The 72089-nt window shown below is 30.3% G+C and overlaps 7 protein-coding genes across 13 annotated transcripts in view; 4 read left to right on the forward strand and 3 right to left on the reverse strand.

Annotated features, from left to right (window-relative positions):
• Positions 1-2664: 2664 nt before the first annotated feature.
• Positions 2665-5898, reverse strand: LOC109810475 (epoxide hydrolase 2). Its single transcript, XM_020373949.3, has 5 exons — positions 5747-5898; positions 5452-5672; positions 3894-4061; positions 3220-3455; positions 2665-3116 (listed from the first exon to the last, which is right to left on the reverse strand). Exons 1-5 carry the CDS (start codon positions 5814-5816, stop codon positions 2870-2872), a joined length of 942 nt encoding a protein of 313 aa, XP_020229538.1. The 5' UTR covers positions 5817-5898; the 3' UTR covers positions 2665-2869.
• A 5034-nt stretch (positions 5899-10932) lies between these two features.
• LOC145955110 (uncharacterized) lies at positions 10933-13830 on the reverse strand. The gene is made up of 3 exons (XM_083069814.1): positions 13611-13830; positions 12480-13337; positions 10933-10943 (listed from the first exon to the last, which is right to left on the reverse strand). The coding sequence occupies exons 1-3, from the start codon at positions 13828-13830 to the stop codon at positions 10933-10935; spliced, it is 1089 nt and encodes a 362-aa protein (XP_082925940.1).
• Positions 13831-18297: 4467 nt separating this feature from the next.
• On the forward strand, positions 18298-23515 carry LOC109810496 (phosphatidylinositol N-acetylglucosaminyltransferase subunit A). Its single transcript, XM_020373978.2, has 9 exons — positions 18298-18476; positions 18577-18722; positions 19348-19920; positions 20776-20930; positions 21665-21755; positions 21910-22026; positions 22109-22212; positions 22844-22934; positions 23226-23515. The coding sequence occupies exons 2-9, from the start codon at positions 18594-18596 to the stop codon at positions 23313-23315; spliced, it is 1350 nt and encodes a 449-aa protein (XP_020229567.2). The 5' UTR covers positions 18298-18476; positions 18577-18593; the 3' UTR covers positions 23316-23515.
• Positions 23516-24603: 1088 nt separating this feature from the next.
• Positions 24604-27865, forward strand: VIP5 (plus-3 domain-containing protein). 2 transcript variants are annotated; one of them, XM_020373929.3, is made up of 3 exons: positions 24604-24750; positions 24904-25010; positions 25510-27865. In XM_020373929.3, the coding sequence occupies exon 3, from the start codon at positions 25567-25569 to the stop codon at positions 27538-27540; it is 1974 nt and encodes a 657-aa protein (XP_020229518.1). In that variant the 5' UTR covers positions 24604-24750; positions 24904-25010; positions 25510-25566; the 3' UTR covers positions 27541-27865. The 2 variants fall into 2 exon arrangements, with proteins under 2 accessions (XP_020229518.1, XP_020229517.1); XM_020373928.3 differs by having other exon boundaries at positions 25537-27865.
• Positions 27866-30841: 2976 nt separating this feature from the next.
• LOC109810467 (uncharacterized) lies at positions 30842-40726 on the forward strand. Of its 5 annotated transcripts, none has more exons than XR_003805213.2 (20): positions 30842-31158; positions 32309-32428; positions 32516-32641; positions 32737-32799; positions 32919-33026; positions 34038-34115; positions 35351-35443; positions 35560-35646; positions 36538-36639; positions 36713-36832; positions 36975-37037; positions 37529-37671; positions 38011-38092; positions 38173-38231; positions 38347-38392; positions 38498-38589; positions 38685-38754; positions 38859-38931; positions 40006-40077; positions 40205-40726. XR_003805213.2 is itself a non-coding variant. In XM_020373932.3 (20 exons), the coding sequence occupies exons 1-18, from the start codon at positions 30943-30945 to the stop codon at positions 38928-38930; spliced, it is 1740 nt and encodes a 579-aa protein (XP_020229521.2). In that variant the 5' UTR covers positions 30842-30942; the 3' UTR covers position 38931; positions 40006-40047; positions 40205-40726. The 5 variants fall into 5 exon arrangements, 4 of the variants coding, with proteins under 4 accessions (XP_020229521.2, XP_020229522.2, XP_020229523.2 ...); XM_020373932.3 differs by having other exon boundaries at positions 40006-40047; XM_020373933.3 differs by having other exon boundaries at positions 40006-40042.
• A 15023-nt stretch (positions 40727-55749) lies between these two features.
• LOC109810468 (uncharacterized) lies at positions 55750-57923 on the forward strand. The gene has a single exon (XM_020373935.3). It carries the CDS (start codon positions 56175-56177, stop codon positions 57096-57098), a length of 924 nt encoding a protein of 307 aa, XP_020229524.1. The 5' UTR covers positions 55750-56174; the 3' UTR covers positions 57099-57923.
• Positions 57924-69041: 11118 nt separating this feature from the next.
• The window catches only part of LOC109810491 (1,3-beta-glucan synthase component (DUF1218)), a 9454-nt gene continuing 6406 nt past the window's right edge, over positions 69042-72089 (reverse strand). For both annotated transcript variants that reach the window (XM_020373971.3, XM_083068615.1), the window contains exons 3-4: positions 70518-70720; positions 69042-69407 (exon numbers count right to left, since the gene is read on the reverse strand). In XM_020373971.3, coding sequence (XP_020229560.1) covers positions 69152-69407; positions 70518-70720 — 459 coding nt within the window. In that variant the 3' untranslated portion in view covers positions 69042-69151. The remainder of the gene's footprint in view (positions 69408-70517; positions 70721-72089) is intronic.

Genomic DNA, 72089 nt, shown 5'->3' on the forward strand with positions numbered 1-72089 from the left:
TTATACATAAACACAAGTATAATATTCATATACTATCGTACCACCGCTCTTATATATAAAATCCGAATAACTAATTTACCAAGATTAAAAAAAAAAATTAATCTAATTAATAACAATATTAGTAATTCATTTATAGACATAAATATCATATCATTTTTACCATTAGACATAAATATCATGATTCATTCACACATTGCACAATATAGGTAATTGACACATGAACATGAACATAAACATAAAAATTCATTCATATATGGTATTAAGTGCATAACTTTATAACAAATATGTGAGTAGGGGAACATATGACATTTATTCATATAGGAAAGTGGAAAAATATATAATATTTATGCTTTATTCATATTTATCAAGGAGTGAACAAAATTGACATTTTAAAAATAATGATGTATAAGTGTTAATTATTTTTTGTTATCATTGACATATTAATTGTTAGTATAATGTTATTATTAGAATTAAAATTTTTCTTTATGTAGGGTCAAGCTCAACAGGCAAGTGTTTTAAGGTTTTTATTTTTTATTTTTATGTAGGGTCTAATTGATTTAATATATGTGATTAATGGATATTAAATTGTGATTTTCAAAAAATTGAAAGGGTAGAATCTTACTAAACTTAATTCTATAAGTTTTGTGACAATTATTTTTGCTCCATCCAAGAGGCAATAGTGACAAAGAGGAGTTCTGTTGAAAGAGTTGTTAATTCTTGATGTACACAAGTGAGTACGTGACAATATTGTGATAACAGATTCACTATGGAGATGTTTACAAGAGGTAAGTGATTTATAATTGATAAACATTGATATGATGTTATAAATTCTAGTATTGATCCGTATATAATTCTATCATACCTTCATATATTTTACTTCTACTACATTTTGAGGCTTCAATGTGTCTTAGTATCAAGTGTTCAAACATTGCGTAAAACCTTGAGGAGTAAATCGATAATGAGTTGCACTAGGAGTCCATCAAAAATTGCTTTTAAATTGCCATGACACAATATTCTTTTTCATTTTTTTCTTCTAATAATGTGAAAGTAATTTTCTGTCTCATTTGATTGCGTTATTTTAATAAATTTGTTGCTCAATAAAAAATGTCTTACCGATATGTTGAAACTCACTTCTTACTGAACTAACTAGAAGGGATGGTCACAAAGGTTACTCATCTTCTTTTGAGTAACTTGAGGTTGATTACATTTTGAAGATGCACCAACAATTTCTTTTGAGAGAAGCGATGTGATAGAGAGCTAATAACTATACTATCACTTAAGCGAGTAGAGTGCTTATTCAAAGCAACTAAAATTCGCTCAAAGCAACAAGAACCTAGCTTGAAGTGAGCCAAGTCAAAAAACATCTCTTGAAAGATGGTACTACCTCACTCTTAACACATGAGCGCTTCGAGCGAGTCAAGTTAGAGACCCCTTTGGAAGAATTAAATAAGCTTGCTTGAATGCACTACATGGGTGCTTTGAGCAAGCTACATAAACAAAATGCCAATTTAAAATATTATTAAATAGAGTTTTTAGGTAGTCTTTATATCTTACTTTTAAAAAATACAATTTTAGAGAGATTAGAGAAAGTTTTGTGAGGAAGCATTTCTGTAGTTACAAATCATGCCACAATCCTTTCTTATTTGTATGATCCTTAATTATGAGTAGCTAAATCTCTATTGCTGGAGATTGATGTATCTATTATACTCATGTAGTTCTTTGTGTTTTCGTTCAATAAAAATGTCTTTATCCAGCTAATCGTTTTCCTTTATATTTAATATTTGTTGTGCCTTGATCAACCTATACATGATTTTTTAATTTTAACCGAAGTTAAAAAATTCTTTTAAAATTATGATCTAGGTAAAATACTAATAACACTTATTACTAGATATAGGATAAGTTTTATCAGTTAATTTTTTTTTGTCTCTGACTTTATTGTGGGTTGTTTAACATAAATTATCAAGGAATTAAAATTTTTCTTAAACAACATAAAATTTCTCATATAAAAAATTAAGATTTAAATATAATTGCAACCTATTGAATTAATTATATAATTTCTAGTATTGAATGAAAATTTAAGAAGATTTACATGGAAAAAGTTAATAAATAATCTCTAATTATTCTCATATTATAAATTCAAATTCTTCATAGTTTATTGATTTTTTTTTATATTCAAAAAATTATAAGTTTTGCATATTTCACTTTAAACAATTCTTAATTTTTGTCAATTCATCAATTTTGTACAAATATATAATTGAACAATCATAACTTCATGTGGATTCAATAATTTGAATTTCTATCTAATTTATCACCTATCATAGTTGATATATTTGCCAAATGAGTAACAATGATGCATCTATTACGTAAGTGTGAAGACACAAACTATCTCTCATAAAAGACTTGGGCTATTCTTTTTAAAGCACTTATAAACAACATGAGATGCATATAAATAAAGGCCTAAACTATAAAGTTTTAATCATTGGTCTATTACAATTTTAAAAATAAAAAAATTACTTTTCTTCATTCTGTGTTAATTCAATCGTACGAAGGACTATGAAATTTAAGGATGAGTATTTCTTTTTAATCTTATATTTTACAACATTCTAAATATATTTAGAATGATTTATTTCGTATTGTTTTTAACCAAAGTTTCCCTCCTAAATATTTTAATTTTAAATTGTTCTGAAATTTTCCAATTGAAATATTTATTTGTCACATAAAAGACTCATCAAAGGCACCAAAGCAAGCACCCATTATTCATTTATTACAAAACTCAGTCGCATATTTCTCGAATTCCCTGCACTAGAAATCCATCTAACAAGTTCTTCCACCATGCAAGCTTCACATCATTCCATGAGAAAGTCCAATATCAAGTGTGCTTGGAAAGGAAGCCAAGAATAAGCTCATTCACCTGTTTGGGAAACTGTTCTTGAACAAAATGTGTTCCCTCAGGGATAAATGTAACCTCCAAATTGGGAACAAGCTCTTTTGCCTTTTCACCCTTCATTAAATCCTCAATCCCTGGAAACTTGAGAATATAATCCTTGCCACCCATTATCACAAGTGCTGGAACTCTAACCACAGGATCTGCTAAGTTCATCACTTCACCAAATGACCTACAAATACAAACAAAACCAATTCACCATGCTTTCATTACTTTGTAGTAAGAAAAACAGGCATTTCACTAAAACATAAGCAACAAAGAACAAATGCTAGCACCTGTATGGAATCTGCAATGTAGTTTGGAATCCAGATTTCTCATACAAAGCCCCATATGTTGCAAGATCTTCCTCTGTGAACCAAGAGGGAAGAGGAGTATCAGGCTCCACCAAATCCATAATCTCTTGATTTTCATTAGCTATTGGTATTTCACTTCTTGAGAAGAGGATGTAAATATTTCGCACAACAGTCTTTACATCAAACCGTCCAAAATCAGCTTCTGCCCTTCCAGGTTCCTTATATAAGACACAATCTAAGTCATGATGATATTAAAGATCACCTAGCTAAGAATCTCCGAGATGATAAACCAAATTTTCCGACTAAAATTAGTGATCGATGAAATTAATAAATAATTATAAATAAATAAAAAAAAAGGTCACTTAGCTTAAGTTTGCATTGAAGGTCATACTGAAAGTTACTGATTGATTTTTTTAATTACCGATATTCATTTAAAAAGTTAATTTCTTCTGACAAAGATTTTTTTCATACATATATATCATGATCATATACTTCTTACAAAATATTTAAAGAACAAGATTATTCATCAACTATGCTACTTAGATGCATTGAATGTCATTATAAGTTACTGAGATAGAATTTTAACTCAAATTAAAATGTAATACAAAAATCATTTAAGAAACTGGATTAATATTAAGTTTGTCCTTTGAGATTACCTGCCATCTCAAAATGTAGAAGCCTTCAGGAAAGAATTTGTGATATATAGAGGGGCGTGGAGGAACATATGGAACTCCCAACGTGACAACTCCCAAAACCCTTTCAGGGTGTAGAATGGAAAAAAAATGTGCAGGACGCGCTCCAAAATCTTTCCCAACAAGAAACACCTGAGTGCATTCAGAATTTAAGATTAAGCGTAACATTGTGTCAATCACATTTTACATTAGCTGACATATCTTATATCTATGTTTGAATACAAGTTTATAAACACTTTTATCATAATATCTTTATTCGAAAATATATTTTATTTTTAATAGAGAAACTCTTAAAAAACACTTTTAATTTATATCTAAACAAGTTTGTTATCAGACTCAAAGTAAAAAACATGGTTTAATGATACCTGTTCATAAGATGAGAATAAAGGATTATAGTACATGTGTTTTGTATAGGCACGATGATTGTGTCTTTTATGCTTGTGTAACAAATTGATTCATTTTTTTGTAAGCCAATTTTTTTTTTTTTTTACATAATTTGGCTGAACCCACCATTTGATGAGCTAAATGAATTGGTTTATCACCCAATTTAAAAAATAATTAAAAATATAGAAAAAAAATAGCATGAAACTCATAATTATTTTTTTTTTTTAACGGCAAATGTTAATGGTTAGTTTATTAGTTGTTATTGGGGAAATTCAAACCCACACCCTCTTAGTCACTCAACCCTATATCCCTCTCCCCAAACCACTTGAACCACCCTTATCACTCCAGCATGAAACTCATAATATAAATTAAAAATAAAAAAATACCATGTACTGACACATTATAATAACACAATGAATCTATTTGATTAAATTTTTAAAAAGTGTTTAGAAACAAGTATTTAAAAAAAAAACAATTCTTTAAAGATAATATAGAAGTTGTTTCTTAAAATAAGTATAAAACTACTTATTTAAAAAAAAAAAAGTTTAGAAAAACAAAAAACAAAAATAAAAAGGTACTTATTTTATTAAAAAGAAACACTACTAGAAAAAAAAAGTTAAAAGAAACACTCTTATATATCATTAAAAAAACTACTTTTATTTACATTATAATTTAAATATATGTTAATATATTATTAAAAAATATAAATATAAACTATACAATGACACATAAAATATGTTATTAAAATTTATTTAAAATTAATACTAAAATTGTTAATGAATATATATTAAATAAAAATAACATACATTTATTATATTTATAAAAATACTTCTAGGTATGCTAAGAATTCACTTTAATTTATCAATTCACTCCTTTTTTTTTTAATTTTTTTTTTCTATTCAAGCAATTATATTTTGAATGCATCACCTCGTGCAGAAGATCCCTATATCCTTTTCATTTTCTGAACTTGTTCACAAAACTCAGGAAAATCAAGTACACATTGAGTTAGCATTTGATATTTGAAACAGAGCAGCAAAATCTGAAATTCCAGTTGGACAATATGAAAATTGAGAAACAGCAAGAGACATGATGCAACACTCGAGAGTTGAGCTTGAGAAAAGCGAAAAGGAATGAATACCTTGGGAAGCGCAAGAGCATCAAGAATCGCAAGGAGGTCATTGAGAAGATGGGAGAGTGTGAGTGTGGTCTTATAAGGTCGTGGTGGCGCGTCGGAAAGACCGTAGCCTCTGTAATCGAAGGAGATGGCTCTGAATCCCACATCGGCCAGGGCTATCATCTGGTGCCGCCACGAGTACCATATCTCAGGGAAGCCGTGCAGGAATACGACGGCGTTTCGTCCTGAAACACAGCAACGTAATTAAAGAACAAATAGTATACGAGCATGGAAGGTACAGAGGATTATCGATTCTCACCACTTCCGATATCTGCAACGTGGAGATTGAGACCACCCACGTTCACAAACTTGTGCTGTATTGCATCCATCTCTTAGTTTCCTCGACGATATCGACTTCCCATTAATTAATAATGATTACTCCTCCTTCTTTGTTATAAAGAGAAGAAAAAATAATAATTTCATACATCAATATCACTATATCGAGTTAATCACCTAATTAATTAAATCTTTTAATCGTGTCATCTCATTATAAACACATTTATTTTTAATAGTAACATGACACAACTAAAAGATCTAATTGATTGTCAATGTAAAAAAACTTTACACTGACAATGTATAAGTGATTAACTGTTAAAAATAAATGTGTTTATAGTAACATGACACAATTAAAAAATATAATTAGTTGTCACTGTCAAAAAATTTTACACTGACAATATATAGATGATTAACTCTATTAAATATAAATAGATTAGAGTTTTTTTAAAATATAATAAAAAGAAACTCTTTGGATCAGTAATTAGAGTTTTTTTTTTCCAGTATTTTTATGAGATTACAAGTATTCTTTATAAAGAATAATTATATTTGAGTTAAGTAAAAATATCTCGTACCAATGAATTTATACACTTGTTAATTTTTTTTAATGTGAATATAGAAGAAAACAATATTTTTTTATAACTCCTTTTATCATTTTAATAATTACTAAAAATATAAAAATTAAATGAGAAATCTGAAATATTTAATATATGTCTTTTTTAAAGGAAAAATATTTAATATATAGAAAACACATTTAATTTTCAATATAATCATTATGTTGATCGTAAATATATATGGTTAAAAAAAAGTAGAAAAATTATTGAGATTTTTTATATGCAATTGAGGGGGAAGGAGAATAAAAATTAGTTCGTAATATATTTTGAAATGGGTATTTTTTTTTAATCTTTCGGTCAACATGCTATTAATATAAAAGTTGATGATTAATATTTACATCACCTTTAACAGGATGTGTTCTCACACAATCATTATGTTTATCCATAAAACATGGACTCAAAGTTCTGATTTAAATAATCCAAGATTAGTTCTACTCAAATTAATCACATGTTGGCAAATTTGTTAATAAAATGCAATAAGAATTATTAAATAATAGGTAAAAATGTAATAGGAGATGAATTATTATTAGATACATGTGCCTGTAAAAATATATTTTACACTGATAATACATATATGTGAAACTATTTGATCTTTACAAAAGAAAATATGAAAAGTATTGTTTTAAAAATTATTTAATGATGTATTTTTTTATGATAAAAAGTGAATAATTATAAAAATGTAGATATTTGAATTTATATTTTAAAATGCTAAAATTAGTTTAATTAATGAAATATTATTTCAGTAATAATTAAAAATCATTTTATTTTATATTGATTATATAAATTTTACTTTTGATTAAAATAACTAAGAAAATAAAATATTTCCTTTGAGAATAAAAGATTAAAGAAAAATATCAACTTAATTTAATATGTTTATTAAAACATACGACATAAATTTGGAAGACATGTAACAACACAAAAATAGATTCTCTAGGTCGGTAATTTGAGATTTTTTTTCTTCTTCTTTTCGATTTGAATGTAGGCTTAATTCTATTTTAGGTCTCTAAATATCATAATTAAATAATTTTTTACTTTTATTAATTTTTTGTTAAATTTTATCAGTTTTAATTGATGTGACACTCGATTAAGTAAATAACACATATGTTGACATATAATATGAAAATAAGAGTAAAACTTGTCAAAGTGTATAATATAGAAATTGAACTTGCACAGGGGTAGTATGCATAAAGTTCTAAATTTAAACTTTATTGTTATTACTATAATTTTTATAATAAAAAATTATACTTTGTTCTCTAACTTTCAACAATAACACCTAACAACCTTAAAAAAAAAATTAATAACACTTAACAACTATATATACGAATAAATTTTTTTAATATAATGCAAGTTATAATATACATGTTTTACTAAAAGTTGTCATTACAAATGATTTAACACTTGTATTGATTATCCAAAGAACAAGATTTGTTTTTTATCTCTTGTTTTTTATTTTCAACATGCAGTTATGATTGAAAGTATCACTTTATTCATATAAAAAGTTAAAGTTATATTAAACCAAAAGTATGTGTATATATGTGTGTGTGAGATAAGGTTAGTTAGTATACTATTCAATAATTTTATATTAAAATTGAATTCTTTGAAACTTGCTATTAGATTGAAATTAAATAGAAATTATATATTATTATTAAATTAAAATTGATAATATTATTAGTATATTATTATTTTTTTAAAAATAATTATATAATTTTTGATATATTTAAACTATATAAATTTTAAATTTGATTCATGTATCAAAAAAATTTAATTTACTATTATTAAATAAATAAAATTTATACATTTTATTAGCATTAATAATATTATTGATAAATTCACATTAATAATATTATTGAAAATTTATGAACAAACTAATAATTTAATAATTACAAATTAATACAAATAAATATATTAAAAAAATTAATTAGAAATATATAAGTCTTTTAGAGACATCTAATAAAAATTAAAATATATTATATAAATATAATTATTTAGTAACTAAAATATACAAATTAGATATTAATATTTATCAAAGTCTATTTGTTTAAAAGTATATTAATATATACTAATTTATATTACTATGAACGAGATTAATTTTTAGTTTAATGTGTAATGTAATAAGTTAATTGTTTAGAGTTTAGTTAACTCTAGAGAGAAGGGTATATAAGGTTTTCTTTGAGAACGAAACCTCATAAGCTCATTCTCAAAGAAAACCTATAGAGAAGTTTTAGAGAGAAAGACTCTGAGTCCGTGAGCTCTTTTTTCTCCCAAATTTTTCTGCTTGATTCCTCTTGTCTTCTAGATAACTAATCTATTATGTCTTTTCTTTGAATTCAAGCTAGAAAGCTTGATTTTGGAAAATTGAATTATGGGAGTCGACCGTTCAGGAATTTTTCTTCTTCTTTCTCTTCTTGGCTGTTATGAGCCAATTTTTAGGTAAGGGAAGCTAGGATTGTGATAGATTGGTTGCATGTGAGTTTAGAAACTCAATTGATGCATGAATTGAAGGTTGATTTGTTGATTTGAGATATTTTCTCATTTTTGGGCTAAAACAAGGGTTTTGGCTGATTTGGTGCATCGGATGAGTGCATGTTGTTTCTAGGACTTGAATTTGTTAGTCACTTAGCCTCAATTAACTTAAGAGGGGGAGTGAATTAAGTTTTCTAAATTTCCTCTTCTAAAAACTTTTCCAATTACTTTCTTATCAAATTTAATTCCTTAGATAAACTTATATGTAAAGAATGAATGATGATGCAAACTACACAATTACAATTAATAACAAGAAATTAAAAGTGTAGGGAAAGAAGAATTGCAAACTTGATTTTATACTGGTTCGGCCAATCCTGCCTACATCCAGTCCTCAAGTCTCCCACTTGAGATTTCCACTTCTCTTGTAAACCTTACAAGAAAATGAATCTTCCAACACCTCGGAACTCCCTTTCCTTGTGTTGAGATTCAAACACCAACAAGGAGAAAAACCCTTTCTCCTTTACAGATCCAATGATCTATTAAGTATTACAGAATGACTCTCTTGAAGAGTGGATATTACACTTTCATGATCTTTGATGAACTCTTTAGAGATTTTGCAAATGATTTTGGCCAAGTGATTTTTAAAGATTATTTTCACAATAGAATTCGTCACTTTTCTCTGAAAAATTATAGGTATTTATAAACAATTGTTTCTTGAGTTATGTCTTTTCATGAAGAGTTGTAACTCTCTATAATTTTTCAGAAAATAGGCTCTGGTAATCGATTACAAGACTTGGTAATCGATTACAACGGTTAAAGTTCAAAATGATTGAAACATTGTATAATTCAAATTCAAATTTTGAAATTTTCTCTTCTGGTAATCGATTACAATCACTGGTAACCGATTACCAGAGAGCATTTTAACATTTGAACTTTTGATAAGAGGTTTTCTTTCTCTGACAATCAATTACCAGACACATATCACTTATTTTGGCTTATGAAAACTTAAGATATAGAGAGCTTCTATTTTCCAATTAAGAATATTTTTGTTTAATCTTTTGAATAGTCTTTTTGCTTTCTTTTCAAATAACTTATTCTTATATTCAAAAATATTAAGTTTAGGTTTTCTTGAAATTCTTATTTTCTGGCCAAGTGAAATTTGCAAATTCTAAATGTTCATTTTACATACTAAGTTAAGCAGTCAAGACTTATCTAGTTATTACTTGAGATCTTGCTTCTTGATCAGCTTGCTTTAACTTGACCTTTATTTTCTTCAATGCTTTGGCATCATCAAAACTTTGTGCATATTTTCTTCCACAGAATTGAACTATTTTTGGTGCATGGATGTTATCTCTTCCATTGCATGTAGTGTTTTTTTTTTTTTAGTTTCAGGTGTGAAGGTCCAAAAATGGTGAACAACATGGTGCCTCTGTCACCAAACGACTGAGCCATTTTAAAGGGCTGAGCCCTTTAGGGGCCGCGTGATAGAGGAGGATTTCTGGAACCAAAGGGTTGAACTATTTTAAAGGGCTGAGTACTTTTGAAATGGTTGAGTCATTTTAAAGGGCTGAGTCCTTTGGGGGTCGTGTTACAGGGGAGAATCCTTGAAAGCAAAGAGTTGAGCGCTTTGGGAGGCGCCGAGCACTTTAGGAGGCGCTGAGCAGTTTTATGCTTTCCTAATTAGACTTTGATGTCTTCATAAAAGTTGAATCCTGGGATGTTACCTTTCCAATGGCGTTGGAATCACATAAAAAAAGAGGTCTATAACTCTAGTTATGGCTATTTTAGTAAATAGGAATCAAGTTGTCAGCATTGATTATATCTGTTGCGGATTTTTACATTTTTAGCTAAGCAGATGATTTATTTAGAATTTCATGTCTTCATAAGAGTTGTAGATTATCCTCTTATATTTCTTTTGAGATAGGTTTGAACTTATTTGGACGAGTATAAGTCTCTGCGTGTTGTCTCCTTTGACAGTTGTCGAAGGGAGACACATGTTGTGGAGGTGTTATCATGTGGATTAAAAAGTTGTATAATACTATGTTGTATGATTAGTTCATATATGTATGATATATGATGTAAATTGGTGCTTGATTCATATGTATGCTGGTAATGATATATATGAATGTTTAAACATGATATGATATGTATGTATGTGATGAGGTTATTGTATAGTATTTGTTTGAGAGGATATTTTATAAGACTTATTTTTTATCAGAGGAGCATAATCTAATTTTATTCATGAGTCTCTATTTATAGAGAAAATTTGTTATACAAAATCAAATATTGATATTATCCTATTCTAAAAATAAGGAAACAGATCCTAAAATAATCAAAACAGATTAAATCTAAATATTTGAAATATAAATAAAATATTCTTATCAAAATCTAATTTATTCTCTTAAAGATATTTAGGCATATTCTCAACACTCCTCCTTCACTGAATATCTTTATTACCTAATTTAAATGTAAATTTCAAAATCTGCCTTTTCTTTTTTTGATTAGTTTCTTCTTTTTGTGATTTTTGTTGTAATCCTTCTTGAGTAGGACCACTTTAACGTTTGTCTTTGATGGCAAAAACTAGGAGAAGTGATAGGTGTTCTTCTCCTCGGATTCACCAATGCTTGGACCTCTTCAATGGAGCTTGAAATCCGAATGTAAGACACTTGAAGGAGTGAAGATTTTTGGACTTAGGGTTCCTAGAATATGGATGGAAGCATCCAAGCTTAAGGAACAAAGGAAAGCTCACTTCAAAGAGGAGGAAAACCTAGTAGGGTTCCTAAGGTGAAGCTTTCTCTCATGGTGACTCTTGAACGAAATTTGGCTGAATAGGCTCTCAAATTTCATTATTCTCAAAAGTGAATACAAAAATGTGAAGGGAGGACTTAAGTATGCACGGAAATGAAGCACATAGGCACCTAAACCAAAGCTACACAAATTGGCGCCTTAAGTTTGAATTCAAATTTGAAATTTGAATTCAAACTTTGGTGCACATGTGTAAGTCCGAAAATTTAGGTACCAAGGTGCATTTAGGTCTGATTTGAGAGTCATTTAGGGTTAATTTGAGTGTCACATGTTCAGCCACCAATGGTGCAAAACATGTGACTCAAATGTAACTTAAATGGCTTCCAAATTAAACTTAGTTTAACCTAATTAGCATACTTTAGTATTCCTTGTATTTTCCTATTCTAATGACCTAATTACATTGGTCAAACAATTACAATGGAAAGGAAAAATTACAAGAATGAAAATGAGCCCAATATTGGGTACCAAAAGCCCAAAGGCCCATGAAGCCCAAAACTAGGCCCAACTAGCCTAAAACCTAAAATGCTACTCTATGTGGTCCAAAATACAAGACCAAAATATATGATACCTATACTAACATGATGTATACAAAACATATGAAAATAGCTATAACAAAATATGGCCCATGAAAAGTTCAACTTGGGCCTTCCCAGGCCCATCAAGCCCATTGGGCCCTGACTGGCCCAAACCTTCATGTCTAGCCAACTCCTCTTGGCTCCTTCAATATGTCACCTCTTGCCTTCCTAGGCATGATTCCATCAGTCTTGAACTTCTCTTTTGAAGGTGATTTTTCATCATCTTCATTCTCCTCTTGATCATCAAACTTCTTTTGAATACATGCATCTTTGTGCTCTTCACTTGTATCTTCATTTATAATTAGCTCCTCCTTTTCCAAATTTAAAGCAAAACTTTTGCCTTTCATATGAACATTGAACACTTCTTTGTTGTGTATATCTTTAATCACACAATTTTTATCTTCAAATAACACTTTATAGCCTTTTCCTAATAATTGAGAAACACTCAACAAATTTTGGTTAGTATCAGGAACGTATAAAACATCAGATATTAATTTAAAACCTGAATGACTCTTAATAGCAAGTGTTCCTTTGCCTTTTACTGCAAGGTGTGCTCCATTCCCCATTTGAACTTTAGAGATATCAGTTTTGTTGAGTTCTTTGAAGAGTTCTCGATCATAGGTCATATGATTTGTACAACCACTATCAATAATCCAAGCTTTTGAGGGTTTTTTGGTCATAAAGCATGACATTGAAAGTAGTTCTTCTTCTTCCTCTTCTTGTTGATCTTCAACAATGTTGGCTTCTTCTTGTTGCTCATGAGATTTGCATACATGTTTTAGGTGTCCTAATTTTTCGCAATTGTCACATTTTACATCAGGTCTCCACCAACATCTCTGTTGTGGATGATTAGTCTTTTTGCAATAAGGACATGGTGAAAAAATTTGAGTGTTATTATATTGACTATTCTCTTGAAACAATTCCTTCTTCTTATTTTTGCCACTATTTTTGTTCTTCCATTTGGCTAAATATACACTCTCCATAGATCCTTCTTCTCTCATAAGCCTCATTTGTTCTAATGCTTGCAATGCATGTAACACCTCTGCCAAAGTGATCTTACTTAGATCCTTTGTGTTCTCCAAAGCCACTATTGAAGCTTCATATCTTTCAGGTATAGTTACTATAATTTTTTCAACAATTCTAGAATCAAGAAATTGCGTTCCTAGTAATCGTACTTTATTAGCGATGCCAAGCAATTTGTCAGAGTATTATTTGATTGTCTCAGTCTCCTCCATTCTTTGTATTTCAAATTCTCTCATTAAATTTAATACTTGCAAGCTTTGAATCCTTTCATCTCCAGCATATTCTTCCTTTAGATAATCCCAAATTGCTTTTTTCGATTTGAGAGTCATAATCCTGGTGAAAATATTTTGTGAAACACAAGCAAAGATACAATTTTTTGCCTTTGCCTTCTTGATTTTCTTTTCCTTGTGAATTTTCATTTGGGCTACAGTAGGATTGTCTGGCAACGCAGAAACATCATAATCTTCTTCTACGGCTTCCCAGAGATCTAAAGCTTCTAAGTATGCCTCCATTATCACCACCCAAGGATCATAACTTTCTCCATCAAAAATAGGTGGGGAAATTTGTGAAAAGTTTGTTTCTGCTTCCATCTTCAAGATCGTAACCTTAGCTCTAATAAATACCACTGATGGGGTTATTTTATGATATTTACCTGAGAAGATATTTTATGAGAGTTATTTTATAGGGTTATTACACAAACATACTCCACAATGATGAGATATTGTCCGCTTTGGGCCTTAGCCCTCATGGTTTTGCTTTTGGTCATTACCCAAAAGGTCTCTCAATCATTGAAGTAAGTATCTTTGTGCTATATAAGTTGTTATTTCTTATTTTATTTTATCGATGTGGGACTTGTTTGTATCCCAACAATCCTCCTCTCAAACAAGGGACCTAACCTTTCATGCAGCGGAACCTGTCTTTATATATCACATTATATGTTATGAGTTATGAGGGGTTATGGGGGGTTATTGGTTGTCACCGAATCCAACCTACGGCTCTGATACCAATGATGAGGTTATTGTATAGTATTTTCTTGAGAGGATATTTTATAAGACATTTTTTATCAGAGGAGCATAATCTAATTTTATTCATGAGTCTCTATTTATAGAGAAAATTTGTTATACAAAATCAAATATTGATATTATCCTATTCTAAAAATAAGGAAACAAATCCTAAAATAATCAAAACAGATTAAATCTAAATATTTGAAATATAAATAAAATATTCTTATCAAAATCTAATTTATTCTCCTAAAGATATTTAGGCATATTCCCAACAATATGTTTATGTGAGGATGATATTCGTCATGATGGTGGATTGACCATTTATGATGTATGATGCATTGTTGCATGTGATGCCTTATGACATGTGTCTATCCTAGGACTCGAGGAGAGGGAAAATGTTTTTGAACTGGAAGAGCTCACATAGAGTCTCTTAAGAGTGGTGCTTGGATAGGCCATTGGTTTGGATGAAAGTGGTGCTTGGATAGGTCATTGGTTTTGGGTGAGAGTGGCGCTTGGATAGACCACTGGTTTGGGTGAGTCTCCTCTAAGTCCTTAGCTAGTGTTGGAGCGGGGTATGATGTCGAGGATTATTCTCTTAACCAAGTACTGGGGAAGGTGCGTGTGGTTCCTTGTAGATAGCCGATAGGAGAACTCCACAAGTGACTTGGTAATGCATGTCAAGGTCGTGGTAAGCCTGTATCCAGTTGTGTTATACCTGATGGTGAAACCGAACTTCCAAGTATGTAAGTGACATCATCCGAGTAAATTCGAGTAGGGATTTATATCCCGATTTTTTGTGATCGAGCGAGCGCATTGGGCGTGAAAATAGTTAGGGTGGTTTCCATAGGATGAGATGTCACTTATACTGCTCTGTTGTTATATAGATATCCTAGATGAATGCGTGACAACACATTAGATGATTGATATGCATTGATATCTATCATGATTTGCTGTTATTGCATGACTGCTATTATGATGAAATGTATGATGTTTGACGTCATGATTGGTGAGTTGATGATTGAGTGAGATGGAAGTCCCTTGGGACATGATTGGATGAATATGTAGTATAGATTATTATTTTGTACTTGTATGGTTGTTTATTGAACTCTATCTTACCCTTTTGTTTCCATGTGGATGGACTGCGATGATCATACTATGTATGGGAGCAGGTCAGAGTTAGGTTGGAGTCGATGTGGTTGCTGCTGAGGCGTTGGATGTTTTATCCCAGTGTCGAAGTTACTATTGAAGTAATTGATTAGGTGTGCTTGACCGATACTAGGATACTATTATTTTGGATGACTGTATATACATAGTACTATAGTTTGTATATAAATATTTAATTTTTTTTATCATTTCCTTTACATGTATATTGTGTTATCTAGTTTAATATTTTATCTTAAATGACTAATATAGTTAGCACGATTCCTCTGAGTGTAGGGACCATGATAGATCATTATATAATGGATTGAGAAAAATATATGGTAGGATATATATATATATATATATATATATATATATATATATATATTTATATTTATCAAATTATTAATTTATCTATAAATATTTTAATAATATTATTAATATTGATTGATAAATAATATATTAATATTAATAATATATATATAAATATAATTTATTTAATAAATATATTTTTTTATACATGAATAAAATTTATAATTTATATAATTTAAATATGTTAATAATTATATAATTTTATAATATTATAAAAACAATAATATATTAATAAATTAATAATATTATCAGTATTAATTGATGAATAATATTATTAATATTATTGATGTATTGATTAAGTGTTATTATTGGATGTAATTAAAAATGAATTTTTTTTTGGAATAAGTAGATTTACTATGAATTTTTAATGAAATATCTGTTTAATAATGAAGTGGAGATATATAATAAAGCACTGGATCGGTAAATACTCGCACTTTTAAATTATTAAAAATATTTTTAATTATATAAAAAATAATGTGATTTAATTTATTTTTATTTTAAAGATATATGTCTTAATTGTTTAGTTTAAGTACAATGGGACATCACATCATCCATACCACTATTCTATATATTTGTTAATTATTTATTTATATAGTACAATGGTATATCACATTACTCATAATTAAAATTATAAAAAAAGTTAAAAAAAAATAACAAAAGGATAAAAATTGTACAATTATAATATTTAAAAACTTGATTTAAAAATTGAAATCATACAATTGTCTTACTAAAGGGACTAAAAATTGTAATTGAACATTAAATGTAAAAGTAAATAATAGTTGTTTATCACAATTACCGGAAATATAAAAATTAAATGAAAAGTTTGAAATATTTAATATATTGAAAATGCATTTATTTATTTATTTTTTCAATATAATCATGATACTGATTGCCAATATGGTAAAAATAAATAAATAACAATGATTGATTATTTTTTTTGTAAATAAACAACATTGAGAATTTGGAGGTTTTTCTAAAAATATTTATTTAAAAATTAACTGCTTTCAACATATATTCTCTTACACATATTTGAAATGGACACCACATGTTTTAATAATATAATTATTTATCAACTATTTATTACACTTTTTCAAATGATCAAAATATTACGCCTCGTCAACGTAATTTTTTTTATAAAGATAGGAAAGATTATAAAGATGGTCGTAATGAAGATTGAACCTAGACCCTCATGTTTCTAACTACTCCAAATCCCTAATTGAGATTTCTTTCATGCAACCGAGAGAAAAATAAAAAAGACAAATAAGTTTGGTGAACAAAATATTTTTATCCATAATGCAAGTAAAATAATCATATTTTATTTATAATATTTTATTAAATGTTAAAAAAATGGTTATGCCAAGTAATTTTTTTTAATATAATTATACTCTAATGATTTTTTTATTATATTAGTCAATAATTATCTTGTATAAAATAAAATGTAAAAAAATCTACAATGATTTTTTATTGATGATAAAAAAGTGTTAAAGTTTATTATTATATATAAAAAAATAGAATTTATTTATTTATAATTCTTATAGAAATAAAATTATTTTTCAAAAGAATAATTTAATTGATAAAATCTCATTGCATTTAATATGGATTCAAGCAAATTTAGTGTACATTAAAATAATTAAAGAAACGAAACCGTTACATTTGATTGAATAAACATTTAAAAAGAAGAAATACTAATTTAATTTGATAAATGTCATACAATAAATAAGACATACATTACTCTGATTAAAATTGAGTTTGAATTTCTTAAACAATATGTTGAATTAGCTTTGTAGATAGAAAAATAAAGATTAAGATGAGAAACTCAACTAAAGATAATTATTAGCTAAATTTCACTACAAACATTAATCGTTTAAAGAGTTAATAATACTTAGTACTTTCGATCAATAACATAATGATCAAAATCAACGTGAAGGACACACACAAATTTTTTTATATATAGTAATTAATTCAATTTTTAATTAAGAATGAGAATCAAATTTATATCACGGAAGGTGAATTTAATCTTGTAAAGAAGTGGATGTGTATTAATATATATTTTGTTTTAGTATCCGAAATTGCGTTTCTTAAATATATAGCTATTTTGTTAAAAGTAAATACTTATTTGACATAACTAAAATTTATAATTAAATTTTATAATAAATAAATATTTTTAACATAAAATATATTTTAGATTTATAAAAGATAATTTATTGTGATATAATTTTTTTAAACATTTTTATTTAAAAATATATATCAAAATTCAATTTAGAAATAAAATTTAAAATTATAAATTAAATTGAAAGAAATTAAGAAAATATTTCTTATTTATAATTAAAAAATCTTTAAAAACACTTTTTGTCCAATGAAATTTCCTAAAAATACTCCTTAAAGACAATCTTCCTAAAAGGCTCTTTTATATGTAGAAAATATAAAAAATAAAATCCTTCAACTTTTTAAAAAAATTAAATTAATTTCTTAAATTAACAAAGCTGGTAAGGAATCTCTTTTATTAAAAAGTGCAATTAATTGTAATTTACACCGAATGGAGAAATCAGAAAACGACAACTGGAAACTGCATTATGCATTCATTCACACGTAAAAGGTAAGCACAACGTGGACCGTACTCTCATACTGAAACTGAACGTAGCAAGAAGTGGAAGTGAGCGTTTTCTCTTATCTTCTTCTGAGTTCTTCTCTCACTCACACTTTCTTCTTCTTATTCAAAGGTAACATACCATTCCTTCATTTGTCGTGAAATTTCACCAACTTATTTCATTCCTATGTTATCATTTCATTTTCATTTTCATTTTTTGGTGCATGCAACAGCTAGCAACCTGATTGTGATGATGGGTGATTCGCCACCCCAGAAGCATAGAATTCTTATGGTATCTGATTTTTTCTATCCCAACTTTGGTGGTGTCGAGAACCACGTTTATTACCTCTCCCTATGCTTGCTCAAGTTAGGCCACAAGGTCAGCACCTCAATTCTTTCTGCATTTTTAAAGGGTGTCTTTGGAGAGTGACAATTTTTAAGAATAAATCGTCCCTTATTTATTTTTATATCAACAATATTATATAACCATCTTAATTCAAAATATTGTTCAAGTAACAGCATGAAAGAATTCCATGAGGACCAAGATCTCAATTTCTCTTCTTCATTATATTGTTGGAACTTCGTCTTGCAATCTAGAAGTTGTCTTTTACTTTCTTTGTTGTATGCTATCGAGTTTGACAGTACTTAGAATTGAGTTATAGGTTATTTTTCTTTTTAAATTAAACAATGGAGATTTATGTAATAACTTAACTCGACGGGTTGACAAATTAGACACCTGTGCTCATATGATGTGGAAATGATCTATCTAGTTGGGGAACACATGTTCTAGTCTCTGCTGCCTATGTGCAAAAACTCATTGGGTCAACCACAATACTACGAGTGATATTAGTCTCTAGCACATTGAGTTAGGAATATCCGTGGCAGGATTAGAAAAAAAATTGTAGTAATTGAATGCAAATTGTAGGAGTAATTTGCCAATTTTTTATACGTTATGCTACAGTAATTTTTCTTATTTTGAACAATGGAATTGTGACTATTTTCAGGTGGTGGTGGTGACTCATGCTTATGGGAATCGCACTGGGGTTAGATATATGACGGGTGGTTTGAAAGTTTACTATGTTCCATGGAGACCGTTCTTTAATCAGAGTACATTTCCAACATTGTATGGGGTGCTACCGATTATAAGAACAATTCTCATTCGAGAAAGAATTACCATAGTGCATGGACATCAAACCTTCTCAACACTTTCCCATGATGCTCTTTTGCATTCGAGGATCATGGGATACAAGGTTGTGTTCACAGATCACTCACTGCATGGTTTTGGGGATGTTGGAAGCATCCATATGAACAAAGTGATGCAGTTTACCTTGGCAGATGTGAGTCAAGCCATCTGTGTTTCCCATACAAGCAAGGAAAACACAGTGTTGAGGTCAGGTTTGGCAGCAGAGAAGGTCTTTGTTATTCCTAATGCTGTTGACACTGCCATGTTCAAGCCAGCATTGGAGCGTCCCAGTGGATCAGAAGTTGTTATTGTTGTTATCAGTCGATTGGTTTACCGGAAAGGAGCAGATTTGCTTGTTGAACTCATTCCGGAAGTATGCCGGTTACATCCTAATGTGAGTTGTTGAAATTTGAAAACAATGTTAGTTTATCTTACATAATGCAATTACAATTTATGAAATTTGAGACAACTTCTGTCCAATATGGGGTTAATGCATTAAGAGTCATTTGGGAATGGTATTCCTTTCTGTTTCTAGTGCTTCTTGACAACAAAAGTTTCATATATGCGTTTGGTAAATAAAATTCAATGGTGCTTCTTCGGGTGCTCTGTTAAGTATTTGCTTTTGAGAAACACCTAATGGATGTTTTTCAGAGGTGCAATTGATGTTAAGTACATGAAACACCTATGCAGTTCTACATTATCTGGAATTCTAACTTCATAATTTACTAATTTAGCGATGTATCTATTAAATTATATATTTTTCTTCTATTGTAATTTTGGATATTTATAATTTTACAATAGTTTTTAACACTAACTTATTTGCTGGCTTGACCTTTGACAATAAATTATATGGTAAGCTTTCTGTATATGCAATTGTGCATACTGCATAACAAAAATAATGCCCTTCCAGTATATTCTTGCAATCATTTATATTAACCTTAACATCTTGGTAGAACTCAATTTTTTTAAGTCAGAAACACATGTTTAATGTATATGTCATTGCCATGATGTGAATTTTTTACCATTGATTTATATTTGAGACTTGAGAGCACCCCCACTACATTGAATCTACACCAAACCAATGATTCCTATGATTTATGCTGTCTCAACGCTTATGTATGAAGCATAACTATTTAATGTAGGAGCCAGTAAATGCACCAAGAGAAAAATGTCTGTCCAGAATAAATTCTATGTTCTAGATTTTTTTACTGAATACTTTCAAAGGCGTAACTTATATATCTATTTGAAGGTTCGATTCATTATTGGTGGTGATGGACCTAAGCGTGTCCGTTTGGAAGAGATGAGGGAAAAACATTCTCTTTTTGATCGTGTTACTTTACTGGGAGCTGTACCACATGCAGAAGTTCGATCTGTTCTAATATCTGGGCATATCTTCTTAACCTGGTACTGCTTCCTCAAAAACTTTACCTTTTCTTGGTGATGAGTTTATAATTATGGCATAATTTGTAGTGGTTGGTCAGATCTTCAACACTTATTTTCACTATTGTTGTTATTTCACTGCCCAATATTGACTACCATAGTCATAGAACATTGTTAGTGTTATAGATACTCAAGTGAAGGACAGGGTGTAAAATATAATTTTCACAAATAAGAGAGACAATTAAGTAATTTTAAGTGGCTGAAGCTGAAGCTTAACTAGTAAATTTGCTAACTAACTTTGATGCATATTAACTTTCAAGAAAACATGTCTTCTCTGTTGTATATTTGAATAACATCTTTAAGGAAAAAAAGGAAAATATTCTGAGATTTGAATAACATCTTACTTGTGAGCATGAAAAACGAAGAACCCCAAAGTGACTACAGTTTACTTACTACTTTTTGGTTATGTACACCTGGTTGGCTTACCTAGCATAAAGTCAATATGGAACCACACACATGCTGATCCAAGACATGAATCTTATCCACTTAAAAAGTAAGATCTGATCCAAGCTAGGTCGTATCACCCTAGTAGCCTTCTAATTTGAAATCTTCTATTTCAACTTAGTATTGTGGAAATGAACTTTATCATCTGGCTACTGCTATGTTCTCTATGCTTTAATTTGTTGTTTTGTCTTCTGAGTTCTGTCCAATATTATTTCTTTTACCTGGTATCTTATTTGAGCTTTGTGCTGTTATAGTTCCTTGACTGAAGCCTTTTGCATGGCCATATTAGAGGCTGCTAGTTGTGGATTGTTAACAGTCAGCACACGAGTTGGAGGTGTTCCGGAGGTAGCTATAAAGGCTTTATATTTAGTTTCTTTTTGATAAACTATCTTATGAACTTCAGTTACTTACCAATTCCACATTTATAGTGAATGCAAAAATTTTGGAATACTATAATTGAGGGTTGATAATGATATAGATTATCTTTTCTTTGGTATAGGTTTTACCGGATGACATGATTGTTTTGGCAGAACCTGATCCAGGTGATATAGTGCTTGCAATCCAAAAGGCAATATCTATGCTTCCCAAAATTGATCCTCAAGTCATGCACACTCGTGTGAGTTTGTAGTTTAAATAGCCTTATTATGTTGCTTTTGGTGTGAAAATTAGTTACTCTTTTATTTATTTATTTTATGTAGATGAGGAAACTCTACAACTGGCATGATGTTGCCAAACGGACTGAAATTGTATATGATCGTGCTTTGAAGTGCCCCAGTCAAAGTCTATTAGAATCTCTCTCACGGTACATATTTTCATAGTTTCAATTTGATTCTTATCAGCAACACATAATTGATAATTGTACAAGGAAGTCCACGGTTCATTCTGTTTCAATCATGTGATTTTGCTTGTAATATAGAATTATTTAATATGCTTGTAACATAAGCCGGTGGTAGTGTAATGTATTTTGGGATCTTTATTTGACTAAACTTCAACTTTGGTGATTCTTTTGTTGGCATAATTAGTTATAGTTTGATCATAAAACCAGTTCCTAATGTAGGAGTACAAAAAAGAATCCGATTATTATATATAGATTGTCAGTTTAATTGAAGTGGTAACATCTTAGAGTTTTGTATGGATAAATTTTTCTAAAAGCACTTTTAAAAAGGAAAATAAGAAAGAAAATCAAATAAGTTTTTTTATAAGTTAAAATTAGTTTTTGCACGAGTTAAAAATAAAATTTCAAAGAAGTTAATAAGAAAGTTTCTGCAAAATATCTTATGTATAACCTTATTTTAGTTTTCTTCTTATTTTATTCTTCTAGGAGTGTTTATGGAAACGTTTATCCAAATATGAGAGCATATTTGCATAATGAATTGGAACTTACCAAATATAGTGGCTATTTCTACAACTGATATTTGTCTCTTTTCTTTTAGATACTTATCTTGTGGAGCATGGGCGGGAAAGCTCTTTTCCTTGGTTATGATCTTGAGTTTTTTGTTTTGGCATCTACTGGAACTATGGCAGGTAGGTTGTTGATCTTGGATATTTTACACATTTTACTTGAGATTTATTTAGATAAATTTTTTCAGAAACACTTCCAAAAGAAAAAATAGAAGAAAAAAAAATGAAATAAATTTCTCTATAAACTAAATTCACCTATGCATAAAACTTTTTAGAGAAAATAATGAAAAAAAATTTCCGCATCTCATTTTTTCTTCTTATTTTTATCTATTAAAAGTGTTTTAAAAGAATCTTATCCAAGCTGGTCCTTCTTCATGTTCAGGAGTTTTGTTAAAATTGTGTTTCCATTATTAGCCTGCAGATGATATTGAAGAGGTGCCAGATGTTATTTATCCACACAACTGTGATGAAGAGAGGTTAAAAAATCCTAACAATGACCCATGAAGAGGGTGATACATTATTTTGGTGAACAGCATAGCTATTGTCAGTTGACTAAAATCCAAGTTCCCAGATTTTGTAATGTAGATAATCATCTACCATTAATCTTGGGGTATTTATATATGTACCTGTTATTGGAGATCCTAACATACCAAGTGAGGTAATTCAGAAAGAAAAAATATGAACTCTCTATAACCATTCAACTATACCTGAGTACATGAGTCCATGAATTCACTTGAGTATTAGGATGTAAATAGATCCTTGCAGTGTTTTATAAAATCTGTATGGAATCTTCATCCCAAAACTTATTTTGTTGTATAGGAAATATTATTAAGAACTTCACACCACTGCTGCATCTTAGATTATGAGCTTTAAAAAACTGCAGAATATCCAATAATTAGCAGGTGTTTGGATGTTATTGATAAGAATTTGCAAATAACGTGAAATTTGGCAAAAAAACAAAAATGCAGGGCTGTATACTGGATTCTCATTCAGTTCCACAAATCTCGGCCATAAAATCATGACCATGAATTAAAAAGCATATTTTTTTATTTGTGTGAACAGGAACACTGGCCTTGTTCAACTTCATTCTTTGTTATTACAATTTCTTTACATCTATGTTTTCTCTTTAGTAAGTAACATTACTTTTCTAATAATAATTAATAATAACTAAATGTTGAGTCAACAATTCTCTCCACACAAGTGAATAGATGTAAGGGAGAGTGAAAAAAAATGGGGACAATGCTATTTTGTCTGTTATTGTTCATAAATTTGTGCTTAATAGACATTTGGCATTGTGCTGAAAAGCTATTGGAAAATTGTTGACATTCTTCCTCGAGTGGACTGTGGAGAGAGTAAAATAAAAGAAAATTGTTGGCATCAAATTCTTTCTCAAACCTTATTGGAATGTATAAGAAATTAATTAAAAGTAAAGACTCAATAATTCGTTATTTTTAACTTTATTATCTTTAACTAACTATATATTTTTACAGTGGCTCTTCTAATTAACTATATATTTCCTTTTTATTACTTATTTTGTAAACATTTTATTCCCAAACATTTAATTTTTAATTTTTAATTTAAAATATTTCAAACACTCAGCATGGGTTTATTTTAGCTTAATTTAATGAAATAATTGTTTTTTATTTTTTCAACAAAATATGTGTTCTTTTAAAATAAAAAAGTTAATTTAAGCATGTATGTTCAGTTTTATTTTTATTTATTTATTTTAAGCATTTTTTTTTATCAATCATGCTATCAATGTATATTAAACTTTTTTTTACTTCAATTATCAAACACAAGCTCTCTTAAAAAAAAAAATAATAATAATAATAATAAATAAATAAAGACAAGTGATGCGGGTGTTAAGTGACAAAAGCAACTGGTTGTTCCAGTGCTTCTCTTGTATTCTGGTGGTTCCACGCACTTGTTTTCTCTATCTGTAAGTCTTCTCTCTCTATACTTTCCTCACAATAGTAAAGAATCTTCCATTCACAATTCAAGTTTTAAGAATCAAACCCTAGTTTATTTTCTTTTATTGATTAAACCCGCTATTTTTTTTTTAATTTTAATTTTAATTTTTTATTTATTGTAGACATTTCCGAATTTGAAGAAGTCAATCCCATTCAGCTGTCGTCTTTATCTTTCATACCATATTGTCGAAGGTGGTGAAATTCATTTCCACTGTAGCTTCCTATAGCAGTAAGCTTCGCGATCTATCAATTCTTTTCTTTCATACCCAGATCTTGTTGTTCTTGAATACTATTCAAGGGACTTTTATTATTTGGCTTTATTAGTCTTGCTTATTGATTTTAATTGTAATTTTTGTTGACATGAGCTTAGTTACATAATTCTCTTATTAACCCTGTTTTACAACACATAATCTGCATATATTAACCCTGTGTTACAACACATAATCTGCATACCGGGTTTTCTTTAGCTGGGTGGGTTCTCTTTAAAGGAGGTCTTGCAATAATATTGTAAAAGATGACAAACCACCTACTTACATGAACTGTGTATCGATCCTTGTCTGAATTTTACTCCCTTATTTAGAATATCTACAGAGATGCATTGAACATTATTGTATATCATAGCTAGTAATTGTGGGGCATACATAATTCTCTCAATAACCCTGCGTAGCGTGTACTGATTACAAAATTCACGGCTCATGTACTGTGAACCGCATTCTCTTTAAGAGAAGTCTTTTGGGTTCTTGTGGTGTATGCAGGATCGGATTTAAGTTTAAGCTGGGACAATTATGGCGGATTTGGAGAATTTGCTTTTGGAGGCTGCGGGGAGAACTGGTACAGCTGGGAGAAACCGGCATTCTCTTCCACCTTCAAGGAGACGTCATGATGGTGCTTATTCAGATGGTGGGAGTGATTCTAGGGATGATGATTCAGATGATGAGCCCAATTATGCCAGCAGAAAGCCCTCTGGTTCACAAGTTCCTTTGAAGAAAAGGTTAGATCCAACGGAAAGAGATGATGATTTGGGCAGTCAGGAAGAAGGAGATGATGATGATGGTCGCAGTGATCATGATGGCGACAGCAGTGATGAATCAAATATTGGTGATGATCTCTACAAGGATGAGGATGACAGGCGAAAGCTTTCTGAGATGACTGAACTTCAAAGAGAGATGATTTTATCGGATAGGGCTACCAAAAAGGATGATAAAAATTTATTGGGGAAGATAGCATCTAAGCGTGAGAAAGGAAAGGTAGCAGTGCCCAGAAAACAGTCTCCACCTATGTCATCATCACGCATGCGTGCATCAGCCAGATCTGCTGACAGGTCAGCCAAGAATGATGCACTAAATGAATTGCGTGCAAAGCGATTGAAACAGCAAGATCCAGAAGCTCACCGCAGACTGAGAGAGGCATCAAGAAATGCAGGGCCTCGGCAGTTTTCTCCACCAAAGCGCAAACAGTTCACATCAACAAGTCTCAGTAGTTCCAGCCACAGTGAGAGTGAAAGTAGGTCCCACAGTGATGATGAAGGATCAACTGGGGATGGAGGAATTGCTGACAGTGATGACGATAGGGCATTAGCTGGGTCTGAGGGTCCATCATTTCAGGATATAAAGGAAATAACTATTCGCAGATCAAAACTTGCCAAATGGTTTATGGAGCCTTTCTTTGAGGATTTAATAGTTGGCTGCTTTGTCAGAGTGGGAATTGGTAGATCAAAATCTGGACCTATATACCGACTCTGCATGGTGAAAAATGTTGATGCTTCAGAACCTGATCGACAGTATAAATTAGAAAATAAAACTACATACAAGTATTTGAATGTTGTTTGGGGAAATGAAAGTTCTGCTGCTAGGTGGCAAATGGCTATGGTTAGTGACTCTGCCCCACTTGAAGAGGAGTTCAAACAGTGGGTTAAGGAAGTAGATCGCAGTGGTGGCCGGATGCCAAGTAAACAAGATGTGTTAGAAAAAAAACAAGCTATACAAAAAGCCATCACATTTGTCTATTCAGCAGCTACTGTGAAGCAGATGTTACAAGAGAAAAAGTCTGCCTCAATAAGACCACTAAATGTTGCTGCTGAGAAGGATCGGCTGAGGAGGGAATTGGAAATAGCACAAAGTAAGCATGATGATGCAGAAGTGGAGAGGATCAAGACAAGACTGCTAGAATTAGAGGCATCCAGACAAGCAAAGCAGAAGGATGCCAAGGCATTGAAGCTGGCTGAGATGAATAGGAAAAACAGGTTTGAGAACTTCAAGAATGCTTCTGAATTGAAGCCGGTGAATACAGGTTTGAAAGCAGGGGAGGCAGGTTATGATCCATTTTCCAGGAGATGGACTAGATCAAGGAATTACTATGCTTCAAAACCTGGTGAAAAGGCTGCAGCTGCAAACAATAGTGTCAATGGCATAGTGGCTGGTGCTGGCAGCAATGGAACTGGAGCACCAGTGACAGCGGAGGCTGGGATGGTGGCTACCGCTGCTGCCTTGGAAGCTGCTGCAGATGCTGGGAAGTTAGTGGATACAAGTGCTCCTGTGGATCAAGGGACAGAGTCAAATGTGCTGCACAATTTTGAGCTGCCAATTTCATTAGCATTACTTCAAAAGTTTGGTGGGTCTCAAGGAGCTCAGGCAGGATTTATGGCTAGAAAACAAAGAATAGAAGCAACAGTTGGATTTAGAGTCTTGGAAAATGATGGAAGGAGGCATGCGTTGACACTGACAGTTAGTGATTACAAAAGAAGAAGAGGGCTTCTTTGAAATTGTTTCTGCTCTTGCAGTATGCCATTGCCACTTGAGGTAAGTTCAGGGTTCTTTGAGCCAAAGATGGTTTGTGTTGTCTGTAATATTATGTATCTTTGAATTTTTAAGGGGTCATGTTTCCATGTATTTTTTATTCCTGATGCTCAAACATTAAAGAATAGACATTTGATAAATGTTAGTGAAGAATGTGTGTAATTTAACAATTTAACAATGATATTTAGCCAGGTTGTTGGAAGTTAAAGAGAGCATGATAAATGCACTGAAAATCTGCTATCATGGTGAAATATTCAAAGAGAATATCTTTCATCTTGAGTTGAGACCATTATTGTCTAGAAGAACTTTTGTTTCTTTCCATCTAAATTTCATCTTTGTGCTGAGTTTTATCCACGATTGTATTTATGATAAACATCTTTGTGCCGAGTTTTCTGTTATAGGAAGGCTCTAGGCTCTATTAAGATTATTGTAGTTAGGCCTGCTCATGGTTTCAGTTCAGCACAGAAAATCCAACCAAACCTGAGAACAACCCCCCAAGGTAACCGGAAAAAAGTTTGGCCCAATTAAATTTAACTGTTTCTTTGGTTCAGCGCACTATATTGTAAAATTCAAACAAAATTGGTTTAGAACTACTGAACTGTTGTGTTCTGAACCAAACTGAACTTGGAGAGGGAAAAGATCATTACCTCTAGGGAGAAAACCGAACTGTCTGAACAAAACTGAATTGTTTCTTTTGCTAAGTGCAGGGTTGAAAATTGTCCTGTTCTTTATTTCCGGTTCAGTTTAATTCATGGTTTGATTTGGTGCACTAATACTTTTTGAACAGCCCTAGTTGTAGTTTTCATGGCAATAGTAGCTATCTCATTGGCTCATTGTATTTATGATAAACAGATACCATGTATAAATCATATATAAAATAATGGTCAAATGCAAATTAATGGTATCTGAATTCTGAAAACATATGTTACTTATGAACTGAAATAGAGAAATATATGGTCGAGGCATTCATGATATGGTGCTTATGGAAGATATATGAACCTTTGTATTTGCGTTATTTATCTGATGGCAACCAAACAGAAATGTCTGATAGGAAATGTCACTACCCTGTAGTTGTCAACTTTCCATCTAAAGAGAGAAATGTCTGATAGGAAATGTCACTTAACTTGTAGTTATCAACTTTTCATCTAAATCTAGCTTTGTGGGAAAAGTTGAAGAAGCAAGAAAAGGTTTTGCACTCCTCCCCTTGTATGTTTGTGCATCAAAAGAAGAAAATGGATGCTACCTTTGAGTATCACGGAGTTTATTTGTTTGGCTGAGTTTTATTATTTTTAAACATTAAATATGATTATTAAAGTTATAAAAGGACCAAAGACGAAGACTGCTTGTAACAATTCTAAAACAAATCTTAGTTCATATGAATTTACATCGTATTTCAACCACTTTAGTTGAGTTGCTCACTTGTTCTAACACCTTGTCTAATAAACTCATTTTTGTGTACCGCTAAAGTTACAAACTTGTGATAAATCAATCATTTTCTCTTTCAGTTATATCATTATTTATTTATTTATTGATGTAGTTGTGAGGGGAGATTTCATTAGAAGTGATTAGTCATCAATAAAATTTGAAATACTTTATTTTAATATTATGGTTAAAAAATACTTATTTTTCTTTTTTGTATTTTTGTAACTATTCTTCTTTTGGGGAGTAAGTTTAAATTTCTTGTTGTGGGTAAAAATTATAGAATTTGAATACTGGTATTATATCATGTGAGAACCATTTTAATAAAAAGAACTGAACAAAAGGGGAAAAAATATCACTCTTAATTAAATTTGACGAATTCTAACATATATATTTCTGGTATTAACCATATTATATATTTCTAAAATTTAAATTTCAAAATTTATTTCATTTTTCATAATTTTATATATGTACAATAAAGATATCTTTGTGAAGATGATTGCAAGAAGATTGAATTTAAGTCCTCATACTTCTAACTATCTCATTCCTTTCCCATCTAACCACTGGACTAACCTTAATGGTACCTAAAGGTCTATTTGGTATATAAATAATAGACAATTTGTTTAAAATGAAAGTATATTTTTTAAGAATAAAATAAAGTCTTATATGTTAAATATGAATGACTATTTTGTACAAGAATATTTGTAGAGTTTTTTCTTGATAAAAAGATTTTTAAAGATTTATTATGTAAATCACACATGTTAAAATATTAGTTAAAATTATTTCTTAAAAAAGAAAAAATAATTTTTTAAATTAGATTAAACAAACATGTTTAAAATTTAATAAATACTTATTTTATTATAAAAAAATCTTTGAATATTTTTTAATCAAATAGTCTACTTTAAATTAGTTCCGTTTAGGAAAGCAAAACAATCCGTCCCACTTTTTTTTAAATTTTTTTTTAAAATTTGTTTTCCTTTTTAATACACCCTCCTCATCCCTTCCATTTCAATCTCTCTTATACTAGTTATTTAATTTATTTTATAAAAATATTATAAAATTATGTTTGAATAATATAGATGAATAAGATAAAAACACTTTACTCTCATTAATTTTTAACGGAGAAAATTAATTCTCCTCGTATATCAACTCCTTTACCTATTCTTCATTACTATTGCATTCCCTTTTTTTTTTACCTACCATTTGCCAATTTTTTCCCAATGAAATACAAATTGATCGAAACTTTAATATCTTGGAAGTGAAGAGTTGAAAGATATTTTTGAGGAGTTGATGAACAATTTTATAATTTTTAGTATTCTCTCTCGAAAACAATCCTGCTCAAAACAGGATTAAACATTAAATATAGACATTTTTTTAATAGAAATTTGAACCTTAATTTACCATATTAAAATCTAACTCCAAATTCTATTAGTTTTTAAAAAATTAGTTTGTGGAAGTATATGAAATTTTATATTAGGACAAGAGAGAATTTATATAAAGCAGAGTAATCATTAATCTCTAATGAAATTAGATTTTCCTTGGAGTATCCACCGCCGACAGCGATGACTAATCTCCTCGCTACGTTGGAGGCACCTCAAAGGGTGGGATAGCTGGCCCCAAAATTTAACGTGGCTGCATACACAAGGCAGGATTCGAATCCCTGACCTTACTTAAGCGTGGATCAACCCCTACCACTAAACCACACCCACGGGCTTAATGAAATTACATATGGTCTCCACTTTTACTAGAAAATAAAAGAAAAAAAAAACGTAGAAGTGAGGTGTGAAGAGAAAAAACGGTGTAATAAGAAATACCCATACATAAAGCCCAAAATACCCAACGACTTCCCACACGTGCCAAAGCCACATGGGAACAGAACTCTTGTAACTCCGATACGGAAACTCAGTCGGTTAACCAATTTCGTGGATTCGGTCGAAAACCGCACCGATGACCGCGGAAACGTTTGCGTATCAGAACGGCGTCGTTTCCAACGGCGATCTAGTTACCACCTCCAACTCCTCCTCCTCCTCTGCCGCCGCCACCAAAAAATCGCGGGAGAGCGAGCGCCGTCGTCGTCGCCGGAAGCAGAAGAAGAACAACAAGGCCTCCAAAGAAACGGCCGAAGACGGCGACGACACGAAGGAGAATGCTGAACCTCAACAGGTTCTCATCGTTTTTCTGGTTCTCTACTCTATGGTTTAGTTAGCTTCGAAATCGATAATGCCACTATCATTGGAAAGTATAGGAACCGATTATGAAACTAGATGTTTGCATTTGCTCTTACATTGCTGCAGCGGAGCTAGGGTTTGTGGAATTGGACGGAGCTCGTCGTTTTGAGTGTTAGAGCTTCCGGGTTAAAGGATGTGGGAATGTGAGGTAGACTGGTAGAGATGCATGAGATTTGTTCGGTGAATGGAGATTGGAAGGGAAAGAATGGAGAATGATCTGTGTGTGACGTGGATCTTTTCCTTTCTCTTTTTTTTTTCAATTCCTTCTTCCTAAACATTGCCGAGTTTAGTGTATGTGGGTCCAACATGACAATTTTACTTTTAGAGCAATTACTATTTAATTCTAGTTGTGCAACGGGGATGAAGGTTGAGACTTGGGATTTCAAAGTGGGACTTTGCAGTCTCGAGTTGTTTAATTTGGGCAAGGAGAAGCTTTATTTATTAATTATTAGCAAGGTTTAAAAAGGTGAATCGCGGTAATGGTTTTGTCATGTTGTCTGATATTGCGTAGAGGCCATGAACACTCCAAAAACATTGACCTTGCGACTGAAATCACGGTCCCAAACTGTTTTTTGAAACCAGGATTATTAGTTTAGGCATCTTCACCTACCTACTGGAAGGACAAAATTTAAATACAGTAATATAGGCATTGTTGGTATTGTTTTTCAATCAAAATTGAAGTTTTACTTCGAATAATATGTGTTCACATTTAATGAAATTCTTTATTACACATATTACCAAGGTGAAATTTCAATTTTGATTGGAGAACAACACCAACAACATTTTTGATATTGCATGTACTAGAAGTTTTATTTTATAGGAATTAGGTTTTGATCCCGTTGTAAATATTAGAATTACGTGTTATAATGCAACTAAGAAGCTATTGGTTGGTTATTATGATTGATGTTTGTTAAATATCATATCTGTTTATGGCTCCACTCGATGTTATAATCTAGAATTCCTTGCAGTTTTCCATTCGATGTTATTGTTGAGCGTTTTGGAAATTATATCGGTGCTCATATCAGATCTCAAGGCATTAATACACAAATGATAGTGATGCCCTTTTAATGTTGTCTACATTTTAGGTTGTTGAGCAAGTTGAAATTGAATATGTACCAGAGAGGGCAGAGCTAGATGAAGGCTTGGATGAAGAATTCAGAAAAATCTTTGAGAAATTTAGTTTTGGCGAGGTTACTGGTTCAGAGGTAATGAGTTTGTGTCAATTGTTTATTTTGCACTTGTACTTGCATTTCATATATTGCTTGACGAATTTTTTACTTGGATACAACCAGGATAATGATAAGAAGGATGAGTCTGCAGAAAATGCAACTACCAATAAGAAAGCAGACTCTGATTCTGAAGAGGAAGAAAATGATAATGAGCAAAGAGAGAAAGGCATCTCAAACAAGAAGAAAAAGGTATAGCTATTTTTTACACTTAATTATTTTGTTTGCTAGATTTAACTACCACATTCCTTTCTATAGTCATACTAAAAGTTTATTTTTGTGTTTAGCTTCAACGCCGGATGAAGATTGCGGAACTGAAGCAGATTAGCTCCAGGCCTGATGTTGTTGAGGTTGGAATATTGTGTAATATACATAGTTTTGAACTTTTGTGCCTTCACTCCTCTATCTTTCTAGTCTGGCCTATGGCCATTCTGCAAATGCTTATAACACTTTATTTTTCACTTGTAAGGTGTGGGATGCTACTGCATCAGATCCAAAGTTGCTGGTGTTCTTGAAATCTTATCGAAATACTGTACCTGTACCTAGGCATTGGTGCCAAAAGAGAAAATTTTTGCAGGTTGGTTAGTATACTAAATCAATGATTATTGGTTATAGATGTAGGCATATATGATGGTTCTGGTCTATATGTGGGATGTAGGGATAGAGTGAGGAAGATAATGTTGATGAGGTTTCTCTTATATGTATGTATGTGATGCTTGCAGGGGAGCTGTTGTGGCAATCACCAAGCCAGGACTTGTAGGTGTTTGGCAATGAGCATCCATGATTTATTTTTCACTTATATCTGTCAGATTGCATGATAATACGAGTGTTATGTGATGTTACATGACAAGGGTTTATGATCATGTGGCCTTTTTTTGTGTAATTCCATTGGGGACTTGTTTATGACCAAGTCGCTAATAGTTCTGCTTTGAATTTTCAGATTCCTTTCATTGTGCTTAATGCCCGGGCTGAATTATTATTATTTTTTTTTATGAAGATGCAAAACAAATATATTAACCACAAGCATTGGTTTGTCCACAAGTTGTGACCAAGCCAAGCCAAGCTAAGCCAAAATTACAATGAGCATTCTGTCAAGTATTAACAATACAGCATCCAATTCAACGAAATACATATGCTAACAGCAGAACAACATTTTATCCGACACATATTTCAGTGCCTCCATCTCACCCAAATAAACAAAAGAAACCCTCCCCATGACAACACTGGAACTGAGTGCACGATGACATTAGGCTGTTAAGAGATACGTCTTTGGTTCATTAAACCAGCAGAATAGTGAATAATTGAACTCGCCTTAAACTGATAACCTTTTCCAGTACAATATTTTGATCATCTCCAAAATATCAACCAAAGTTCTTTCCTGTGCTGAGAAAACATTAATTTCTGCTTTTACGTATGACCCAGACAACTGCAAACCAGATACTGTGACATATCTTTGCGTTTTTTCTGGAACCAATGAATTCCTCTTGTCTTCAATGCTTTTAAATTGATAGTTCTTGGCCACAGAATTTCATAATCATGTACGCATAATTTACTTATATCTCATCAAAAGTTGTTATTGTTTTTGCAGGGTAAAAGAGGTATTGAGAAACCACCCTTTCAGCTTCCTGATTTCATTGCTGCCACAGGAATTGAGAAAATTAGACAGGTAATGCGATTACCTATTGCATATGTTTTGGCTATTTGTCTAAGGGTCTGTTTGGTTCAAAGGAGGGGAGGGGAGGAGTTAGAAATTTTGTCTGGTTGACAGTTGGGGAAGGGGGGGGGGATGATAATTCTTTTCTTGTTTGGTTCACAAGGGGAGGTGAGGGATTTTAAAAACCAATTTACTTTTGTATCCTTATAATTTTAATTTTTTTTTGTTGTTATCATGGTATTGGCATTCGTTGGGACTAGTTTCCCTTGGGACTTTGACTGCATTAAGGCTATCCCTCCCAACATTGTTTTTTTATCAAACCCAAAACTCAAATTCGAGACTTTGATATTTGAGAACCAATCGTAGCACCAGTTAGACTAATGAACTTTGCTCTTATAATTTTAAATTTAATAACACAAATAAGGACATTTTGGATATCATATTAAAAATGTTTTAAAATTCCTTCCCTCCCCTCCAAACCCCCCATATATTGGAGAGGAGCTAAAGTTGGGTTAGGAGGGGTGTTGCTCCCTCCTAAAAATTGAACCAAAATGTTTTTAAAAATTTATCCCCTCTCCTCCCCTCCCTTCCAACCAAACACTGTGTAAGTGACCAACCTAAATAGAAGTAAGATTTGAAATAAACATTGTTTGTATGATTTGCTTACGAAATTAATAAGTTATGTCTGTGTTTGAATAGTTACACTTATATACTTTTCTGAAAAGATTTTGTTGGTCTAGCATTGTTAATTCAATGACTGGATGGTACTGCTGTTTGAAAATCTTAATGCGATGGAACAGATTATTTGAACTTATGATTTGTTTGTTGAGATTTTTTAAAATAATTCCAATGGTGTATTGGGTAGATATTCATTTGTGATAGAGATTTTTTTATTTTTTAATTTATATTTGATGGACGTTTTGAATCACCTGCTTCCGATATACTCAAATGTTAATGATCCATCACAATATAACACTTTATTCAATCAAATGTTGTCAATTTTAGTATTGATCGACACATGCATTTTGTTTATATTGGAATGGTTATCTGTTATTAGTTTTCTGACTGATGTTTTATATAACTTTTCTTCCACATCCTTTAGTGGTTTTTGCTGTCTCTTTCAACTAATCTTGATATAACATGAAACTTTCTCTTTGCAACGTACGTGTATGTGTCTTTTTAAGTATTTTATTTCATTACTGTACTTGCTATTTACCTGCCAGGTTATCTTCTGATTTGTCATGCAGGCTTATATTGAGAAAGAAGACAGTAAAAAATTGAAACAAAAGCAAAGGGAACGCATGCAACCAAAAATGGGGAAAATGGATATTGATTATCAGGCATTATTATATCTTTAACTATTCTAGTTGTCCACTCTGTCTTGCTTGCTTTTATGTTGTATTCAGAAGACAGAACAATTTCCATCCCTCAAGCAATTTTGTTTCTTGGCTGCTAGGTTCTCCACGATGCTTTCTTTAAATATCAGACAAAGCCAAAGCTTACATCTCTTGGAGACTTATATCATGAGGGAAAAGAATTTGAGGTACATTACATTTTTAAATATAAGCGCCAGATTTGAAATACTGCATAAATAATGTAATTGACTGAGTTAATGTCAACAAAGAATGTGCAATGTCAATGTACTGATATCTATATATTGAAGTTAACTAGTTAAGAAACCGTCTGTTACTGGAAGATCAATAAATTCATTGAGAGTGGTGTATAAAGTTGAGGAAATTGTTAGATTTGTGCTGTAAAAGTATTTATCATTTGCTGTATTTTGTTCAGTTGTTATTATTAGGTTGATTTTTTAACTTTCAAAGGCAATCAATTTGAAGTTCAAATCTATAAACAGATTAGTTGTTAGCTACTAGCTAGATGTAGGTAGTGTTACTTATCTCGTAGGTGTCATTTGATATCTGCTTACTTGAGTACCAGGTTGTTGAGATGTTTTCTTTCAACTTCTTCAATTGTAGATACCTTCTTTTTTTTATATATATTTTAATCCATAGAGTTGAATAAGTTATCACTTACTTTGGAATTTTGGTTTAACTCTATAGTATACTATGCATTTCCTCTGTATTTTGATTGAAATGATTTACTAAGTATCATTGACATACTTTGTATAATAAGGAAAACTCAGGATATTTCCCTCCATATGATTTCTGGTTTGAATAGTGGGTTTCCTAGAACTTGAGAGCTTAGCTTCACTCTTTATCATTTCATTGTGCAGTGAAAATTTCATGTATTTCTCTGTAGCTTTGTCAAAAGTAGAAAGTATTTTTATTTGAATATTTGGTCTAAAGATCACATCATTCAAATTTCAAACTCCTTTTGATGAGATGCTTCCCTTGTTGATTAAGTGTCGAGATTATCATTACTTATAGAAGTTATTACTTGGTTCTTATTTATATAATGCTGTATTGCTGTCCAGGTAAAGTTGAGGGAGATGAAACCTGGCTGCTTATCACACGAATTAAAAGAAGCTCTTGGTATGCCTGAGGGTGCTCCTCCTCCATGGCTTATTAATATGCAGGTAATATCAATGTGGCATATTTGTTGTGTTGTTCTGTTCTTGGCCCTTTCATAACATTAATTTTTTTCCCCAGAGATATGGTCCTCCTCCATCTTATCCTCATCTGAAGATCCCAGGCTTGAATGCTCCCATTCCCCCTGGAGCTAGTTTTGGTTATCATCCTGGTGGCTGGGGCAAGCCTCCTGTTGACGAAGTACATTTTTTATATTCACTCTTCTTTTCATCATTTGCTTTTTCAATACGGGTTTATGAATTTTCATTTGGTTAAAGGGCTCTCCGCCCCCTCTTCCCCCTTTTCACCTCAGTGATCACTTTTCCTGTCTGCAATTGAACAGTATGGGCGTCCACTTTATGGAGATGTTTTTGGTGTTCATCAACAAGAACAGCCTAATTATGAGGTTGGTTTACATAGGATTTCTATGTTACTAGAGGGGTATCTTCTTTTTGATACAATCTTTCTATGCTACCCCTTTTATGTTCGATAATAAAGTTGAGTGCCTTCTATGTTCAATGTTTTAAGCTTACAGCACTCCTCTATCTCTTTCTCTATCTCAATGCGTGTGGATGAATTATTTTCTCTTTTCCTTTTTAAGTCCATGAAAACATGATAGAGATGAAAATGAGAGAAATTAGAAATGAAATTAGCTTTAGCTTTTTATCAAGACATTTTGCATATATCCAAATACACTGCTTATTATCATTCTTTCTTTTCCTCTTCTTTTCACTCTTAAAAGCTATTCTTAATGTAGATTGAACGCATAATTTACTAGGCTAGTAAAAGTAACTAATATTTAATTTAACTAATCTAGGAGCACTTATAAAGTCAAATATGGCTCTTTTCTTCATGGTTTTCCTATTTGTATTTTACTTGGATGTTCTTATGATGCAGGAAGAGCCGGTAGATAAGACCAAACACTGGGGTGACTTAGAGGAGGAGGAGGAAGAAGAAGAAGAAGAGGAGGAGGAAGAGGAAGAAGAAATGGAGGAGGAGGAACTTGAAGCTGGTATTCAGTCTGTTGATAGTCTGTCAAGGTATTATATTCTGTTTCAGTTTCTTTTATTCTTGGCATTGGTTTCTTTTCATAGATACATTCCATTCTTTCTTGGGATTAGCATGATAAATATTAATTAAGGATCTATCGCATGACTAATTTAGTTCACGTGTGGTTAATAATTAACCTAAACAACCAACTTCATGAATGTTTAACAGGTCCTAGAGTTATGTTTCTTGTTAAGGTTCATGTTTCTAATTCTCTACTTGTGTGTGGTGGTTGTTAGTCTGTTAAGGTCTGGTTTTGGGCTTGTTGTATTTAATCTCCTGTATTTGTGAACTCATTTTTTCCCCATTTTATGTTTCTTTTTCCTCCCCAGCACTCCCACTGGAGTGGAGACACCTGATGTTATTGACCTTCGTAAGCAGCAGAGGAAAGAACCTGAAAGGCCTCTTTATCAAGTGAGTCTTTCTATTTCTGCTCTTTCATCAGTTATAGCTCTTTGATCAATTGTTTGTCATTAATCATGTTTTCCGTGTAGGTGCTTGAAGAGAAGGAGGAAAAAATTGCTCCAGGAACTTTGCTTGGAACCACACACACGTATGCAAAATTGGCACATTTATTTATTTATTTATTTATAATATTTGGCTGGCTTGTCTTTTCTCCCTCGCAATTATTTGTTTATTAACAAGTTCTGATGTCCCTTTCTCTCCAGTTATGTGGTTAACACTGGCACCCAGGACAAATCAGGGGCTAAAAGGGTAAACTTAAAGAGTTTCCTCTCTATTTTTTTTTTTGGGAGAAAAAGGGGGGAGAGGTTTTCATGATGATACTGATTGGTGGATAACATGTTTCATGTTTTCCAGGTTGATTTACTCCGAGGTCAAAAGTCAGATAAAGTGGATGTCACTTTACTGCCTGAAGAGTTGGATGCCATGGAAAATGTTTTACCTGCAAAGTATGAATTATATTTTTAAAAAACATTTGTTGCCTGTTAGTTATATTCACATCATGGATGGGTAAGATTTCTTACCTCTGTTGGAACTGTTCCAGGTATGAAGAAGCAAGGGAGGAAGAGAAGTTACGAAATCAGCGTGAGGATTTCAGTGACATGGTTGCAGAGGTGTGTTACATTTAATTTTCATATCATTAAGACTTATTGATATTGTTATTAATAATAACTTAGGTCTTGTTTTGTATGTTTAATTATGCAACCAACTGGTGCAGAATGAGAAGAGGAAGAAAAGAAAGATGCAAGAAAAGGAGGGCAAGTCCAAGAAGAAGGACTTTAAGTTTTAAGGTGGTTTCATGTCTTTTTTCTTTTGAAGAAAAAATGGGGGAGCTGGAAGTTATCCATTCATCAAATTGTCATTTTCCATTACGAGAGTATTGATTGTTAGCTGTGTAGTATGGCATTTTTATCATGTTATTGTTTGCAAATAGCTTTCATGGTTTTGGTTAGGAATATTCTACTCATAAAACTATGAAATCCTTATACAGTGCTGATGCTTTAGTTGAAAACACAAAACAATTAATCATTATTAAGGTTGGTATATGGAATCCGTTGTGGAGGCAGATATTTAGATGATCCTTCGTTATTATGCTTGGTATGACATGGATGTCTGTTGGTGCAAATAGGATAGTGAAAGTATACTGTAATTTTGAATCCTTTATTCTCATTTATCTATCTTAATACTGAAACTTAAGATCACGATCTTGTGGTTTTGATTCTAATTAGAAATCCTGTTGGAAGGAGTGTTATATTCAGAGAGGGGTTGCTGTGGAGGTAGGGTTTGAGGCCGGAGGTGTCTTATGGGAATCATATCATTTTTGTCATTAATTTTTCTTTTTATTCTTATTTTTACTAGTATTATTTACCTCAAGTCTTGGCTGCGTGTCCAATAATGTATAAAATGGTAGAGGTTGGTTTAGCTTTTCCAGATTTATTTTCCCCTTAAAAGTTATAGTTTTTGTTCATTAGAAAAAAGTTGCTTATTTAAGATTTTTTGTTTAACTGTGTTTAGCCTTGCTACTTTATATACATCACTTTACTTGGTTTAGTTCACATATTTGACTCCTAAATTGAAGGTAAAAGTATTTCATTAATTCATCAGATAGAATAGTGTTGATTAAGAAAATGATGAGTAAGATATACATGTATTTCTTTTCTTGTTATATATGCATGTATTATATTCTAATTTATCATTAACTTTTAAATTAATAATTATAATTGTACTTTATCTTGTAAAGTAGTACATCTCTTGATTTTAAAATAGTTAAATCTTCACAATTGTCATAAACTTGTGGATGAGGCCATCATAAACTTGTGGATGAGGCCATTGGCTAAGCCTAATGAGAGAAGTTTGATTCCCAGGTATTAATCAGTGTGATTCTATCTCAAGCCAAGCCAGGTGAGGTACAGTACAGTACCCCTATAAATAATTATGTCAGTAGCAGCCTTTTTTTACTTTTATTTTGTCAATGTATACTTGGACCTATTTGTACAGTAATTCAACTTGACATAAATGACAAGTGTTGTGTTGTGCAATAACCGTTGGTTGGATCTCATACAGAACAGAAGAACGATTCCCCAGTGAGAATATGAAAACAGGGATGCCGTTTGCGACAGACCAAACAATAGAAGAATTGTTTATTTTTGCTTAGACTCCTCACTATTAAGGTATTGACATACTACTAAAATTGTTCCATCAAGATTGTTTATGTTTATAGGTGTTGAGGCACCCAACCCTAGAATTATTGGAAGGCGTCCAATCCAGTGAGTGACTTATGCATGCCATTATTCTTTTGGCAACAGAGCTTGGCTCCACTCTCAATCAAATCTATTATTACTTCTTCCTTACTCAGTTCCCTACCTGTACAACTACGTAGCTATGCTATCATATTCTTGTCCCACCGCCATCACCGCCTATACCTATCACAATTTCAAATGAAGGGTTCTCATTGGTTTCGGCTTTTGGGAGTGTAAATGGATGCATGTTACATGTAGTTTTATTCGTGCTAATTTGACACATGACAACTACTACTTTTCATTTGGCAACAAAATGTTCAATCCAAAGGTCAGAATTGAGAAGCCATTCGTCATGGCTTGGCGTCCTAATTTTCTAGATCTAGACCCACACATTTGATGGCTTTTCCCCACCATGTATGGTACGTATCAAATGGAAGATTCGGCCACAGCATGTATCTTTTAGCAAGCTCGATCGTGATGCTTGTGTGGCATGCCATGATTAACATGCATTCTCTTCTCTCCTCGTGGATGTCAACGTCTAAGTGCTGCACAATTAGGTGGAGAGTCCTTTCGGAGTCACCTATTTTAACAAAGAATCGGATTAGACTGAAAATCCCACACACACACAACAAAATTTTGGAATTTTACAAAATAAAACCAATCAGGCCAACTATAAAGAGGAAACATCCCATCAAATCTCTATACAAAAATGCTTCCTTGTCACAAGGGTGCGGCTTCAGGTTCCTTAAGTTTTACATATAGAGAGCGACTTTGATGTAACAGTTTTTATAAATTTACAAATAATTTAATTTTACAGATGTGGATTGTTAAAAAAAAAAAAGTGTTACTTATAACCAAAGTGTTGTTACTTGATTGTAGATGCGAGTCTTGGACCTCAAGTCATGAAGCTTCTTAATAATTTTTTGTCCATGACAACAACGTGAGTGGAGAGTATACCTGTAAAGACAGTCTGATGTCTAAGTAAAAATTTTACACATGAAAGAGAGAAAATTTAATTAGATCATCTTGCTGGGGGTCAACCACGTTTATACTTGACAACCAAGAATGATTAGGATACGCATAATAAGAAGTGTTCTCTCTTAATGAGATAAAATAATTGCGGAAGTGAGATTTTGTGACACTGTCCTTTCATTATTAATAAATTTTAAGATTCTTTGGAGAATTTTCTAGATCACGATTCATAACCCAAAGTATTTTCATTACCCTCAGTTTTGTACAATAGGACTATAGTGTTGAGATTTATTCAAAGTTTAGAGTAGACTCAATGTAATACACTACCTGTCACACGTGATATCAAATACACAAAAACAAGAATGGGATATAAATGAATAATGAAATTTGATATACCTATTATTAGCTAGGATTTTACATCATTATGCAATAATGTATTAATACAAATTTTAAAAAAAAAGTTAAATTCTTTTAATTTGAGATTTTAGTTTTTCAATAATTTAATAATAAATAATATAAAAAGTTATTACTTGTACCTTAAAATTAAATCCCATAAGAAGCACAGTAACAATATTATACTCTTAATATCTGAAAGATGTTTAAATAATACTCCAGACTCTTGTTTTACAAATTACGCTCCTCTTTCTTGAAATTTTAATCTATTTAACGTAAACGGATTTGTTAGTAGTGCTGAACAGCTATAGATAAATATCTTAAGAATAGTTCTCTTTTCTCATAAACTTCTAAAGTCATTATCAGTTAGTTTTAAATATTATATATTAATAATTTTGGAGTTTAGTTTAATGAAATGATATTTGAACACTTGTACTATCAACTTCGTAATTTCATTCAAAATTTTCATTTCTTTATTCCGAAGTCCCAAAATCAATAATAGATTCAAAATTAGTATTAAGAGTCATTTAAAGAAAAAAATAAAAAAATTCTTGACAGGTTCATGTCCGTTGAAATGGATTAAATTATTATATTAATATTTCTGGAAAATAAAATATTTTTTAAAAAAAATATAAAAAGAAAGAGTTGTTAGTATTTACAATTAAAACATTTTTATGAACAAGAAAATATAATTTATTCTGAATAAATAAATTTTTAACAATATTAGTAAGATTCCATGTATTTTTTTACCAATAAAAATAATTACACTAATAATAATAAGATTGAATATAAGCTTTTATATATCTCCACCAACATGCTACTATTTGGTTTAGCCTTTAAGATAACAAGTAAATTTGAATTCATGAGTAACACTTAAACTCGCTTTAATTTTGACATTGATTTAGATAAGTACAAGTAATACTTAATTTATTAAATTGGATATGAGAGTAAGGATAGACGTATGCATATCTACCTTATATTTGTACTCGTATTCGTACTTGCTTTAAATTTTTATAAACTTAATTTAGTTTTTTTTTAAATTACTTAATATTTATGTAATTTTTATTTTATTTTAAATTTATGTCAAATAATACTCAATATAATTTTGCAATTATTCTATGTTGAAATTTTCATTTTTAATATTTTTAAAAAAATATATTTAACTATTTTTTGACAAGTATGAGACGAATATAAATATATCCTTACATAAATAAAGATAAAGACACAAATTTTACACCTTCAAATATAAAAATAAAGATGAATATAAAATATAAATCAAAGACAAAGACAGAAATAATAAAACCTATATCGTTTCCTTGGAATACAACGTATTCAATTGCTAAAAATTAAATAAAGTCCCCCATCATTTTCTCTTAGATTGTTTTGTTATTCACTACAAATTTAATATGAGGGTATAGTATGAGTGTGGCAATAATATGGCACTTTCTATGATGTGATATCAAATTGGATTGACGCACGACAACCCCTTGCCTACAGTTCAATATCGTACACCGTTCTGCATTTGCAATGACATTTTTTGGACGCACCAACGTGGCTTTAGGTCAATATGTCATTATTTACATTACAGGAAGCCTTTGAAAAGACTTTTAATGTATCATTACCTTAAAATAAAAACGACTTTCATTCTCTATATAATTTTATTTTAAAAATGTCATTTCATTATATTTCATTTAAGAATGGACAATATCCATTCAAATATTGAATGATACTTTATTGCAACTATATGATCAACATATAAGATATAAAATAGACAATTGAAATCAATGAAACTGAAGAAACTTTAAAAATATCTTTACTAGTAAATACGCATTAAAATTTTCCTTAGTTTTTGGAAAGATAAATAACTTTTTTTAAAATCTTCACTTTGGTTTTTGATTCTGTTAAAATATTATTCATTTTAGTTTTCTTACTAGGTTTTCTTTTATTTGTTATGCTAAAAAAAATTGTGAATAATGTTGTGTAAAGTAAATTACTAACGTGTAAATTCTATAAGACTATAATGAAATAATGACACATATTCATAATTTAAAGATTGTATTTCTTTTTTTCATTTGATAATCATAACATTAATAAACAACATTTATTATTGAAAATAATAATTAATCTCTGCTAGAAATTATGAATACATATAAAATAAATATTTTTCTTTTAATATAAATTATTTAATATTGAAGAAATTGATTAATATAATTTATGGACTATATTAGAGATTCATTTCAATTACTATTTAATAAGTTTATACATTAAAATATAGTTTAAATTTGTAAGGGACTTTTTCCGATTTTTGGCAATTTCAAATTCCCTCTTGCATGTTAAGCATAGATTCTCATACTAAACGCGACCATTAATGTGTCTTTCACCCTTTTGTCCTTTGTGTTATACTAATCACTAATCACTATATATCACTTTCATTTCCCTACCCAATCAAAGAAATTTCAAAGAACTATACACACATTATGAAAACCACATATGCTTGTTCACCGGACTGGGTTTCCACTTTGCAACAAACATCTGTTCTACAGAATATATGATCTTCTCTTGCTTAAAAAAAATCACAAAGAATAACATCATTTTCACATGGTTGGAAACCTAGGAACTGCTGAATAATTCTTTTAAATATGAAAGTAGTTCATCACACCAAAGTCTCCTTAATAAAAAAATGGATATAGCTGAGAAACTACCTAGACATTAAGCAACATATAACATATTCATATATATCAAGTGACAAAGGAAAAGTAATGGGGAATGTCAAATATAGTGATGTAGGGCATAGATAGCAGGATAAACAAACCCTAAAAAAAACATCACAATCTTTGTTCCAACCTGGAATAAGCATCAATTGCCAAAGTGGTCCACAGGTGGCCCAGTACACCCCAGTGATGCCGCTACATGTGTACTCGTGATTGTTAGCAAATTATTCCTTCAATTAACCTAAGCAATTGCAATTGACTAAGAAACAATTGATTCCAACATTTTTTTAATTATGAAACTAAAACCATGTGGTTGCTTGGCTCCACCAGCAACAGCAAGAGTCACCAAAGCACGGCCACGCGAATCTGTTCTTTGGATCCTTAATCACATTTTTTAATGGGCTAATAAGTGAGAGTGAGTTATTAATGTAAAGTAGTTTTTATTTTTTAATTTTGTTATTGGTGTAAAGCATTCACGATTTTACTATTTATTAATCTTCATCAAAAAAATTGACTAATATATCATTCTTAATAAAATCTTTACTAATGATATTTAAATTCAAGATATTACTACTTAAAGAAATTGAGTGTAATTTTAGTCGGAACAACAAATTATATTAATTAATGTAAAGTAGTTTGATGGACATAAGTGGCATCTTAGTTGGACATAATAGACTCTTCCCTTACTAGAGAGATCAAGTTGGATTTAATTAATCCAGTGTGTCGTTTTCAAACTTGTCCAACAAACATTCTTTGTTTTGTCCTCTTCAATCCCATGTCCCATACCCTTTACCTAACCAACCGACCAAGAGATTGATTTTCCATGCACATTCCTCTCTTCAGAGTTCGGATCAACCTTTCAAAATGGTCAAGTTTAATGATCAATTTTTTTTAATTGGGATTTCACACCCTAATAATCGTGGCTTAATTATATATGTGCATGTGCCTTTTGTGGTCCTGAAATCCTAATCCTTGGCGGCCAACATGGAGAAATTATGGTGTGATTATTTCTCATCGATGCTTTTATTACTATGATCAATTAAGGTTTAAAATTGTCTTTAATTTTTCAGCCATTTTTTTTATAACTTGCAGAAATAAAACTTTAGATAAACAATCAAAGAAGAAATGCTATATTTCATAAATAAGAATGCCTATTTATAGGTTTGCAAGCGATTAATGTGAAATTTGCTAAAATATCTCAACTACCATGAGATTTTATTTGAATTAGAATAGATAAATAACTAATAATAATAATAATAATAATAATAATAATAATAACTAAGGTAAATAAGACTCTTCATGTCTTTGTGTGTTTAATATAAAAAAAATAAAAATAAAATAAATAATATAAATAATTGATGTTAAGTGTGTGTAAGTAGTTAATAATTATGGATGATTTTGAGTAGTTATTTAAAGAGTCTAAGAAGTTGGAAAAATAAATTTACGAAGAAGTAGAGAAGAAAAAAGAATAAAAACTAAATAAATAAAAAATGAGAGCGCATTTTGGAAGTTAAGGAGTAAAATAATCAATAAAGTGTGTACACCAAAAAAACATATCATCTTTATTAATAGTATAAATAAAAAGAAGCAAATTTTGTAACTAGTAAAGACTAAGTCTAACAAATAATTATTCAAATTTCAAATTTGAAAGGCATATTCTTATATATCTAACATTCATTGAGACATGTCTTGAAAATGTTAATCTTTAACTTTAGAAACTTTAATTTTGATTAAGAGGTATTTTAGACATTAAGTTAGAAAGTTGTAGTTCAATTGACCAATGAGTTCTTCTCAACTTCTCTTATAATTCTCTTGTAATGTGAAATTTTACATCAATGTACATGGTTATGCTATGTTGGGTAAGGTTTTTCTCATCTTGACTAGTTTTTTTTTTTCAACTTCTCTTATAATGTAAATTCTTTTAATGTGAAATTTTGCATTAATGTGCTCGGTCATGCTATTTTGGGTAGGTTTTTAGTAATGACAATAACAACTTATTATCATAAAAAAGCACAATTGGTGAACTTTGTTCTTATCCTAAATTAGCAAGCAATTTTCTTAACCATAATACTTAATTTGTAACAATTACAAGGGAGACATACCCTGTGTTTAATTGTTGATTGTGTTGTTACTTACTCTTTTACATTTTAGAAAATAATACATGAACAAATTGTGAATACATGACTTGCATCGTTTTTCGTATTATCAACACTTTCTTCCCAATCACTATATATGCATAACCATTTAGCTTAAGTCGTCATATCTTTAAATATGATATGCCAAAATTTTATTTATCTTTAACATACTTTAACTCCACCTTAAAACTTCAATGTAAATATAATGCGTGAACTATCAACCTTGAAATAGAGCTATCCAAAACATCAAGTTAATTAGGTCGAACAATTATCCAATATAGTAGACTACATACTACACGCACAAGTATGTTATCAACATAAAAGAAACAACACAAATTTCAAACCAAAATCATATTGTTTCAATTATAGAGATACATCATTTTCACTCATATTGAATCCATGTTAAAAAAATGTCAATAATATATATATATATATATATATATATATATATATATATATATATATATACACACTAAACTCTTGGAGATTGTTTCATACCATAGAGATCCTTATATAAATTGTATACTTTGTGTTCTTAGCCAACAACGTCAAATCCTTTTAGGTGTTGAATGTGAATTTCTTCTAAAAGTATATCATTTACAAAATTTAACCTAACAAATACATTGTATTTGGTAAAGAGGAAAAAAAATGAAGGGAAAAAAAGAGAAGAAAAGTCTAAAGAAATATAAAAATAGAATTATATCAAATGGATTCTTAGATAATCGAAAACTCATGCTATCAGGTACCCGTGGGCTACCTTGTATGCCTAGACCCCCTTGATAATTGAAGTCATTGAAGGAGTCACTAAAGAGAAGAGAGATGATTTATCATTTAATAGCTGAGAGTACCTAAGCGTACATGGTTCGTACCCATTCGCCAACCTCGGTCACCTATACACTTGCATCTATAAGGTTTATATCCATTTGACACCCTCAGCCACCTATGCACTTGCACATACATGATTCTTACCCATTCGACACCCTCAACCAACTATGCATATGCACATACATGGTTTTTACCCATTCGGCACCCTCAACCAACTATGCATATGCACATACATGGTCATATTTGTTTGACAGTCTTGGCCACCTATGCACTTATGCATACATGGTTCGTACATGTTTGAAAACCTCGACCACTTATGCACTTGCAAGAACATGGCTTATACTTGTTCGACACCCTTGGCAACCTATTTATTTGCGCATACATGGTCATACCTATTTAACACCCTCGATCACCTATGCATTTGCACATACATGGTTCATACCTATTTGCTACCCTTGGACACCTATGGAAACCTATGCACTTGCACAAAATTTGACACCTTTAGCCACTTGTGCATTTGTTCATACATGGTTCATACCTATTCGACACCCTCGGCCATTTATACACTTGCACGTATATGGTTCATATCCGTTCAACGTCCTTGACCACCTATACGCTTACATATATATGGTTTATAGCTGCTCAGCACCCTTAACCACCTATAAACTTGTGCAAGGATGTATTGTTGGCGTTTTTTTTGTAACAAAATTTATTGCAAGGCTTTTTTCCTCTCGAGTCTCCACTTGGTCAAGGATGTACCTTCAATATTTTGTGTTGCAAAAATTTTATGTTTCCTCCTAAGTCTCCACTCGATCGAGGACACCCTTTTGAAGTCTATTACTTGAAGACTTAAGAAAAATTTCATAAAAAAAGCAAACATGAAATGAAAACAACAAACATTAAGCAAAATTCCATTACTCAATATTAAGCACTATTAGCCAGAAGTACAAAAATTCATTTAAAGGCATAATTAACCACAAAAGAAATAATGCAACTTAAGAGTCCACAACTTCATTGTCATTCTTGATGTCATCCTTTTCACAATTCCCCTTAAAAGAATTAACCCTTTGTCTAACATGCTCCTTTTAAGTTTCCAATTCCCTTGAGGCTAGACTAGTTTCTTCGACCCTTTCTTTTTTTCATCCTCACTTAATTGAAGCTGAAGCTTTAAGCCATCAACCTATCAACACAATTGATCCAACTCCACCTTTTATCTTTTGTTTGTCTCCATCAAAATGTTGTTAGTCTCCAAAGCATCAACTACTTCCCTCTCGAACTCCTAAAGTTTGCGGTTCAGCTCAATTCCTTTAGGGATAGGCTCCAACACCATGTTTTGCACAAGCACGATTGACCATGCTTGCAACTCACAAAAAATCTTCCACTTAGTTGATGTATCAATCTTCTCAAGGTAGTATCATCCCTAAGTGAATATCATCTCTTGGATCAAAATGTTTATGGCATCAACCTCCAAGTTCAAAAAGTTATGGTTGAAGACGGTCAAAGGTATCACCAACGTCATGCAGGGGGCATCATGAAGTGTTTATTATTTATGTTTCTTCACTTTTTCTTCTTGATGTTTCTCATCCTCTTTCCTCTTATGATAGTTGTCTCAATCGGAATTTTTTCCCTTATGGTCATTCTCCTCCTTTGCCTTTAGTTGAGGTTTAGGTGGAAAACCATGTTGTCAAGGATCATCCTCGATGGCTGGGCATCTTGACCAGACGATAATAGTCTAATATTTTTCACCTATTGAACTCGCCCAACCACCAAATTTTGAATGTTAAGCTTGTTGCCTCCATTGTGCACCATCATTCCTGCCAAGAAACAATGTAAAAATCAATACGAGATGAGTAATCAGAACAACTACCTAATAGATCATAGTCAATCTGAGGCGATTCAATTAAGTTTATATAGTGCCTAAGAGCCAACCATCAAGAGAGTTTTAGTAGCACGCCTAGGTTGACCTGTTCCTTAGTCAAAAGGTTTTCTTTGGGCAACTAGTCATAGCGTCTACGTACACACATCTAATAAAAAGGGAATAAACTTTTATCATCCTCATCTTAGAAAAATTTCCTGTCGTTCAACTAATCATCACCTTGAAAAATTCAATCTTAAAGTTTTTATATGAAGAGGTAAAACATTCTAGGAGATACTATTTGGATATTCAAGCCAAAGACACCCATTTCATTTTGTCACTTGGTCGACAATAATAAAAATGCATAAATAGTGAGGGAGTTGGCCTTATTTTCAGACAACAATAAAGGTTATCGAATGCTTGCTTGGTGGCCTCGCTATTTGAATGTATAGTTGTGTTAATGCCACATTTAGAACCCACAGTACTCCTATGAAGAAATCGTCAAAGGGTAAACGTACTTTTAGGTCCTGAAACCAAAAGTCATAAACATAAAAAGAGTCCACCTTGGTCGAAGCTCTACTAAAGGAGACTTAATCAAGATTCAACTCTCCATCCTTTTAGCACAACTTGAGATCTATTGGAAAAAAATCTTTCTCTTCATCAAAAATTAAAAATTTTGTGTACGACAACAAATTCAAAATCAAACAAAATTCATTTTACTAGGAATAAAAGGAAGCCACCTCTCCATGCACCCATTTTATCCAGAAATGGTGACAGGATCATATACCCTACTTCGAATTTGTGTCTTTCCCCATTTTGGTCATTTGGACTGAATCAATGGAGGACAACTCCGGTTGCAGGACATCTTTGTTTTCCTATTGATCCTTAGCTTCTTGAACAACCATTGTAGCCTCCACCTCGACATTGGCTTAATGATCGTTTCTAGGATTCGATTCCATGAACCTAGATGAGCTTGACGATGAGTCACTTGATAGAGTCTCCAATGATGACACTTCATTAGAATCCTATGTTGAGGAATGGTCAGACACCTCATCCATGGTGGCTACTTCCCTCAATGGCCACTTGAAAAAAAGAAAACACACCTATTTAATTCAACAAATTTTGATGAAAGTAGAAACACATTTGACTCAAATGTAGCAATCATAGTTGGCACTTAACTCTACTTATAATATCTCACTTAGGGTAGATGAAACAACATAAACCTTCCAAACAGTTGGATTAGAAGATATCTAATGGTTTGTTAAACATGTCTTTTTGTTTCCTAAGAAACTTAATCATTAGAAGTGCCAAAGTGATTACAAAACATTGCTTTGAAGAAGCAGTAGAAGCTATTTAAACATAACCTTGTTCATCTTAAGATACTCAAGGAGTTTTTAAAAAAAGATGGACAGTTTATCTTTTGATGTCAAGGGTACCTAAGCGTACATGGTTCCTATCCGTTCGACACCTTTAGCCACCTATGCACTTGCATGTATATGGTTCACACCTGTTTGGCACCCTTGGCCACTTATGCACTTGTGCATACATGGTTCATACCTATTCAACACCTTCAACTACCTATACACTTGCACAAAGTTTGGCACCCTCAGTCACCTATGCACTTGTGCATACATGGTTTGTACTTGTTCGACACCTTCAACTACCTATAGACTTGCACATATATGGTTCATATTCGTTTGACACCCTTGACCACCTATACACTTGGTTCGTACCTATTCTGCAACACTAACCACTTACATTTGCACATACATGGTTCATGCCCTTTGAAACTCCAAGCCACCTATGCACTTAAGTGTGTATGCTTATGCTTGCTCAACACTCTTGGATGTCCTCGAAATTGAATATCTAAGTCATCATACATCAAGATAATCAGGATAATTAAGCCTAATCAAGATAGAATGTGGACTCATCATAAGTCTAAATAGTATCATATATCAAGGTAAAGTTACTGTTCATAATATACTCTCATTTATTAAATCGAGTGAGTTTATTAATTGAGAATCAGAGTGTTTTTTGTAGGTATAACTCCCTCAAAGTTGCAAGAAAACTGATTTAAAAAATGAAGAAAAGTGAAGGCATTAGAGAGAGAAGTGTGGATGTACACCCATGTAGGTACAAGAATAGAAATAAAAATTGTTTAGTAAGGAAGAAATAAAAGAAAAATAGAGTAGAAGTTGAATTTTTTTTATATAGATAAGTTTGTTTAAAAATAAATAAATAAATTATTATTATTATTATTTTAAAAATAAAAAAAAAAGATTTTTTATAAATAATTTTATTTAAACATAATAAATATTTTTATATTTATTTATTTATTATAGTTATTTTTTTAAAATAAATAAATATAAAATTCATAAATAAAATTATTTTAAATATAGATGAAAAATATTATTATTTTATTTATTTATTTATATTATTTTTACTTTATTATATATATATAACATAATCATCCCTTTTATTTTAAATATAATAAATAAAAATATATTCATTATTTATTATTAGTAGTATTTTTATTTTTTTATTTATTATTTTATTATATTTTTACCAATTATTTCCTACACTTCTCCTCATTTTAGAGGGAGGTTTTTTTTTGTGTGGGCTCCGCCATAATATTCTCACACTTTTTCTCAATTCTCTTTGATCAAACAACACTCATTTTTTATCTTCCACACACTACTCTTTTCTTTCCCTAATCTTCTCCTTTACTTTCCCTTTTTGACCAACAAATTTAAGTAGTAGCCTTACAATGTCAAACATAATAAATATTATAATAAATTTGATCTATTAAAGTATAAATTGAAAATTAGATGATATAAACATCAAACATAATAAACATTTTAATAAATATATTTGTCTGTGACAAATGATACATTTAATTTGGTACATAGACTTATATAGGACTTTATCTCATATGTTTCTATGAGATCTTAGGCTCTCATCTTTTAACTTAATCTTTTAAGCTTTACAAAAAACAAATTTATTTTTTAACGTTAAAACATAGATTTTAAAAAATTCTTATTCGTTCATTAATCTAACATTCAAGTTAAGATGTTCGTAAAAAAGGAAAGAAAGATATGCATATTAGACAACACTATACTTCTATCCTAGTTTTTCTTGTAAGCAATTTATTGAAGAGACAACAACAACAACAACAAAAATATAACCCCGATTCTTATTCGTTCGTTAATCTAACATTCAAGTTAAGATGTTTGTAAAAAATGAAAGAAAGATATCCATATTAGACAACACTATACTTCTATCCTATTTTTTTCTTGTAAGCAATTTATTGAAGAGACAACAACAATAAAAAAATATAACCCCGATTTTAGATGTTATTATATTGATTTAATTCTTAGTAATTAAATTATGGGCGGATGTTACTATAAAGATTAGTAAAGATTGGATCTTTTTCTATATTTTTTCCTTATAGAATCTAACTCTAATTTTTCCTTTTTAGTGATCTTTTATTGTTATTGACACACTACCTAAAGTAGATGTCTTTGCTATTAATGTGGATAATTTTGATGGCAAATACTTTCCAAAGTAATTCTATAAAAAGAAAAAAAGGAGAAGACAAGTTCTTTTAAGACTAAGGAGGCAAGATTGCCAATTTTCTTTTTTTGTTCTCCATTTTACTCTCATTTGTTGTTTTATATATATTGATCTTTGATTTCTTTTTCACAATGCAATAGAAGAATGTGTTGCCAATGAGAATTTCCATGCTCTTGACGTAGATGTGCACATAGAGGATGGTGCTTCAAATTACAATTCTAATAGAGCATTAATCGGTTATCTTTGTAACTTTTAAAATATTTCCCTTTGCATGTATGTTGCATTGTTTTTGTTAACTCAACTCCATAATTATAATTAATTAGTAAAGTGAGGAATGTCTATTATTTTGGTCATTTTAATAATCATGTTTAACACTTTTCTTTATGTCAAGTAAGGATGACCAAAAACTCATATCTATGGATATTTGCAACTAAAATTCATTATGAATGCTAAATAAATAATTAAATAAGTACCCGCTTAATAATGAAGTTGGGACAAATAGTAAGGTACTTATACATATGATTTCTTGTACTTTAAAAATATTAAAATTATTGTTAATTATATATAAAATATTTTGGTTTAATTTTTTTGCAATAAATATGTCATGATTATTTATTTTTAATTTTATTTTATTTCTTACTATTTTATTAAAAATTTATTTCAACAAATACCCACATATATCCATAAATATTCATGAATATATAAAAAAATTCATAAATATTCACTAAATGGAAACCTATACTAAATGGAGTAGGTGACGAGAGGCAACTACTTGCCCTCATCCTATCCAATTGTCATCCCTAGCGTCAAGGACTAGACATTTTGAGAGTAAAATTTTGTAAGACTGAACATTTGCAAGTAATCAAATGACAGTGTAAAAGACTTAACAACAATTACTACGATAAACTCTAATATTATCTTTGATTGTGGATTTGAACCTAATCTAACCCTACAAAATCGGTAAGATTACCCCTACTTATATTGACATTATCATTAGATTTGAAATCATCTCCAGTACCGAAGTTAAACAAACCTATATTTTTTCCTAATAATATTTTTTTCTACTTAAAGATGTGTAAAATAATATTACTAACAATATTTACATACGTAAACAAATAAAAACACCTAACTTTATTTATCATAATCTTCTCAAAATATTTATAAATTTTATTGTATATTTTTTTTGGATAATCATAATATTAATATAAAATATTTATTATAAAAATAGTGACTAATATTTATAAAAACTGATAAATATAGTTATTCCTTTGTAACATAATGTATTCCATTGAATTTATCGTACATAGTAACATGAAATTCACATTTCTAACAAGTTCTTGTCATGTGGAAAAATCAAATGCGCCTATATAACACTTCGGTTACTCCTTGACCAAAACTGTTGGCTGCTATTGATCCATTGTACCTGAATTTGTGTTTACACATCCAATATTGACAACACCTATTCATTCAAAAAGTCCATATTCCATTATTTGCTCAATATTGTTCAATGGAATAGAACTAATTAATTAGGCGAATATTTACGTACTTTTAGTACTATTTTTTAATTAACATGAGAATTTTATTTCAATAATCTATATGATAAAAAATACACCAGCTTCTGAGGTGAAATCCAAATTTTAGTTGAAAAACAGAAGGAAAAAAAACTTAAAAAATTACATATAAATTTATCCTAAAATATAATACGTTCTTTATTGTTATTACATAAAGTTTATTAACATTCATGAAATAACCCGAGTCTTATTCTTTAGTTAATCAATCTTCCTCATTTTGTGCATCTTATATAAGATTTCAATAATCTGTTAAAAATGAGTTACTGCCCTGTTTAAGGTTTATTATTATAGGACAAAGGTTAGTTATAATTCATTAGATCAGTTGGTGTTATATTATTGAGATATACATTAAATATAAATACATAATAATATTAAAGTAAAATTTTAAATCTAATTAAAAAATAAAAGATATTAAAAAAAATTGTAACTAAGTTTTATGGGTCTTAATTATTAAACAAGGATCCTCCTTTTCACTGTTGGAATTATTTGACCGAGTGGTTGTGAATCTTGTGATGTCTCTGACCGTCAAACTCTGTTCTGGTACCTAAGTGTCCTTCACTCATTCAAATAATTGCCACAACTTCATTTATCATATCTCTTACACCCAAACAACTCCTATCTGCGTGTGCAATTGTTTATAGTAATTTAACCACAAATTATATGAGGGCCACAACCACAACCTTTTTCATTTTTTGCACTTTAGCTAACATGTTGCTTTCTTTATACCAAGTATTCAACTTCATTATTGACTAGTGTTTTGGTTAAAAAAATTAATTGAGAAGTTGAATCTAATTACAATTGATTTAACAAACATGTTATGGGTGCACAAAGCAACACAACACCCATAGACATGAAATGAAACTCAACACGTGCATGCAACACATAGACACATCCCAAACTTGGTACATGTAATCACATGACATAAGATGATAAATCTCAGCACCAGTGCCTCTATTGTTGCCCTTGGGCTGGGTCCCACTAGAAGCCATGCGTCTGCCAACTGTTTTTAACCTGACTAAGAAAGAAAAATGTTTGGGCCCATGGGCCCCACATTTACCGCCACCCCCTTTCCCCTAATGACAATCCATTAGAAAAACAAACTTAGCCCATGGACCGTAGTGTACTTGCCCTTCTTTTTCTCCTTTGCCAACTTTGTATTTGCATTGGTGGCCAAGGCTATCCCAATTAAATTATTATTATAGCATCATGCACATCTACGTTCATTTCACAGCCAAAAACTCACACAGCACTACCAACGGCCTACAACCTTCCACGTGTCAACCACCCACCATCACCTTAAGGGTTAAGTACTTCTCTCTCTTTCCCATTCTATAATAGTAGCAACTGAGATGGAAGAAAACTGAACTCGTAGGTTATTACCAAAGTTTGCATTAAATTTTATAGGAATATTTCGTCTCCAACTAACCCCCACAACACAGTAATCAAACCCTTCACCACACACAACCTTCAAGTAATTTTTGATTAGATCATAAATAGGCATTAGATATAGACATAAGATAAAAGACATGCTCACTTCTTCTTCTCAACTTCATAGGCCTTATTTCCTTCCAATAAACCACTCCAAATCACCAACTTCCTTTGACCTACACACCCTTTGGGCTGTTAGCACCAATCTCATCCTCTTGCTATCCTTCAGATTGATTTCTCTCCTGTCACCTCGATCAAAGGGCTAAAAACTTGATACTTAGATTGGTCTTTCACGGCTTCATCTTGTTATTGCTTTCAAGGGGTGATCGATATGGGTTTGAGTTCTAAGCAGGTTTCTAGCAGTGGACTTGATTGGAAACAAACCTTATTGGAGGCTCAAAACTTGGAGCTACCAAAGCCTAATCTGATGAGGAAACAACAGCAACAACAAACTCAGCCTTCAGAGTCTTTGAAGTGTCCGAGATGTGACTCGACCAACACCAAATTTTGTTACTACAACAACTACAACAAGTCTCAGCCTCGCCATTTCTGCAGGGCTTGCAAGAGGCACTGGACAAAAGGTGGAACCCTACGCAATGTTCCAGTTGGTGGTGGCAGGAAGAATAAGAGGGTCAAAAAATCAAGCACTCCAACAACACCTTCCACCACCACCACCACCACTACTTCTACTTGCACTGCCACTGGCACAACCAACATGGATGCTATGTTAGGTAGCCACATGACAATTCAAACTTCTCTTCCAGATGATCATCAGAAAAACATGGCTCCCTCTCTCTACCATGCTCTAATTCGTCCACCACCTTTGCTGCTACATCAGAATCTGATGAACACAAGAGACTTAGAAGGCAAAGATCATTTTGGTATTGGTATTGGTATTGGTATTGGTAATATCTTTCCGAGTTCAACTTTGCCTCTTCCTCATCAAAGCCAAAGCCCACTCTTCCCTTTCTCAACCTCAAGCAGCTCTTTTGACACCAACCCTTGTTCAGTGTCAACCTCTCTGAGATCCTCGAATGTTTATAACTATGGGGAGGAGTTTAAAGCAATGGAGGAACCAACCATCAACAGTACCATAGTGCCTAGCACAGGTGGCACTAACACACAACCATGGGAGATAGCAGCAACAAGTGGTGCTGGCTTGGGAAGTTCAAGCTATTGGAATTGGGAGGATTTTGACTCATTGGTCTCAACTGATCTAAAGGATCCCTGGGATGATTCTGATATCAAACCCTGAGACCAAAACATTATGGTAGTGTCCATAGATTAGTTATTTAATTTAATTGGGGTGTTTTTGTGTTTCATACAGGTTAGTAAGTGGTCTTGTTTTCCAGATGGGGCATACATATTCTGTGGTGGTCTTTCTGCACCTTTAGTTCTTTCAAACACAAGTATTTGGAGCTGTCATGTTTTAGTTTCAGCTTCAAGCAAAAGGGTCCAAAATTTCTGATTAGTTGTAACTCACTCTGTTTGCCTCTTTGCTCATCTCTCTTATCATTTCCTCTAATCTCTAATAAAGTGGTGTATTAATGTATGCAAGTAGTGATCTAGCATTATTATTTATATTTTTATTTTCGGGAGTTTTGTGAGTGCTTTGTGATGGGAATGATATAGATATGGGGTCTGCTCCAGCAGTGCTGAACTGACAGAATGTGATTGGAAGATTCTTTGGACATGTATATATCTCGGAATGGTATTATCATACGGACTTTATTGCTCATGATTCATCATCACCACCACCACCACTTCTTGAGAATCATTCTTTGATTTCGGGACTGAGAATTCTGGTTGTACATTATTTTACTACTATTATTATTCTATTTCTATCATATGTTTCTGGATCATTTCTCTGTGGCCTTTTATTTTGGTTCACATGGTCTTTTCATCTTTCTTCCAATTTAATAGAATAGTAACAGTGTACGGTATCTTGGACCAAGGCTTTGTTTCTGAATTATTGAGCAGTGGAACAATAGTATTGAGAGTTTTGAAATGTTATTGGATCAAATTTAGATCTGCCTTGGTGAATCACGAGCAATGAATTAAATATGTTGGATTGGTGTGATTCTTAGATTTGAATAATGTGATTAAATTGGTGAACAATAGCAGCATTGTACTTTATGCATGTGAGGACTCAAGCCTAATCAGCTGCCACAATCATATGATGGGATACGCATGCGTTTCTCATATATTATAAGTGTGACATTGAAAACATTGAGTCACCATGCAAGTTGTCACACTAAACGACGCCACAACGCCCAGTCTTTCTCTTAAGTACCTACAATGTTACTTACGTTGCTACTGCTGAATACGAATATGAATAAATTGACCCATTAAGTTGTACTATATAATTTTCCATCAAAATAAATTTGGATATATATATATATATATACATTTATACAAAAACACCTTTCAAGGTTCCCCTAATAGCATTATTTTCCCCAAATATTTATTTTTGATCAAATTATTTTTAAAAAATATTAAGATTTTAAAGTAAGTAACTCTATTGATTATTTTTTATTGTGATGGATGAATAGTATCAATTTAAAGATAAAAAATATATAATTAAAAAAATGGAAATTATGTGGTAATTATTAAATTGTTTCCTCTTTATAGTTTTATAATAGGTATAGATTACAGCTAATTAATTTTGGAAAATACTAAAATCATAAAAAGAAATTGTAAAATACTGTAGATTTTATATTGAGGTGGGTATACGACTGTATGAGTAGCAACCTACAAATTGTCCGTTTAATCCACGAACTATACGGTCCATGGGACTTAAAATATAAAATCCATTTAAATGAAAAATGAAAACTTTTCTCCATGAAAATTGGCCATGGGACTCCAAAAAAAGGTGAAATAAATTTCTTTGTGTACTTAAATTAATATGAAAATTTTTGAGAAAGTTAAAGTAAATTTTTTAGAAAGTTAATATGAAAATTCTTCAACAAATTAGTTTATATAATCTAGTTTTAACTTATATAAAAAAAAATTACTTTTAATAGTATTTATAAAAAAAAATTAACTAAACATGATTTTATTCCAATTTGTCTCGCCACAAGTTTAAAGAGTTCGATCTACGGATTAACAAGCTGACCAACAGGACATTTATTTTTATTAATTATTTGTTCTGTATTTTATTACGATATTTATTATATTATGAAATTTAATCAATAACCCATAAAAAGGAAATAAAAAGAATTACAATTGTTTAAACCTTATTTTGATTTCTTAGTTAATTTGTTCATTTTTTTTATTTTTTATCCATGGTCTGCGGATTAACTTGTTTAATGGGTAGTTACACAGAAGAAATGCAAATTAAGAAATAAAGCTCATTTCTCATTATGATCTGAATTTGTGAGCTAACGTGGACCGAACCTAAATGGGTCAAAGTAACCCTATACTCATATATATATAAATACTTATTTTTTGAACCTAAGGTATCTCTTAACTACGCCACTGGACAAGAACTTATGTTCTAGGCTAGCCAAACTTAAAAAAAAAAAAAAAAAAAAAAAAAAAAATAGGTTAGATCAAAATTTTTATTAAAATTTGTTTAGTTAAAAGGATTTGGAAAGGACAAAAAACAAGAAAGAAATGAAATTAGTGTAGGGAACAGAGATCCTCCTCGTACACTTGAAATACAAAATTTGGAGGACTCCTCCATGTTACATGTTGAGTCCCTAGTCTAGCTCCCCAACTTGCAAGAACATGAGCTACTTGATTAATCTTTCTCGGGATCCCAGTAAATACAACTCGTCAATCTTTCCCCACCAAATCTTTGATATTATTGATTATATCTCTATGTTTATGAACAAGATTCCTCTCCCAAATAGCGCGTTCAATCGCAGATATCGCATCAATACAATCTGCCTCGCATACCACTTGTTTGTAACCAAAATTCCAACAAAAAGATAATCCTTCCTTTATAGCCAAAAGTTCAACTCGTAAAGGATCACCCCCTATTTCTGAACTAGCAAAACCACCCAGTCATCTCCCTACGCTATCTCGAATAACCCCTCCAAACCCCATCCTATTCTGACCCTCCAACCAGCTACCATTAATATTTACTTTAATCCCTGGATAATCCGGTGGGGACCAGCATGTGTTTTTCAACCATGTTTTCCTAGAATTAAGCCACCAATTCAATTCAGAAAGGGAAACATGCACTTTCTTTAGCACCGAAAGCATTGACCAACGCGGACCTTGAAAAACCATATTGTTCCTAGAATTACGCTATTTAAAAAGTTAATTAGATTTAATAGATTAGTCTATTTAAATAAAAAAAATATTTTTTTTATTTTTATTATACTAAATTTGTTATAATGTATTAAAATTATTTATTTATTGGTCTCTTTTAAAATATTAAACATGTTAACTAACATAAAAAGTATAATTTATAAGTTTATTGAAAGATAAATTTATGTTTTTTTATAAATATTTTCGTAAAATATATTTTTAAATAAGTTATTATCATGAATGGTATATTAAACTTTAGAAAATGTTTATAATTAATATATATATATATATATATATATATTAAACTTGATTTTTATAAAACCCATTATTTTCATTTTCATTTTTATGTTTGTGTTAATTAAATTATTACAAAATAGGTCTTTAAATAAACTTGTAGGTTTCGTGATACTTTTATTTAATTTAGGTCAGACTTAAAAAAAAAAGTCCTATGTGTTAACCAAGTTCAAGATAAAGATATAAATTTAGTTTTAATAATTACAATATAAATCTCTTGAATAATAAGAGTGCAAATTGTATTTTATTATGTGTTTATGCGTTTATGTCTTGTTGCATGTTTGTTTTGTGCTTTTTAGTTAACTTAACTTTAAATCTACATGTAGATGATGTTTGATAAAGAAAAAAAGTTTTAAAATTGATTTGAAAAGAGATCTTATTATAAAAAAATCAAAGTATTGAGTTTTGACTCAAAATAATTGATATCACTTAAAATAATTGACATTTTTTTTTTGTTTTTCAAAAGCTGAGAAGTATTACTATAATAATCGATTACCTAGTGAAATAATCAATTATTGATCAAAAACATATCTTTGGAATAATCGATCATCTTGATAAATATTCGATTGTTATTAGTGGATTTTCATATCTACGAAGAACATAATAATCGATTATCCATAAGAATAATAGATTATTTTTGTCAGAAAACTCTATATATCATTTTTTACTTTCATAACTCAGAACTTGAATCTTTGTGATACTACTTTTGATAAAAAAAAACTCTTTGAAAAACATTTCTCTTTTAAAGAAGAGGTTTGATACCATTTGTGGGAATCTCAGGAAGGAATCCAATAATTAAATTGATCATCATCATCTTCATGAAGATATAGGCTAAGCTACACTGTTTGATTCACCTGTCTGAATTGTTTTGTATATCAGGTGTTCCTAAATCCCTCTGTAACTAGTTTTCTTAAGTAGGTTTCTTAAGAAAAGGAATTGTTGTAGTTGGGTGCTACAAGAGAAAACTTCTTGGGGTTTAAGAAGTGTGTCTCTAAGAGTGTAGGAGTAAATTTCATGTGTGCATGTAATCGTTTGACATTAAAGATTAATGAAAAATCTCAAATGAGTTGATTGGAGATTGAATGTGGATTGCTTGTGTGGTTGAACTAGTATAAATTTGTTGTGCATTTTTCTGTATCCCTGCACTTGTCTTTACTTTCTTGCAATTCTAATTATATGCTTAACAATGTAATATGTTTCAAAAACATTGCATATAGAATAATTAGAAACTAAACTTGCATTAACAAGTGGTCTCAACACAGCATCCTACATATAGTTGTGAATCAATATACTTATTGGAAGACTTTAGAAAAGTTTATGAACCAAGAAAATATGAAAGTTTTTTTAATATCTAATTCATCACCCCCCCCCCCCTCCCTTCCCTATTTTAGATAAGTCATCTTTTCTAACATTATGGAAATAATCATATTAAACTTAGATCATGTATTTTTCATTAAGGTTAGGTTTAGATTTAGTAAAGTTTATTTTAACCTGACATATTTTCACATTCACTCTTAACCAAAAGTTTATAATTTTTATCGAGATACTAAGAACTATTTAAGAGAATATCCTCTCTCGATAGAAATTATTTTATATGCATAAACATAGAATCCATCTTTAAATAAATACTTAAAGAAACATGATCCTTTATCAACAAAATCACTTTTATTATACATATCTCTCTATATTTATAAATATACAATTAGTACCAATATGTTTTTCTTACCAAAATTGTTTATTACCATTAAGGGAAGGAAGTTGGTGGGACCATTCCTTCTTATCATTGAAAAATATTATTTTTTTTCTTAATTAAACTTTTTGTTCTTATGTCTTATGATTTCATAAATTTTGTTATCTAATTTTAAAAATTGTATATTTTGACGTTTAATTTTTAATTTTTCATATGCTTTGTTTCCTAGTAGTTGATTATTAACATTGTTAATTTGATTGTTCATGTAACATATTGATTATCAATATAGCACATTATATTGCATTATCTTCCATATATCACATCATCAATTCATGTCAATAATCAATGTATCATATTAATTGCTAATTAAGGATATCAAGATAATCAACTAATAAGAGTGGTAAAATGTGTGAAAACTTAAAAATTAAATAATAAAATATAAAATTTCAAAAATTGGTGATGAATTTTATAAAATTTAAAATATAAATGAAAAAAATGGAATTAAACAAATTTTTTTTATTTAAAAATTTTGAGATTCTTTATCAGTTTTGATTAAATTGTCAATTTGGCCTTAAAAATGATCAATTATCATTATTAGAAATCACAACAAACCACAATATAACTAAATATGTATCGAACAAAGTAAAGGATTTACATATGACCACTCAAAACTGATGCAACTTAATGTTATTATTTATTTTTTCATAATGCAGCAACAAAATTAAAACATAAACATTTCTGTATATTATCCAAATCTTCTATTCGTAGCGGAGAAGTAGGGGTCATGGCCTCCATCTTAATTATTTGCCTATTTGAAAAAATATACCACGATAAAATATATTTATTAAGAAATTATTTAAAATATTTTTGAATTGATCGTTTAATTTGTTTGAAATTGACTTCATCTATTTTACTTGTTATAATTGATAGATGATTTTCAGCTATGCAGATTGTGAAAAATTAAACTTAAAAAAAGATAAAAGATAAATTTTAACTAATTATTTAATTTTATGTTGGGAGATTGATTGATTCCTTTCTCATTAAACTTGTAAATCCTTTGCACTTTTTCCTTCTCTCTTCCAATTCTCTCCCTCTCAGGGGCGGAGAAAGCCACTCACTCTATCAATAACAAGAATAAATGCAGTAGCAAATCAGTTTCAAATGGTTTGAGCTTGGAAGCAATTTACTATCTATCGATAGGTTAACTATTTTGATTAAGGGATATAAATTGTTATGACTTGTGTCAATTAATATTGATGAAAATTACTATATATTATACATTATTGATGAATTTATGATTTAAAAAATAATATTATAATAAATTAGGTAAATGTTATGATTATTTTTTTTATAAGCAAAAGAGATTTATTTAAAAGGAGTACAAGGGGTATTTTAACCCATAAACAAATACAATAGGCTAAAGAATATTTGTAGCAACTAAAAAATACGGTGCCTATTTTACAGCCACGGTAACAGAAGATACGACATCTAATAAGCAATTATTAAGTGATTTACCACCGATTTCACACAAGGACAGTGTTTGAAATATCTTTGATGATGACAGTATGTGATCTCCCACAAGTATAATATTGCTTGTAGCTTAGGCACAATCAGCTAAAGAATCTCACCCTGCGTACTCAGATGCTCAGAAACTGAGTATATGTCCAGAAAATTTAGACAGACAGCAGGGGAACCAACCCAAGATGAATAGGGGTATTGGAAAGAAAGGTCCTTAGCCTTAAGCCACTTCCAAGAACGCATTTGAATCAACTCCAATAAGTTAGAATGTAATATGACCTTATCAAAGAAGATAGCCTCATTCCTAGCAATCCAAAGAGACCAAAGAACAGTTATCCACACAGTTGACCATTTTAACCGATCCACATTAGAGCAAATAGGTAAATCCACAAACTGTGCTAAGTGAAGGTGGCAAGAATTATGGAGCACAGACTTTATACCAAACCAATTTAAACACAACATCCATATGCAATAAGCAAAAGGGCATTCAAAAAAATAAATGAGACAATGTCTCCAGATCATGGCCACACCAAATACAGAATCCATCTCCAGCTTGTAGAATCCCTCTTTTAATTAAGTTTTGTTATGATATATATATTCAATGATTATATAATTTAATGTCTATCTTAAATTTATTATTAAAAAAATTCCTCACCTGCTTTGATAAATCTGTTATACATCATATAAGTGTGTCTGATTTATTGTTTATATGATAGGCATTAGATCTCTATTTCGACATTCCAAAACTATAGGTTAATAACGAAACATGAATTGTGTTTAACTTGATGCAAATATTTTAATATGTGTATTTTACATATTAAATATTTATTATATAATTAAAAATTATAATAAATTATAGGCTTAAATATGTTTTTAGTCGCTTAAATTTAAGATAAATTTATTTTGTGGTCCCTCAAATTTAAAACTGTTATTTTTAGTCCCAGAAATTTTTAAAAATCTTGTTTTAGTCCCTTAGATTACCAATTACATATCTAAAAGTGACAAATTAAGATGGTTAAATAATATCAATTATATTTAATGTGATTTTTTCACTAATAGGGACACTAATAGGTAGATTTTATACAATAATATGTGATAAATTTCTTAACAAAATTTGAATATAAAGACTAAAATAAGATTTTTTGAAATTACATCGACTAAAAATAACAATTTTAAATTTGAGGGACAAAAAACAAATTTACCCTAAATTTGAAGGACTAAAAACATATTTAAGCCTAAATTATATATAAAATAAATATTGTATTTGAATATATAAATAATATTTTAGATTTGTAATAAATAATTTATATTGTAACACAATTTTTTATTTAATGATAATTATTTAAGAATATTAAATTTTAATTTATAAATAATTATGATAAATAAAAATCAAGTTAGATATGAAGTTAAATTTTTTTATAAATTCTCTTGTAAAAGAAAAGTTCCTAAAAGTATTTTTATGCAAGATAGTCATACGTGTTTTACATATAGAGATTGATAAAAAAAAATTAAATTAGCTAAAAAATTAAAAGAATTTCTAAAAAAGTTTTGGTCAAAATATAAGTCCTAAAAAGACTCTCACGTAAAATAATTTTTCACATTTAATTTATAAGAGTTGATTATAATAATTTATATTTAGGGTTTAGGGTTTAGGTTTAAATATGTTTTTAATTCCTCAAATTTAAGATAAATTTATTTTCGACCCCTAAAATTTAAAATTATTGCTTTTAGTCTCTAATTTTTAAAAATATTATTTTAGTCTCTCAGGCCACCAATAACATATATGAAAATGATAAATTGAGATGATTATGTAATATCAATCGGATTTAATGTAACGTTTTCACTAATAAAGATACCAATAAATAGATTTTATACAATAATATTTGATAAATTTCTTAACAAAATTTAAATATAAAGACTAAAACTTGAATTAGATAATAAGTTTAAAAAAATTAAAAATACTTTAATTGAAGAATATTCCTTACAAAAGTTCTAGCACAATATAGTTATTCACATATTTAATGAGTAAACACTCAAATTAATTTCTAAATTTGAAAGATATTATTATATTGATTCGATCCTAAAATTAAGAAAAGGTAAAATAAGTTCTTGAAAATATAAATTCACAAAAGTCCAAAATGATAATATTGGTATATATTCAGAAACTAAAATAACAAAAAATAGTTAAATTTAAAAATTTATTTGAGAAATTTTCTTATTTCCTGAAACCAACATGAGAAAGTGGGTTTCAAAATCAGAAAAGAAATGGGTGTTTCCTCCATATTTAACATATAGGGAGGGATTTTTCCAAAGTGAGGCTAAAATGTCAACACTAGACGTGGGGCGGAAGTGGCAGTGAGTCACCAAATAATGAGCATTGAAAGGTACATGACCTCCTCATTCTTGACTACAAAGAAGGAGCTAATTTAATGCTTGAATACATGATAACTAGGGCAGTTAACCAGATTGGACCATTTTGAAAACATGTTACAGATATCTATCACTATCCCCTCTTTTAAATCGGGTAATCGTGACTAGCTCAAAGAAAATATATATATATATATATATATATATATAAGGAGGTTTATTTTACATATTACAAGTTCATTATTCAGAATATAACTATAAGAATGTACCATTACTATGGTTGTTACAAATTTTAAAAAATCATTTCTGGGTATTATTCATTTTTGAGAAGGTTTATCTGTTATATTTTTCTACATTTTTATACTCATGTTGAGAGGGTGAGAAAATGATATTCCCTTTTTTTATTTTTTATTTAAATTATTTTTTAATTTTAAAAATATTTCAAAAAAATATTAGGGTGCAACCAAATATATTTTCTAAATGTGTCTGAGAATAATATTCTAATTAAAATATTTTTGAAAATAAACTTGTAATCCATGAAATAAACGTCTCATAATTTTTTTTTAATGATCATACATTTGATTTTTTTAGGTTATTCAAACAAAAATCACTCTTACTTTTTAAGATTATTATTGTAAAATTCAACATGTTGTTTGATTTAACATTAAGGTGTGTTACAAAAATTATAACAATGTTTAAATTTAAAATCTTGTGTATATTAGTAATTTGTTGTTAAAAAATTAATCAAGGTTTAAAAAAATTATCATAATTAGTGTTTTGTTATTGGGAGATAGTGTAAAGTAGATACATAGCGTATTTTTTTAAAAAAATTTTTTGATGACTTTCTTATTTATCTTTAAATAAAGTACAGCTAAAAATCTCTAAACTAGTATATTTAATAAATTAATAAATCGCTAAAATAATGTTCTTTTTTCATCCCAAATGGAGCCAATCAATTTTCATATTAGTAATTTTTTGAATTCATATTAAGACAACAAATTTTAAGAAAGTTTTTTTTTTATATAAATCTACTCTAAGTTTCATAAAATAATAATTCCTTAAAATTATAAACATGATTTGGAAAAAATAGTAAAATATGAATATATTATTATTTGTTTCTTTTTCTTGATATTCAAATTGAGGTAACGTAAGTTTTATCTCTGTTTTTTTTTTTCATTACATTATTCAAAAGCTTTGATACCGTGTTCTTGACCGATAAATATTATGAAAATTACAACTATGAGTATTTCCTTCACATGATTAGTTCCAAAAGTATTGAATCATCGATCCTCACATGATCTGCAACATAATTTTTAATGAATGAAACACACCGCAATTTCTTTTAAACTTTGAACCTATGGATTGGATATACATCATTTTACCTGAGTAATTCAATGGGTAATAGACGTCTATTTTATTTCAATAACCAAGATCATTTGTTAATTTTCTAATCTCACGAATGTCTTCAGAAAATTGGTAAATAAAATGAGCAAAAGGATTAGTAAAACGATACTATCAAAGAAAGATTTATAATTACTCCATAAATATAACATCAATCAAATTCTAATTTAGAATCTCTGTGCCTAATGCTCTCACGGATCACAAATGAAATCCGTAATTTTATTATGATCAAAACCTAAAATTTTATTATGATTAAAACTTAAACCTACGTGTGTATATCATTTTTACTTCAATCACATGGTGACAACAATAATAATAATAATGATAATGATAATAATAATGATAATAATAATAATAATAATATTGATGATTGTAATAATAATAAAGATGACACTAATAATAATTTTATAGCATATTATTTATAATTGAATTTTAATCTCAATTATGTTCATCTATAATTGTAGTCATTTCATAATAATAAATGTTTACAAGATCATTATCATTACAATTGTCATCATTATGGAACTATCATCATTATTTTTATTGTCACTACTCATCTCTATCGTGAAATATTTGGTCTTTCTATACTATTGTGATGATAATAACAACAATAATTATGAGTAATGATAACAATAATAATAAAGATAACTCAATTGTAATAATATGTCTTAATTTTGTTTGTATTTTTTTTAATCAAATTTGTCTATTTTAATAAATAAAAAATTAGATTGAACATTCTCATTCTCACATAAAAAAATAATTAATCATTTTCATATGATCGTTTATATATATATATATATATATATATATATATATATATGTATATATATATAATAAATTTAACTATTCCTTTTAAACTAACGTGTAGTAACTCCATCAATTTCACACTAGAACTTATAGTTAAAAATGAATCACTATATTGGTTCAAAAATTAGAGGAGATACATGAAGACTTAAACTTGATTTTTATTACTATCTTTGTAATCTTTTTATTGATAAAAAAAATTCTATAATTAGAAAGTATTTTTCTATTTTTTTATATTTTTTTTATAATGAATGATATTCATATAATCATATTACTAATATTAAAAAAAAAACAAGTATTTCCTATTTTCTTCAAAAAGTTATTTTACAAGGTTGGAGCACACAAATCTAAATCATGTAGAAATAGTAAATAAATTCTTAAAATTTATCTTGACTTTAACAAAAAATACCTTATTTGACCAAGTAAAAGTACAAGTAATACTAAATTTATTGATATGAGTATGAAGACAATATTTACATACTTATCCATGTTTTTTATATCCACTTTAAATTTCTAAAAACTTAATTTAATATTTTAAAAATTTACTTAACATTTGTGTAATTTTTATTTTATTCTAAATTTATTTTAAATAAAACTTAATCAATATAATTTTATAATTATTTTTCTACGTTGAAACTCTCATTTTTATAGTTTTTTGCCAAAAAATTTAATTAATTTTGAACTATTACAAGACAAATATAAGAATAGGATACAAATTTTATACCTATTAAATATGAAAATAAATTAATATAAAATACAAGACGAGATCATAAAAAAAATATTAAAACTTTTACCCATCCCGTTTCCATCCCCAGTGGTGTGAGGGTGTGAGGCATGCACTTGATTGAAAAGTCAAATGGAAGGAAATAGTTTAAACATGGGTCATTTTCAACCAAGCTTCATGACATAATAGTAATTACAAGTAGGTTTTCACATCCACTGTAGCCAAGTTAATGCAAATAATTGATTTTCCCACACTACAAATTGCCCATTCTAACACCAGTGTCTCGAGCATAGGGAGGGGGACCATTATTAGCTTTTGAAAAACTAACATAATAGAGCTCAGAGGTTATGCCTGTGAAAACAATGAAGGCAGCTCCAGCTGCAAACACACCCTTCCTCAGTGTCTGACATGAAGGGGCTCTCTCTCCCATGAGGTCACGATACTTGGTGTGGTAAGCATTCCTCACAGAACCCGCTAGCAGGCACGAAGCAGCTATGATAAATGTCACCCTGTAATCAATCATCCATACAAAAGATTATAAATAAGGAAAAACAGCATATCTTGTCTTGTCTTGTTTGGTTTCAGGAAGTGCTTTTTTTTTTATCTCTAATCAAAAGTTAAGAATTAATCCTTAAAGAAGTTGAACTCTCCCAACAAATATTTTTTCATACATATCAACTAAACATCGATCGCATCGATCCCTGACTGCATGCTTAAGTGTTTTGTAATCGTATGAAACATAGATAACTCTCTTGTTTGAAATGTCATAAACGTTTATCATAGTGATACCTCTTCGACAAGTGTCAAATGCTTTTAATTAAGTGTCCATACTTCTCATTAAGTATTCGATTCAAAAAAAAATGTCAACTTAGACACTTAATTATGTAGATACATCTTCGATGAGATAGAGAAATTATTAAATAGTTCTGAATTATAAAACCCTAATTAATCTCTGCATAACATATATAATTAAATATTATTAATTTTTTTCTTATAAATTAAAAAACTTAAATGCATAACATTTAATGATTGACAAGGACTATAGACATTTGATTGTTCTAAACTATTTAATAATTTTTTCATTAAGGTGAGACCCACATATAGATGGTTACACACTAGTATTACTATTATTAAAAGAATATTTATTTTTAACTTTTAGAGAAGCCATCTTAAAAAATATAAAATATTGAAAAATATATTGTTGTACCTTAGTATCCTATATATCTTAAACATTAGTATCCTTTTAATCATATCTCGTGTTGTGTCCAATGCTTGTGTTAAGAGTCCGTCCTTGATAGTTGTAACCTATCTTCCGTGTCTCACTAATATTGATAATGTTGCATTATTTTCGTTGTGTTTAGTGTTTTCCAATATTTGTACTAGAACTAGTAAAAGCAATATTGTTATAAGGTAACAGACCGAAAATCTGAGGACAAACTGAACAAAAGGTGACATACTCATAGTTATTATTAGTGAAAACAAAAAACAAAAACAAAAAAGAAATGTCCTTAAAACTAAACAGACCAATTGTTTCTGTGAATTGAAATCAACAAAAGAACAATTTAGAGCAAACATAAAATTTATGATTGCAAGACTAGGATTTGAAAATGGACACATACCAGCTAGTGATGAACAAGCAAATTGCCCATGATCTGGATCCACTGGGTCTCATGGCCTTCCCACAGCACAAGCATTTAGTTACAACCATAATGATCACTTGACTGGCAACTAGGATAAACAAGGACCCCACACCTAGGCCGGTTGCAACGTCTGAGTCATATTGACAGTAGTTTCTCCCTGCAGTGTCTTTAGCTAACGTGGCCTGTCAGAAGAACAAATAGTTACACTCAAGTAAAACCATTTCAACACTGCAAATATTTGATTCCAGTTTTGACTTGTCCCATCACAACTTGGTGGAGAAAATGTTGAACTAGTGTCCTGTATGTACAATGATGAAACTGATTCTATAACGTGTTTTAGAGACCTATCTGTTGCTGAGATGCGTCAACAAATTTTTAATCCTTACCAACTTCGTTTCCCTCAAATCGCAAATAATGCATCTTAGAATTGTGGAATACATTGCAACTAATGTACTAAAATGCAAATTCACTTTGGCTTTTTCCCCTATCTAATGGTGTTGCCAGACAACAATCATAAAGTTCTGCTCTCCATTTTCTACAAGTACACTTGAGGATCTAATCATGAGGGAACATTGATGGGACAAGTTGGTTCTCCTGTCAAAATCTCTTAAAATGGAAATAACGCTCCCACGTTGACTAGAGACTAGAGAAATTAAGGTTATGTCGATATATGTAAGCTACACTCATATAACTGCTCCCAGTACCTTGCCAAATAAGTGGGGAAAAAAATGAGTCTCTGAATAGCTGAACGTTAAAAACCATGCAAACCAATGGTTAAGAATCATTGCAAGTCAGGCACTTGAACATCAAGACTTGTTAAAAATATGAGTCTTGGACTTGTCTTATTTAATTCATTTATAAGTTCTTTTCTCTTTTTCTTTTATCAAACCTAATTCTTCATATATCTACTCGAATCTTCACCACTAAGCCAGCCTTATTGGTTTTCTTTCAAGTCTTTTATAAGCTTATTTAGTATTTTTTTGGTAGCCATCTTTATAATAGATGCAGTAAAAATAGGAATAGAGTAAAAGTCTTTTTTTTATTTGTAAGAAAGTGAGAAGAAAAAAGAAAAAAACACAGTTATGCTCTAGGGAAAGAGATTCTGTGGCATCAATCAATACAAAAGAACTACTGAAAGAAGGACAAATCTGTCAAATAACTAAATCATTGATTATAGATGAGTCATAATGAACTAAAGAGTCTTCACACATGTGACCTCTCAATATATATGGTGAAATGAGATCTGCCACAATCTAGTTTTAAAGGATCTAATGAAATTGATGATAACTATCATTGAATGACAACTAACATCTTCATGAAGAAACACATTGATAGTCACGAGTCAAAACCTTTTGAATATTGAAGTGAGTGATAGATAGCAATAAGTAAAATTATAATTTATGAAGTAATAGCAATATATAAATTATATATTATTATCTACATCTTTCATTTTCTGAACTTGACTTTTTTGTCATTGAAAACACACACAAGTCATTTCACTCATTAGAACGCTTTTAAAGTTAAACTTATAATTTTACCCAAAAAAAAAAA

Source organism: Cajanus cajan, chromosome 2 (assembly GCF_000230855.2).
Source record: "Cajanus cajan strain Asha chromosome 2, NIPB_CcT2T_4, whole genome shotgun sequence".
NCBI lineage: Eukaryota > Viridiplantae > Streptophyta > Magnoliopsida > Fabales > Fabaceae > Cajanus > Cajanus cajan.

What these genes read in the sequence shown, in the direction of transcription:
- LOC109810475 (XM_020373949.3), bottom strand. Translation starts at nt 5,816, where the DNA reads ATGGATGCAATACAGCACAAGTTTGTGAACGTGGGTGGTCTCAATCTC. An exon ending in ATGCTCTTGCGCTTCCCAAG is followed by an intron (nt 4,062 to 5,451) that starts GTATTCATTCCT and finishes GAATGCACTCAG; the next exon opens with GTGTTTCTTGTTGGGAAAGA. An exon ending in ACATTGCAGATTCCATACAG is followed by an intron (nt 3,117 to 3,219) that starts GTGCTAGCATTT and finishes TTGTATTTGTAG; the next exon opens with GTCATTTGGTGAAGTGATGA.
- LOC145955110 (XM_083069814.1), bottom strand. Translation starts at nt 13,830, where the DNA reads ATGGAAGCAGAAACAAACTTTTCACAAATTTCCCCACCTATTTTTGAT. An exon ending in GAAGGCAAAGGCAAAAAATT is followed by an intron (nt 13,338 to 13,610) that starts GTATCTTTGCTT and finishes AAAAAATTATAG; the next exon opens with TAACTATACCTGAAAGATAT.
- LOC109810496 (XM_020373978.2), top strand. Translation starts at nt 18,594, where the DNA reads ATGATGGGTGATTCGCCACCCCAGAAGCATAGAATTCTTATGGTATCT. An exon ending in TATGCCGGTTACATCCTAAT is followed by an intron (nt 19,921 to 20,775) that starts GTGAGTTGTTGA and finishes ATCTATTTGAAG; the next exon opens with GTTCGATTCATTATTGGTGG. An exon ending in ATCTACTGGAACTATGGCAG is followed by an intron (nt 22,935 to 23,225) that starts GTAGGTTGTTGA and finishes TTCCATTATTAG; the next exon opens with CCTGCAGATGATATTGAAGA.
- VIP5 (XM_020373929.3), top strand. Translation starts at nt 25,567, where the DNA reads ATGGCGGATTTGGAGAATTTGCTTTTGGAGGCTGCGGGGAGAACTGGT.
- LOC109810467 (XM_020373932.3), top strand. Translation starts at nt 30,943, where the DNA reads ATGACCGCGGAAACGTTTGCGTATCAGAACGGCGTCGTTTCCAACGGC. An exon ending in AGAATGCTGAACCTCAACAG is followed by an intron (nt 31,159 to 32,308) that starts GTTCTCATCGTT and finishes TCTACATTTTAG; the next exon opens with GTTGTTGAGCAAGTTGAAAT. An exon ending in CTGAAAGGCCTCTTTATCAA is followed by an intron (nt 38,093 to 38,172) that starts GTGAGTCTTTCT and finishes TTTTCCGTGTAG; the next exon opens with GTGCTTGAAGAGAAGGAGGA.
- LOC109810468 (XM_020373935.3), top strand. Translation starts at nt 56,175, where the DNA reads ATGGGTTTGAGTTCTAAGCAGGTTTCTAGCAGTGGACTTGATTGGAAA.